The sequence below is a fragment of the Triticum urartu genome, chromosome 3A, assembly GCF_056163025.1.
Source record: "Triticum urartu cultivar PI428250 chromosome 3A, HENAU_Tu73, whole genome shotgun sequence".
NCBI classification, from domain to species: domain Eukaryota; kingdom Viridiplantae; phylum Streptophyta; class Magnoliopsida; order Poales; family Poaceae; genus Triticum; species Triticum urartu.
In genome coordinates this window covers 633810542-633882630 of record NC_141875.1, presented here as the reverse complement: position 1 = coordinate 633882630, position 72089 = coordinate 633810542, and the positions used below count along the sequence as shown (strand labels likewise).

At 47.5% G+C, this 72089-nt stretch overlaps 2 protein-coding genes, 1 non-coding gene and 1 pseudogene across 5 annotated transcripts; 1 reads left to right on the top strand and 3 right to left on the bottom strand.

Moving 5' to 3' along the window:
* Positions 1 to 26770: 26770 nt before the first annotated feature.
* On the bottom strand, positions 26771 to 29134 carry LOC147980946 (protein FAR1-RELATED SEQUENCE 5-like; annotated as a pseudogene).
* A 1105-nt stretch (positions 29135 to 30239) lies between these two features.
* On the bottom strand, positions 30240 to 44898 carry LOC125545619 (extradiol ring-cleavage dioxygenase-like). The gene is made up of 4 exons (XM_087513697.1): positions 44667 to 44898; positions 37707 to 37714; positions 30510 to 30874; positions 30240 to 30408 (listed from the first exon to the last, which is right to left on the bottom strand). The coding sequence occupies exons 1-4, from the start codon at positions 44896 to 44898 to the stop codon at positions 30240 to 30242; spliced, it is 774 nt and encodes a 257-aa protein (XP_087369823.1).
* Positions 44899 to 46640: 1742 nt separating this feature from the next.
* LOC125545618 (SET domain-containing protein) lies at positions 46641 to 49356 on the bottom strand. 3 transcript variants are annotated; one of them, XM_087513696.1, is made up of 7 exons: positions 49224 to 49356; positions 48768 to 49140; positions 48271 to 48482; positions 48050 to 48102; positions 47834 to 48007; positions 47669 to 47733; positions 46641 to 47499 (listed from the first exon to the last, which is right to left on the bottom strand). In XM_087513696.1, exons 1-7 carry the CDS (start codon positions 49241 to 49243, stop codon positions 46825 to 46827), a joined length of 1572 nt encoding a protein of 523 aa, XP_087369822.1. In that variant the 5' UTR covers positions 49244 to 49356; the 3' UTR covers positions 46641 to 46824. The 3 variants fall into 3 exon arrangements, with proteins under 3 accessions (XP_087369822.1, XP_048565585.1, XP_048565586.1); XM_048709628.2 differs by having other exon boundaries at positions 47834 to 48102; XM_048709629.2 differs by having other exon boundaries at positions 47834 to 48102; positions 48271 to 48467.
* Positions 49357 to 49399: 43 nt separating this feature from the next.
* TRNAS-CGA (transfer RNA serine (anticodon CGA)) lies at positions 49400 to 49481 on the top strand. Its single transcript has one exon. It is a non-coding gene; the product is annotated as a tRNA-Ser (tRNA).
* The last annotated feature ends 22608 nt before the right edge of the window (positions 49482 to 72089 follow it).

The window sequence follows — 72089 nt, the reverse complement described above, 5'->3', positions numbered from 1 at the left end:
GCTCCCACCTAGCTACAAGAGCTTTGTGATGAACTTCAATATGCAGGGGATGGAAAAGACCATTCCCGAGGTATATTCAATGCTGAAATCAGTGGAGGTGGAAATCAAAAAGGAACATCAAGTGTTGATGGTGAATAAAACCACTAAGTTCAAGAAAGGCAAGGGTAAAAAGAACTTCAAGAAGGACGGCAAGGGAGTTGCCGCGCCTGGTAAGCAAGCTGCCGGGAAGAAGCCAAAGAATGGACCCAAGCCTGAGACTGAGTGCTTTTATTGCAAGGGAAACGGTCACTGGAAGCGGAACTGCCCCAAGTACTTAGCGGATAAGAAGGCCGGCAATACCAAAGGTATATGTGATATACATGTTATTGATGTGTACCTAACCAGCGCTCGTAGTAGCTCCTGGGTATTTGATACCGGTGCAGTTGCTCATATTTGTAACTCAAAACAGGAACTGCGGAATAAACGGAGACTGGCGAAGGACGAGGTGACGATGCGCGTCGGGAATGGTTCCAAGGTCGATGTGATCGCCGTCAGCACGCTACCTCTACATTTACCTAGGGGGTTAGTTTTAAACCTCAATAATTGTTATTTAGTACCATCTTTGAGCATGAACATTGTATCTGGATCTCGTTTAATGCGAGATGGCTATTCATTTAAATCTGAGAATAATGGTTGTTCTATTTATATGAGAGACATGTTTTATGGTCATGCCCCGCTGGTCAATGGTTTATTCTTATTTAATCTCGAACGTGATGTTACATATATTCATAGTGTGAATGCCAAAAGATGTAAGGTTGATAATGATAGTCCCACATACTTGTGGCACTGCCGCCTTGGTCACATTGGTGTCAAACGCATGAAGAAACTCCATGCAGATGGACTTTTGGAGTCTCTTGATTATGAATCATATGACACGTGCGAACCATGCCTCATGGGCAAAATGACCAAGACTCCATTCTCCGGAACAATGGAGCGAGCAACCAACTTATTGGAAATCATACATACTGATGTGTGCGGTCCAATGATCGTTGAGGCTCGCGGTGGCTATCCTTATGTCCTCACCCTCACTGATGACTTAAGTAGATATGGGTATGTCTACTTAATGAAACACAAGTCCGAGACCTTTGAAAAGTTCAAGGAATTTCAGAGTGAGGTTGAGAATCAACGTGACAGGAAAATCAAGTTCTTACGATCAGATCGTGGGGGAGAATATTTGAGTCACGAATTTGGCACGCACTTAAGGAAATGTGGAATAGTTTCAAAACTCACGCCGCCTGGAACACCACAGCGTAATGGTGTGTCCGAACGTCGTAATCGCACCCTATTGGATATGGTACGATCTATGATGTCTCTTACCGATCTACCGCTATCATTTTGGGGTTATGCTATAGAGACTGCCGCATTCACTTTAAATAGGGCTCCGTCGAAATCCGTTGAGACGACACCATATGAATTGTGGTTTGGCAAGAAACCTAAGCTGTCGTTTCTGGAAGTTTGGGGATGCGATGCTTATGTCAAGAATCTTCAACCTGATAAGCTCAAACCCAAATCGGAAAAATGCGTCTTCATAGGATACCCTAAAGAAACTATTGGGTATACCTTCTACCTCAGATCCGAAGGCAAGACCTTTGTTGCCAAGAATGGATCCTTTCTAGAGAAAGAGTTTCTCTTGAAAGAAGTAAGTGGGAGGAAAGTAGAACTTGATGAAGTATTGCCTCTTGAACCGGAGAGTGGCGCAGCTCAAGAAAATGTTCCTGAGGTGCCTGCACCGACTAGGGAGGAAGTTAATGATGATGATCATGAAACTTTAGATCAAGTTGCTACTGAACTTCGAAGGTCCACAAGGACATGTTCTGCACCAGAGTGGTATGGTAACCCTGTCCTGGAAATCATGTTGTTAGACAATGGTGAACCTTCGAACTATGAAGAAGCGATGGCGGGCCCAGATTCCGACAAATGGCTGGAAGCCATGAAATACGAGATAGGATCCATGTATGAAAACGAAGTATGGACTTTGACTGACTTGCCCAATGATCGGCGAGCCATAGAAAATAAATGGATCTTTAAGAAGAAGACAGACGCGGATGGTAATGTGACCATCTATAAGGCTCGGCCTATCGCTAAGGGTTATCGACAAGTTCAAGGGGTTGACTACGATGAGACTTTCTCACCCGTAACGAAGCTGAAGTCCATCCGAATAATGTTAGCAATTGCCGCATTCTATGATTATGAGATATGGCAAATGGACGTCAAAACGGCATTCCTTAATGGTTTCCTTAAGGAAGAATTGTATATGATGCAGCCGGAAGGTTTTGTCGATCCTAAGAATGCTGACAAGGTGTGCAAGCTCCAACGCTCAATCTATGGGCTGGTGCAAGCATCTCGGAGTTGGAACATTCGATTTGATGAGATGATCAAAGCGTTTGGGTTTACGCAGACTTATGGAGAAGCCTGTGTTTACAAGAAAGTGAGTGGGAGCTCTGTAGCATTTCTCATATTATATGTGGATGACATACTATTGATGGGAAATGATATAGAATTCTTGGAAAGCATAAAGGCCCACTTGAACAAGTGTTTTTCAATGAAGGACCTTGGAGAAGCTGCTTATATATTAGGCATCAAGATCTATAGAGATAGATCGAGACGCCTCATTGGTCTTTCACAAAGTACGTACCTTGACAAGATATTGAAGAAGTTCAATATGGATCAGTCCAAGAAGGGGTTCTTGCCTGAATTGCAAGGTATGAGATTGAGCACGGCCCAATGCCCGACCACGGCAGAAGATAGAGAAAAGATGAGTGTCGTCCCCTATGCCTCGGCCATAGGGTCTATCATGTATGCCATGTTGTGTACCAGACCTGCTGTAAACCTTGTCGTAAGTTTGGTAGGAAGGTACCAAAGTAATCCCGGCATGGAACACTGGACAGCGGTCAAGAATATCCTGAAGTACCTGAAAAGGACTAAGGATATGTTTCTCGTCTATGGAGGTGACTAAGAGCTCGTCGTAAAGGGTTATGTCGATGCTAGCTTCGACACAGATCTGGATGACTCTAAGTCACAAACCGGATACATGTATATTTTGAATGGTGGGGCAGTCAGCTAGTGCAGTTGCAGGCAAAGCGTCGTGGCGGGATCTACATGTGAAGCGGAGTACATGGCAGCCTCGGAGGCAGCACAAGAAGCAATCTAGGTGAAGAAGTTCATTACCGACCTAGGAGTTATTCCCAATGCGTCGGGCCCGATGACTCTCTTCTGTGACAACACTGGAGCTATTGCCCTTGCCAAGGAGCCCAGGTTTCACAGGAAGACCAGCCATATCAAGCGTCGCTTCAACTCCATTCGTGAAAATGTTCAAAATGGAGACATAGATATTTGTAAAGTGCATACGGACCTGAATGTCGCAGATCCGTTGACTAAACCTCTTCCTCGAGCAAAACATGATCAACACCAGAACTCTATGGGTGTTCGATTCATCACAATGTAACTACATTATTGACTCTAGTGCAAGTGGGCGACTATTGGAAATATGCCCTAGAGGCAATAATAAAATGGTTATTATTATATTTCCTTGTTCATGATAATTGTCTATTATTCATGCTATAATTGTGTTATCCGGAAATCGTAATACATGTGTGAATACATAGACCACAACATGTCCCTAGTGAGCCTCTAGTTGACTAGCTCGTTGATCAACAGATAGTCATGGTTTCCTGACTATGGACATTAGATGTCATTAATAACGGGATCACATCATTAGGAGAATGATGTGATGGACAAGACCCAATCTTAAGCATAGCACAAGATCATGTAGTTCGTCTGCTAGAGCTTTTCTAATGTCAAGTATCCTTTCCTTAGACCATGAGATTGTGCAACTCCCGGATACTGTAGGAATACTTTGGGTGTGCCAAACGTCACAACGTAACTGGGTGACTATAAAGGTGCACTACGGGTATCTCCGAAAGTGTCTATTGGGTTGGCATGAATCGAGACTGGGATTTGTCACTCCGCAAGACGGAGAGGTATCTCTGGGCCCACTCGGTAAGACATCATCGTAATGAGCTCAATGTGACTAAGGGTTCGTCACGGGATGATGTGTTGCAGAACGAGTAAAGTGACTTGCCGGTAACGAGATTGAACGAGGTATTGGGATACCGACGATCGAATCTCGGGCAAGTAACGTACCGATTGACAAAGGGAATTGAATACGGGATTGATTGAATGCTCGACATCGTGGTTCATCCGATGAGATCATCGTGGAACATGTGGGAGCCAACATGGGTATCCAGATCCCGATGTTGGTTATTGGCTGGAGAGTTGTCTCGGTCATGTCTGCATGGTTCCCGAACCCGTAGGGTCTACACACTTAAGGTTCGGTGACGCTAGGGTTGTAGAGATATTAGTATGCGGTAACACGAAAGTTTGTGAGTCCCGGATGAGATCCCGGACGTCACGAGGAGTTCCGGAATGGTCCGGAGGTAACGATTTGTATATAGGAAGTGCAGTTTCGGCCACCGGGAAAGTTTCGGGGGTCACCGGTATTGTACCGGGACCACCGGGTAGGGCCACCTATCCCAGAGGGCCCCATGGGCTGAAGTGGGAAGGGAACCAACCCCTGGTGGGCTGGTGCGCCCCCCTTGGGCCTCCCTTGCACCTAGGGTTGGAAACCCTAAGGGGGTGGGGGCGCCTCCACCTGGCTTGGGGGCCAAGCCACCCCCTAGGCCGCCCCCCCCCATTAGATGGGATCTCTAGGGGCCGGCGCCCCCCAGGCCCCCTATATATAGTGGAGGGGAGGGAGGGCAGCCGCACCCAAGTCCCTGGCGCCTCCCTCCCTCCCGTGACACCTCTTCCTCCCCGCTTGCGCTTGGCGAAGCCCTGCCAGGATCCCGCTACTTCCACCACCACGTCGTCGTGCTGCTGGATCTCCATCAACCTCTCCTTCCCTTGCTGGATCAAGAAGGAGGAGACGTCTCTCCCAACCGTACGTGTGTTGAACGCGGAGGTGCCGTCCGTTCGGCGGTCTGTCATCAGTGATTTGGATCACGACGAGTACGACTCCATCAACCCCGTTCTCTTGAATGCTTCCACTTGCGATCTACAAGGGTATGTAGATGCACTCCTTTCCCTCTCGTTGCTAGATTACTCCATAGATTGATCTTGGTGATGCGTAGAAAATTTTAAATTTGTGCTACGATCCCCAACATCTCCCTCTCTCTCTCTCGCACACACACACGAATCTTTTATTTTTTCTTATCAACAACAATAAAAATCAGATGGCACTACAAAAAAAAGACACATCCGTGATAGTTTGGGCTGAACGAAATTTTTTTCTGTCATACATATGACACTTCTATGACGATAATTGTGACAAAACCCGGTATCATCATAGATGTGGTGGGCTCCTACTTCTATGACAAAAAATCATGACAAAAAATGGGCTTTTCGTCCTAGGCGGGCCGGAGACGCAGCTGCATGACATTCTTTGGGCCATCCATGATGGAAAAAACCATGGTAGAAGCGAGGGGGAGGAAAATTTCGGGGAGTTCCTGGTTACGGTGGGAGGTCGGGGCCGAGCGATGCGTGTTTCTCTCGTACACGTACGCGCGTGTGTGCGAGGCGTTGGCTCTAACTGAACCCGAGCGATTGCACTGCAGGCTACGCGTTACTGAACCTGAGCAATCGATCGATGGTTGTTAACTGAACCCGATCGAGCGATTCCTTTGCTACTGCTGCTAACTGAAGCCGATCGATTGGATGAACAGTGAGCGTTGCAGGGGGGTGGATGAATAGTGAGCGGTGGCGTTACCTCTGGATGAACAGGACCCCGTGGTGTGGTGGAGGGCTGGATGAACAGTAGACGGTGGAGGGGTGCCCGTGGAGGGGTGGTTGAACAGGACCCCATGGTGTGGAGGGCTAGATGAACAGTTGACGGTGGAAACCCGAACACTAGTTCCGGCAGTGACCGCCTCCGGCGTCACCTACCGCGGATGGGCGGGGGCATGGCGGACGTGGCGAGCGACGTCGGGCCGGTGGGGGCTTATGAGGATATGGCGAGTTGGGTCACGGTGGCACCGAAGAAGGCCGGGAAATAGTACTTATAGGCGGAAGGTAGCGCGGCGGTCATCAGAATTCAATGCATAATGGCTTAGCGCGCGAGCTTGCCATGGAAAACTAGAGAAACTGAAATTATGACGGTGCCGTCCCGTCCCGTCTGGGTCACACATCGGCATGGCGGTCAAACGAGTGCACTCGAATCATCTCCCTCCTTGTCAATAATGATTCCACGGATTGAAAAAGCCCGCAACAATTAAAGTGTATCTTTTTCACATCAGTTAACTGCCTTAATTACGGCCGGCTGCATGCAGGCACTCAGAATCGCTCGCAGGCAGTACGCGAAGCGGCATGCAACGAGTCGCAGCCGAGGGCACGCATGCAGCCACATAAATCGCTAGAATTAACTAGGCTTAAACTTCTGCATGCCGTTAATTATTGCCATGCCTTGGTCTTGCTGCTTTGCTCACGGGACTAATAAACCCGGACGGAGGGAGTACCTTGGTTGGTGAGAGGTTTGAATTAAGCCCTGCAAACCGGAAAGGAGGTACTAGTACGTGCGTGATCCGCTATTTATTCGTGTAGGATCGAGTAGGTCGTTTTTCTTGAATTGAGCCCTGCAAACCGGAAAGGAGGTAGTACGTGCGTGATCCGCTATTTATTCGTGTAGGATTGATAGTGTAGCTTGTCAGTTTCTTCAGAGGTAGGCATTTTTATCCGTTTAGGATCGATAGTGTAGCTTGTTAGTTTCTTCAGAGGTAGGCATTTTTTATTCAAAAAACTGTCACTTCGCATCTTGTGTCGCAAATAAAACTGCCAGGAGCGCATTTGTAGGCTAGCTAGTGATCGATCAGTAACTTGTAAACACTAAGCGAACAGAAATAAGTAACTGTTAATACATCTCAATGATTCACAGATCATATACAAATATGTAGCTCCAAAAGCAAAGATCAGCCACTTCGGATCTTGCGTCGCAACTAAAACTAACTAGTACGATTCCCATACATAAGATCAACATGTTAATGCATCTCAATGATTCACAGATCATATACAATTATGTAGCTCCAAAAGCAAAGATCTAGAAAAAACATATGTTCGTCCTACTAACATGGATGCTTCTCTTGGCCAACATTCAGTACAGACTGAAAGACAAATTTGTTTGTGGAGTCTACAATTCCTCTTGCAAACGTAAGTGGTTTCACCAACAGCTGGAACCATGAGAATGAACCACACATGATGGAGGAACATCCACAGCAATATGATTTGGTCTTCTCTCGATCACACCACGAGACTATTTTCGGAATACAAACTTTAACTTAGGCAAAATGATGCCCATTGTATAATCAGACCAAAGCAATGAAGCGCCTAGTTGGCCAATAAATAGTACAGTACTACTTTTCTGCAGTCCATGAAGTGACTATCCAATCTTTCTGTGTCTATTTTCAAATGGCACTGCATGCAGTGACTATACTATTCTCTTGTGCAGTTCAACCAAAATTGCGGACACTTTGTTTGTTTGCCAAATAGCAACGGGCAGACATCTCTGTCTGCACAAATATCAAGCAGATAGTAAACATATACCACACCTTGTATTTTCAGTTTAAACATGTCTCTTCCGCTTAGCATCTGTCATGTTTTGCACTGGACAATCTGATACAGTTATGTTTTGCCCTGGACAATTTCATACTGAATTGATTTGCTGGTTCAGAGCAGAAATATAGCGTCTATTCTTCATCAGACCAAGGATATCCATGTTCGCAGTGATGGAAGAGGTGAAATCAATACAACCGAAATTGAGCATCCAATAATTGAATCCTGTCCTGCACCTCCAATGTAGGTCCATCCTACCAATAAATTCACATGCAAACCACTAGTATTACTATCTAATGACAGTACAAAAAGAGTAGCAAGATAGTAGCAAACCGTGTACCTTCGTAATGAACAGCTCATAGTGCCACCAATTGGATATAAAGGTTTGGAAAAAAACATGCTCCTAATGTTGAACCAGTTGGACTTTTTGTGCAGTTCCACTAAAATCGAGCATCCCTGTTTGCATAGATATTGAAAGTGTGATTACTCTAAAAGTGGCACTAGTTGAAGCATAGACTCACAAATATAAGCATTCCAATTTCTTAATGGGAAAAGGTAGCAAGACTATTTCTAACCACCTATTTGAAGGAATAAATAAAGCAACAACGGCTGATGTCAGGAAGGCATACATAGTTTTTTCTGGAAAAACTGAGCCATTCGTGACCTATCCTCTTCTTTTAAGCAAATTTTGTGCAGTTCTACTAAAATAAAATGCCATCGCCGCCTTCACAATTCAGTGACACTGTACAAAAGGAAATGACTTAACATTACATCATGATGTCAGGTATGTAGTCGACAGGCATTAGAGACAAACATACAGACCTCCTCCGATAACATAATGAACATTAATTTTAACAAAGGTGTGACTAGCTTTACCGGGATAATTTGAGTGAACTCTACACCCTTTGTTCCTTAATATAAGACATTTTCGCGATTCAATTTAAAGTACCCAAACGTCTAGTATTTAGAAAAACAGATAGTAGTTTTCTTGAGCACATATCTGGGAAAGCTTGCCACACTTTATTTATGTCCATACGCTAATGCCACACCGTTTGAATACTACAAATATACACTAATCCAGTGGCTAGTGCAACAGTAGAGTAGTTAGTTTATTACAAGGTACAATACAATGGTTTTACTGAACATATTTCAATAAACTCTAGCACTGGAAGGTTTCTATAAGAATTAACAATACAAAATGTCAAGGTAACAAGTTTCAGCATTGGTATACTAGATGTGCATGAGCATTAAACAAAATACAAAAGTCTGAAGTTAACTAGCATTATTAACTAATGACAGTATAAAAAATTGCAAACCATGTACCTCCCAAGGTAAATATCATTTCGAACTCGGGGGGACCTTAAAAATTGCTATCCCAATCTTGATAATCGATCAAACATAAAAACTTGATCGAACGAATCAAGAGAACAGCCGGAGGAGGAGGTGCCCACTCTTGACCTTTCCTCTTGTCTTCATAATTGTCTGTGCAGTTTAACCAAAATAAAATGACATCAGCGCCTTGGCATTTTGGTGACACTGTACAAAAAAAATTAACTTATCTCATGAAAGTGAGGTATGTAATCTATAAGCATTAACAGTGCAAAAATCTGAAGGTAGTAACAAGTTTCATCATTGGTATACTGGCTGTGCAACAGCATTAGAATGCCTTAGCTGAAAAATCTTTAATACATCCACAATCAACATCTAACCCTGAAATAATCCAGTGACATTAAATGGCATTGCTTAAATTTATCGGTGGCATTAGACTGAGAGCGGCATTAGTTAAATGTGGCATCACTTTAGCAGTAGCATTGCTTGACTTGACTGTTGGCGTTATACTAACAGCAAAAAAAGTGGCAATAAAAGCATGGGAGGCCCATTCGGACAGTGGGCGCACCAGTACGATGTACCTCCACGGACGCAGAGTTGTGAGGGAGGTATGGTTGCCCAGAGCAACAAATATCCAGGCAGCATATGTGGATTACGTCCCATTTTTGTTCTCTTTAGCCACCTTTTTCCTATGCGAGGACAACAAACCGATCGACCTGGTCATTCTCTATTGCGTTGTCATGCCTTTCTACCCTTCTTCAACCAAGAGACACGAGACTCGTTCCTTAGCTACTGATTTTCCCCTTTTCAACCTAGATGCGGGTTCGATGCCTACTCTCTTGGACAGTACAGTCTCCCTTCCTTTCCTTATTCAACCCAGACATGGATTAGTCTGCGTGAAGTAGGGTTTCCTTTAATAGTGCAAATTATGGTTTTCGTCTGCGTGGCCAGCAGAGCAGAGGATAGCAAATTGGGAAGATGGTGGAGTGGAAAAAGATCCACATGCAACAACGTGGCAGATGGGGCAATAGAACAAGGTTATGGTTCGAAAAGAGGTAGCATACCTGAGGGTCGGTGGGAAGTGGCTTCGCTCGTGGTCGTCGTCCTCCGCACACACTACGGCAGCGAGCTTCTGGACGGAGGCCAACCCGCGCGGGCGCTAGGTCTGAGAGGACGGCCTTGTCGTCATTGCGTGACCTCGCTCGCCGACGACGAGTGCGTCAACGCTGCACGTCCTTTTCTTCCCCGGCGGATCTGTGACCACCGGTGAGGAGGGAGAGAGGGGTCGTCTTTTTTAGATCTGGAGAGAGGGTGGTAGTGTGAGAAGCAAGTGGGCAGCCCTTAGCAAGAAAGCGCTCAAGCTCCAGCCTATATATCTTTTTTATACTACTAGTACTGGAGGTGGAGTAGTGGTAGAGTAGTTTATATTTTCTCTGCGTACAGTACCAGTTAGTCGTGCTTCAAAACTGATCGGCACGCCATTAAAAAAATAAATGTCGATAACTAATGCGGCACCTCGGGCCAACGCGGCCAGATCGCATTTTGCATGAGAAATTACACACCATGTTTCGTTGACATGTGGTCCCGTTCCAACATATCAGTGAGACAACGGCGAGTAGTAGGAGTATTTCCGAACGGACGTGTAGGCCGGGGCGCCTCTTCGTGAACCGTGGCAAACTCGCAACCGTCCACCGACTCTTCGCCTTTCCCTCTCGATTTGGAACTGTTGTCGCACGCTCTTCCTCTCCCTCCTCCATCTTCCTTCAGCCCTTCACCCTTTCTTCTGCCATTGTTCGATCGTCTTCTCCATGGAGGGAATAGGCCAGAAACGACCCCGTTATTCTTTCCCCGATCTGAAAGATGACCTGGTGGAGGAACTCATTGATCGGTGCAACGTCATCACCTCGGCTAGCATGGCAGGTTCATTCAAGCCCATTCTCAACTCAAATAACATCATTACAAAGAATCCAAGAGTCAAGGAGCGGTTTGATCTCCCCTATCTTCTTTGACGTGACCCTGATGACTGGCGCCGGCACAATGGAGGCCTCGCCCTATGCCAGTTGATGCCGCTTGATAATGATACGTATGATGTTAAGATGCCATCGCTTGAGGGCAAGGCTTGGACGGGTGCAAATGGAGATTGGGTTGTTTACATTGGGTCCAACTGCGAGTGGGAACTTGTGAATGTGTACACTCGTGACCGGGTTCCACTTCCAAAAATCTCAGCAGACTGCCCAGAGGTTGAGCACACCGGTATTGTACGCATGTTCAAATGCGATCATGGTGACTGTCTTCTACGGAAGATAGCAATTTGTGGAGTTGCCAACCGCTCTTGGAATTACAACAACTATCAAGTTGTTGCTATCTTCGACAAGCTTGTTGCCGTCCTTGGTGGTTTGACTCGATGGATATTTCTCAAAAATCAGTTTTTGTACACGGATGAGTACTGTGATGCAATTCAATACGAGGGCCTTGTGTTTGCTGCCACCACTTGTGGCACTGTTTTTGCATGGGATCCTCATAGTTTCGGTATGTTTGTCTTCCACCGTAATTATAATTGTTTCATCCACATGCATGCGGGTTAGCAAGTTTCCCTTTACTAATTAACCTTCTTCTTGTGTTTCCAAGGTCCTGTGAACATCCCATCACCTATACTTGAAAGATTTTATAACCAAGGGGGAGATGACGATGGTGATGATCACGAGCATGAGGACGAGCAGCGCCCATATACTCTGTGGCGCCTGGCAACTAATTCCGATGGATCACCTCTTCTTGTGTGTATACAGCCCACCGATGATGTTACTGCTAAGGATGCAGGTGTAGTCTCCCATGGTCACACTCTCAGGACCTATTCCAACACCCGTTGCATGGTATTCGGCATGGATACTAGTGTGCTAGCGCCAACTCCTTCTCCCTGGTACAGAATTGATAATCTTGGAGAAAACTCGCTCTTCCTTGGACAAAACTATCCGATGATGGTGAAAGGCAATCCAATTGCTGTTGACACAATGTTAACAGTACCATTTATGAGAAGCAACTGTGTCTATACCTCGGACATTTGGGTGGTTCCCTACCCTGGTACTGATATAGTAGGCCGCTTTAGCCTGGATGATCAGTCCTGCGTTGGTTTCCAGATCGACAATTGATGGCCCGTCCTAGAGAATCACTTGTGGTTCAAAGCAAGCGTTTCCAACGCCGAGGAATGGTTGAGTTGAAGTTCATTTCATTGCTTGTTATTTGTTGTGTGGTGAAAACTTTAGTATTTATAATGTATCCTTGTTATCGATGTGGGTTGATGACCTGTTGTATATAATAAAATGATATGCCTGTGATAAACTTACTAAATTTATGAATGGCTTTCGAGTCGCTTCTCTGAGTGAGTGGTGCGACGAGGCAAAAGTATATTTTCCGAATACATAATTGTACGTGCATTGCAATAGGTTATCGGATGAGGCCAATCAACAGTAGTAGTACACTATTTGTACTAGCTTCACATGCTTCACGCGTCAGGCAGGTGTTTTTACTGTAGCCATAATGTGTTCGTTGTACGTAACCAGCACCTCGAATCCTCGATACTAGTACTATATAGTAGGAGTAAGTAGTAGGAGTAGTAGGGTGGCATGGGCCAGAACAAGCATTCACGTCCAGGAGTACGGCACACGCCACCACCATGACATCCATCTGACACCATATTATTTCTTGGAGTCCGTGCTAGAGCAATCTCTTCAACCTCGTCGTTTCTCTAACTTCAGCCATTGCACGGCGGGCGAGGTGGGGGTTTGCCGATAGTCGGTTTCCTTAACTGCGGTCCCACTTTTAAGGCCAACTCCAACGCACGACCCCAAACGGACCTCGGTTTTGCATGAACTCCAATGATAATTTTGACTAGGAAAGCAAGACCAAAGAAAACAAGAACCACAAGAATACATTTTACTACTCCTGTAAGTTGGATTAGTGCCTTCTCTATGCATTCATTGTTGATCTGCGGAGGCTCGATCTTGCGTGCTTCTTTCTTCTTCAAGTGTAAAGAAGTAGACGTTGCTTCCTCGCATCTAGTCTCATGTCTAGCCTCTATTCTAGTAGGAGTATCAACAAGTGCACTAATCTCATCTCTAGCCTCTGTGCTAGCTAAAAGTGATAGAACATCTGCTAAATTGCGCTCTATCAATATATGGATGTACTCTTCTTCCCAATACAAAAACTTGCATCCATTCTACTCCCTCCGTTGCACAATACATGCCTTCTATTTGTCAAAATATATATGTATCTAGACATGTTTTAGTATATAGGTACATCCATTTTTGGACAAATGGAAGTCAAGTATTTTGGAACGGAGGGAGTTCACAATAAAAAATTTAAGTTAGCACAACTAGTCTAATCCGAGAGCACAATCGAAGATTTGGTCAGGTTCTTCCTCCTTTTGCCGACACGTGGGACATCCAGCATCCAGGTCGTGTCATGAAAGAAAATAGAGTGGTAGTTGAAGCCACGAGATGTGCATCTTGGGTTAAACTGTAAATAGAATCTTACTACTCTTGAGTAACTCCAAAAGCGGCCACCGAAGATCTTTATTGGATTTGTTTTTCATCACCAGCACGTTGAGGTGAAAGATGTGCAGGTTCAGTGGGTCCTCTTGCGTTTTCACTGACATGTGGGGCCGCATGTGAGCAAACAGACGATGGGCTCTACGCGTCCGCTCGCTGGCTGAGAAGAGAGATAGAGGAGGGCTGAGCATGGACTGCAGGAAATTTGTTCTACGTACCTCGATATAGGCTCGATATAGTGGGGTGGCATGGGCCATAACTAGCATTCACGTCTAGCAGTACGGCACACGCCACCCACACGAGTCCCATCCAACACCAATTTTCTTGGAGTCCGTGCTACAACCATCTCTTCTCCCTCCTGTTTTCTCAGCCATCGCGTGGTGGGCAGGGTGGGGGTTTGTCAATAGTCGGTTTGCTCAACTGTGGTCCCACTTGTAAGTGAAAATGCAACACCGCACGCATTCCTGCTTGAGCGGCGTGCCGGACCAACCGTGTGGGGGTGTGACGCGAACACGGCAGGCTTTTCCTTTTGAACTCATAACTTGTAAATTTTGGTTCTGCTCCATGGCGCGACCGATAGATAGAAAATAACAATTTTGCCTAGAGTAATGAGAAGTTTGGTTCTGGCGCCGTTCATCCATGGAGTATGTACGAAATGAAGTTGATGCGAAAGGTAAGATAATTACTGTAGTATCATATACTACTACATGGATTTGACGGAAAGATAAAAATACATACAGATCCATCAACAACATCCTCACGCCCTAGTGCGCCGGGTCACCAACCGACGTGTGAGGAGCAGCGGCGTTGGCGGCGAGCTCAACGTGCTTCTGAACAGTGCCGTCCAAGGTTGCCCGTGGTCCAAGAAGGCCAGCGTCCTATCGTCCTCCTCTTGCATGTAGTAGTCCTTGTGGACGATTTGCCCGTAGACGTGGGTGATTATGTCGATGGTGTCTTGCGACGCCAGGCGCAACGCGGCGAGCGCGACCTCGAGGTGGACATTCTTCAGCGCGACGGCGGCCAGTCGCAGGGCCACCAGTGCGTCGAAGAGGTTGTCACCATAGTGGCCGTTGAGGGTGGCGGGCATCGCAGAGCCTGGGCGCATCGGCTGGAGGCTTACGTCAAAGTCATCTGCAAACTTCTTGACGACGGTGAACTTCTCGAGGAAACCGACGAGGACCTCGTCGAACAAGGAGAAGAAGCTGTCGTCCAAGCGGCCCCTCGCCCTGGCGGCCTCAAGCAATACTACTTGCAGACGTTCCTCGGTGCCGGGCCGCAGGCCGGCGTCGTGGACCATCTGGCACAGCCGGCTGATGCTCGCGCTCATCGCCTCCATGGATCTAGCTTAGCTTCTAGTGAACTGATCTTACGATTCGAGTGGTCACTCTTGCCCTTGGTTAGCGTGCGTAGGTGCGTAGGATTTTGTACTACTCCTCGGCCCTCTATTGCACCTGCCTTTGGTTGTATGATAGGTGGGCCAGCCACCCTCTGGGCCCACGTGTCATTCACCCAAAGGCAGTTGCCGTAAGTCAATGAAGTCGCGTCCCCTCCGTGCCGGTACAGTATAGTCATCTCACCGGACCTCTAGTTGGGGCCAAACGAGAGAAGTTTGATGTTTACTGGTTTATTGGTCCCCTTTGCATTTTGCGCCAAGTTTTGACCTTTGATTTAACTAATAAAATGTTAATGCATGTAAATAAAAATGTTGTGTAAGTCACCTTACGAAAACCAAATAATCCCAAAATACTTAGGCACGGTGCATTAACTCCCTCCTTGTTTCTTATTTCGTGACATATCAACCAATGAGAGATGTGGGCCGTGCATGGTTTCAATGACTTGAGACTACCAAACATGACATTCAGTGTTTAGTTCATTGCATGCAATCCTATTAGTACTCTAGTTAGCAAAAAAACATTAAGTTCTCTCGCCGATAGGAATAAAACACCATGTATTTATTTACAGAGGGAGTAGTACATTTTTTGTGACATGCATTACTAGATATTGCTAGTCAAATACTAAAATCCAGATGGACGTGGTAGTACTCCTAAATCCAGACGGTGGTGCTACTAGTACTAGTAGTAGTACTACCAATGTAGTAGTAGGAGTACTAGCACTGTACTACCCGTTGGTCAAATTATTACGTGCTGCTCCTCACAGTGAAGTGACAAGACCCTGCGCCGGAGATGACACCTGAGTATAGGCGCCGTGTTCGGCATACCATAGTCAGCCTCACCGTCTGCAGTCACTATCATCATGGCTGTAGAGCTAGCTGTTGGAAATATGCCCTAGAGGCAATAATAAATTGGTTATTATTATATTTCCTTGTTCATGATAATCGTTTATTATCCATGCTAGAATTGTATTGATAGGAAACTCAGATACATGTGTGGATACATAGACAACACCATGTCCCTAGTAAGCCTCTAGTTGACTGGCTCGTTGATCAATAGATGGTTACGGTTTCCTGACCATGGACATTGGATGTCGTTGATGACGGGATCACATCATTAGGAGAATGATGTGATGGACAAGACCCAATCCTAAGCCTAGCACAAAGATTGTGTAGTTCGTATGCTAAAGCTTTTCTAATGTCAAGTATCATTTCCTTAGACCATGAGATTGTGCAACTCCCGGATACCGTAGGAATACTTTGGGTGTACCAAACGTCACAACATAACTGGGTGGCTATAAAGGTACACTACAGGTATCTCCGAAAGTGTCTGTTGGGTTGGCACGAATCGAGACTGGGATTTGTCACTCCGTGTAAACGGAGAGGTATCTCTGGGCCCACTCGGTAGGACATCATCATAATGTGCACAATGTGACCAAGGATTTGATCACAGGATGATGTGTTACGGAACGAGTAAAGAGACTTGCCGGTAACGAGATTGAACAAGGTATCGGGATACCGACGATCGAATCTCGGGCAAGTATCGTACCACTAGACAAAGGGAATTGTATACGGGATTGATTGAATCCTCAACATCGTGGTTCATCCGATGAGATCATCGTGGAACATGTGGGAGCCAACATGGGTATCCAGATCCCGCTGTTGGTTATTGGCCGGAGAGTTATCTCGTCCATGTCTGCATGACTCCCGAACCCGTAGGGTCTACACACTTAAGGTTCGATGATGCTAGGGTTATAGGGAATAGATATACGTGGTTACCGAATGTTGTTCGGAGTCCCGGAAGAGATCCCGGACATCACGAGGAGTTCCGGAATGGTCCGGAGGTAAAGATTAATATATATGAAGTATGGTTTTGGCCACCGGAAGTGTACCGGGACCACCGGAGGGGTCCGGGGGTCCACCAGGTGGGGCCACCAGCCCCGGAGGCCTACATGGGCCAATAGTGGGAAGGGACCAGCCCCTAAGTGGGCTGGGGCGCCTCCCCACCAAGGCCCATGCGCCTAAGGGGAAGAGGGGGCAAACCCTAAGGGCAGATGGGCCTTAAGGCCCATGCCTGGTGCGCCTCCCTCTCCCCCTCCACTTGGCCGCCACCCTAGATGGGATTGGGGCTGGCCGCCGCCCCTAAGGTGGAACCCTAGGTGGGGCGCACCCCTCCCTCTCCCCTATATATACTTGAGGACTTGGGGCTGCCAACAGATGAGTTCCTCTCCTTCCTGGCGCAGCCCTACCCCTCTCCCTCCTCTTCTCTTGCGGTGCTTGGCGAAGCCCTGCTGGAGTACCACGCTCCTCCACCACCACCACGCCATCGTGCTGCTGCTGGATGGAGTCTTCCCCAACCTCTCCTTCTCCCCTTGCTGGATCAAGGCGTAGGAGACGTCACCGGGCTGTACGTGTGTTGAACACGGAGGTGCCGTCCGTTCGGCACTAGGATCATCGGTGATTTGGATCACGACGAGTACGACTCCATCAACCCCGTTCTCTTGAACGCTTCCGCGTAGCGATCTACAAGGGTATGTAGATGCACTCTCCTTCCCTCGTTGGTAGACTTCTCCATAGATTGATCTTGGTGATGCGTAGAAAATTTTGAATTTCTGCTACGTTCCCCAACACTAGCCTGCTTACAACTAGCCTTGTTCGACATAATTTCCCGTGCGTAGATGCCCGTGCATTGCATGGAACACCAAGATTGGGGGTGGACGGCTCTGGCAGCGGCCATCGCGCCAGATTTTTCCACGGCCTTCTAGATGTGGTGGGGAGGAGATAAGGCTGATTGTGAGAGACAAGGAGTTGCTTGTAAATAGGGAACAAGTGCGGGCATCCTTTTGCAAAAATGAAGAAGCTTGGTTTGTATGCGTCAGATCTAGATCCGACGGCTATTGGTGAAAGATGGGAGGCACAACATCATCACCAACTCAGGACCTGTTTGATTCGTAGGATTTTGAAAACGCAGGAATAGGACACGGCAATATTACAAGTTGTGATGGAAGGATCTTGGAGACTGTGGCCATGCGTTTGCAATCCCCATCGCAGAGGCAGCTGTCGACGGTGAGGTTGAGGGGGAGGCAGCGCCAGAGGGGGCGCCACCGCCGGGAGAGCAGGGCGGTCCGCACGGCAGATTTTGTGGGGAGGAGGCCGATGATGACGAGCATCATGTCGTCGGGGAGGCTATTGATGAAGTCCAGGCTCACCGGATGCGGTTTTGGCTCGAGCCGCCTCCGCTTGTTGGTTGCCTCGCCGTCCATCTCAACCGGTGGCGACGCCGGTGTACACATGTGCTGGTGTGTGTTGTGTGCTGGGTGTGCGCGAGTGCGTCCTTCTATGCATGCCGCCGCGCAGTGGTGAATTGTGCAAGAGTGCGTCCTTCGCGTGCAAGAAGTTTGTCCTCAATGCGCCCTCAATTTACTAGCATGCGGGGTGCTACCCCGAGTGGTTTCAACTTTGTTTACTTCATCACGTGTCAGATGGGCCTCTAGTTTACTTATTTTCACCCACTGCCACATGGGCCAGCACACGAAGATACAGAACATGAGCTGACAAGGCAGCATGTGGATTGGTTGACCGGTCAACTAAACAATATATGGAGCTATACGCTGACACAGTGAGCGTATAATCCGTCGGTATAGAGAGTTCGAGTGAGAGGGGAGGCCCGTGAGAGATAGCAGAGAGAGAGAGAGAGAGCTACTCCCTCCGTTCGATAATGTAGTTCCAACATTTTTTAAGTCAAACTTTTGAAACTTTGACCAAGTTTATAAAGAAATTACTTATATCTACAATACCAAAGATAAATGATAGTATGAAGTAAGTACATGTTGTGATGAATCTAATGATCGTTCGAGATATAAATGTTTTTCTCCACATATACCTGGTCAAACTTTTCTGAGGTTTGACTTTTCAAAACATCCATATGCTTATGGACGTGACAGAGTCCCTAACTAGAGAGAGAGAGTGAAAAAAGTGTGTGTGCGTGTGTGAAAGAGACATGGACAACACGCGATAAAAGTAGAGAAAAAGCATGCGTGTCTTATGAAAACATATCACACATGCATCTTCGACAACGGAGGCAAGGTGCGGAGATAGTGTGTTGTTGTTTGGAACCGAGTGAGCAAGACCCCTAGCACGTGGCCAAGAGGGGTCTGACAAACATGGGAGAGAGGTCGAGAGAGACGTACCAAGAAAATGCAGACATGAGGAGGAGAGAGTGTATGTTTGTCATAGAGAGATCCCCTGGAGATCGTGATGGGACTACATGGGTGGGAGATCGAGTGACAAGGTGTGTGCACGATAGAAGATGCCCCGAGAGATATCGAGATAGACATATGGATGGAAGGAGACAATACGTGTGTTCCTGATGGCTAGTAAGAGATAATCATACTTAGGAGGGGGGTGCTTGCGCCTATGATGGAGTGAGGGATTATGGTACTTAGGGGGGTGTGTGTCACATGGAGAGAGAACAAGGGCGGAGAGTGTTGGATGGGTCTATATGTATAGCGCGAGCGAGACATGTGTATGTGTGAACCAGGGAGATATAAGGCCAGTTTGGCTTGTGTCCTGAGCATCTTTTGCCTAGCCTGGGGTTGTGGCTGGATTTCATGTACGCTTGTTTGGTTGCTACCCTGTGAAAAAGAAAGCCCGCCTGTCCTGGGTCCCCTTGCACTTTAATTAGCCTGGCTGAACTCCAGACACTGCAAGTAGCCTGGCCCAGGCGATCGATTTCGAACGCCTGGCCGTGCCTGGTCGTGTGGCCACGAGGCTAACAGCAACATGGATGGATATTAGCATTAAATAATTGATGCATGGATTGATTGATGGGACGTTGATGCTTTGCCTGGCCCAAGCATGAACCAAACGCGTTAGCACCACACAAGCCTGGCCAGGCAGAAATATTTTACATCTCACGTCCACAACAGGCAGTACCGACCATCAAGGCATGAGGGTCAGGTCATGAACCAAACTGACCAATAAAGTTTGAGAGAGATTGAGGAGCCCCGATAAGGCTGAGTGGTGCGTCAGATAGCTGAGAGGGGGAAAGAGATATTCCATCCGCTCGATAATGCAGTGCATGTAAATTTTTTAGAAGTCAAACTTTGGAAACTTTGATCAGGTTTACGCAAATGTTATTTATATCTACAATACCAAAGATACATCATAAAAAACTACATCTCATGGTGAATCTAATGGTATATGTTTGTCGTACTAGATGTAATTCTTTTTCTCCACGTACATGGTCAAACTTTGTGATGTTTGACTTTTTAATAAATCTATATGCTATGGACCGAGGAGAGTGCCTCAGTCGAGACAGATCAAGTGCGTGTGAAGGAGAATGAGTAAGTGTGCGAAAACAGTATGTTTGTGAAAGAGAAAGTGACAACAAACGATAAATTAGAGAGAGAGAGTGTGTGTTTTTTCGTTTCTTATGCGAACATATCACGCATGCATCTCCGAGATGGAAAAGCGAGGCGAGGAGATACACGAAGATAGCTAGTGTGTGATTATTTGCAACGGAGAGAGACACCCTTGTAGCACATGTCCAATCGAGGTCTGGCCAACAAGGAACAAAGGTCGAGAGGGACACATGGATGGCATGGACGCATGGGGAGGGAGAGAGGGTGTGTTTGTGATAGAGAGATCCCGTCGAGATCGTGAGGGTACTATATGGGTGGGAGATTGAGGGAGTGCGTGCGCGATAGAAAGATGCCCCGAGAGAAATCGAGATAGACCATGCACATGTTTGTGATGGAGACTAAGATTAGCTAGTCATATACATATACGGAGGGACTGCGTGTGCCTACAATTGAGTGAGAGACCATCATACTTGGCTAGCTGGGCATGAGATTGTGTGCGTGTGTGTGCGCGTGTGAGATGGAGAGAGAACGAGGGGGAGAGATAGAGTTTTAGATGGGCCTATCGAGTGCGAATGAGATATGCATGTGTATGTGTGACCCAGGTGGATGGAGAGTTTGAGAGAGGGGGGAAGAGCTCCGAGACGACATAGTGGTGCGTGAGAGAGTTACGGGCAAAGAGCCAAGGAATTTGTGTGCGTACAATGAGTGCACCCAAGATATCTAGCTTGGACTAGCTAGAGTATCATACATAGTGTGCGAGAGAGACCTATAGATGGTGTATATATGCATGCGAACTAGAAAGACCCCCCCACCCACACACAAAGAGAGAGAGAGAGATGGAGAGAAAGGGAGAGGGACCAACAAGGTTTTTGTGTCAGATGCGTGCGACAGAATTGAAGATTGTCAGAGAGAGAGAGAGAGAGAGAGAGAGAACAGGAGTCCGGGAGAGGGGGAGGTCATGTTTTATGCATCAAAGACTGATATAAACCATGTTTCGATATAAACTTGCATTCAAATATTTAAATTGAAGAACATGTTGTCTGCAATCCACACATGAACGGATATATGCGTATATCAAACAAGTTCATTAATTTGACTTTCAACATGTTCATGGAGTACTATAATACTGTACAACATGCTACTCGATTGAGGTGTTCAATTTTGGATTTAGTTCATTATTTTGACGTACCGAACGAGCTATTTCATTGACTCGAGATATTTCATTTTGGGTTTGATTCGCGTTTTTGAGTGGGTCAACTATTTGTCATATAGTAAATCGCTAGCAACGAGCATGTAAAAACACATTACTCCTGAGCATCATCTCTCCATCTAAAAAAGAAGTGGCAAGCTAATATTTCAAAATTTGATCCGAATCGACTTGGTAAGGTAGACGTTGATGCTCGTTCTCCCAAAATTTGAACGAACCGTTAAACATCCTCTCTGTTCGGTGGAATTCGCCCGAGCAAATAAATGGGAGACGCGAAATTACCGTCCTATGTGGGACAAACATCAATTGGCCCGTTGTACATCGAGGGTAGGTTCGTAACTTCATCGAAGCGCGCCTTCTCCTCGGCCAAAATGACATGCGCCGAATAATTCATAAACCATGGTCGGCAAAACACGCTCTCCTCGCCCGAAATAGCTCGCGCCCACTATTTCAAAACACGCTCTCCTCGCCCGAAATAGCTTGCGCCCACTATAGTTCAAAACATGCCCTCCTCGCCCGAAATCGCTCCCGCCCACTATTTGGGGAGAAGCAAAGTTACTCTATTATCCCCGACCCTCAGTACACAGACCCAAGCCAAAAAGCCTATAGGCAAGGGTAGAACTGTAACTTCCCCTCACATTTTAGACAAATGCGTCCGTAAGACATGGTTCCACTCCCCTCCCAATCCCCCCCCCCCCGCCCCCATTCATACCTCGTGGGCGCCAAATCACCTTCTCCCCGGGAAGCTCCCTTCTCCCGAGCCGCGAAACCTCAGCCCCACCTCCATGGCGCCCCCACCGCACCAATTTCATAGCCGCCCTCCTCCCTAATGCCGGAGACGCTGTCCATTTGCCGTCGTGCACTGGGCCATGCGCCTCTTACTTCGTGCTGCTGGTGCTGCCTCGGCGATGGCCGCGTGAACCGTACCGGAGCCGATTCACCCCCGTTGTTGTTCACGGCGCCGGAGCGGCTCCAACTTCGGATCCGTCCAGAGTCCTGGCGCTGCTTCCGCGTAGCCGTCGACCATCGCGACATCGCTCTTTCCCTGCCGCCGGTCGCCACCGCAACCGCGCCGGCCTCACCGACTCGGCAGCTGGACCTGCCTACTTCACCATGCCGCCAGATAGGTCGCACCCTCATCTCAAATCACTTGTTCCTTTGCACCAGCATCTCAATTGAGTTGCTGGATCACCGGAATGTTGCCGTGGTAACATTTCCGTTTCGCCGCCGTGGCACCCCTTTTCCTTCCACCATGGCGATAAATGCATCATATCTTATCATGTCAACATTTCCATAAAACTTGCATAAACTTGCACATGTCATCCTCATCATGATAACAACATTTAAAATGGTTAAAATTGTTGTTTGCTTCAATTGCTAAATGCATATGGGGATTTTCCGGACTTATTGCTTGTTGTTCCGGCCTCATTTAAACCTGCCTAGATAGGTAGTTTTATTATGCCTCACCTCTTGCCATGTTTAACAACATTTAATATTGTTGAGTACCTAACCGGGAGTGAACTAAATAATGGATGTGGTGTTTCGTCAATATGCAACTCGTTGCATATTGAGATCCACTTAATTTGTAATATTGTTTGTGCACTTTGCCATGCCATGCCTCATTAAACCGGATATGCATCATACTTGTTTGCGCATCATGCCATGTCTATGTGATGGTTGTTTACTTTATTGCTTGCTTCTTTTCGGGTTGCTTCTCTTGATAGCTTCGGTTTCGTTCCGGAGTTGTGAGGATCTGTTCGACTACGTCCGTTTGTGTTCTTCATGGACTCGTTCTTCTTCCTTGCGAGATCTCAGGCAAGATGACCATACCCTCGAAATCACTTCTATCTTTGCTTGCTAGTTGTTCGTTCTGTCCCTATGTCGCGCTACCTACCACTTGTTATATCATGCCTCTCATATTGACATGTCAAGCCTCTAACCCACCTTCCTAGCAAACCGTTGTTTGGCTATATTACTGCTTTTGCTCAGCCCCTCTTATAGCGTTGCTAGTTGCAGGTGAAGTTGAAGTTTGTTCCATGTTGGAACATGGATATGTTGGGATATCACAATATTTCTTATTTAATTAATGCATCTATATACTTGGTAAAGGGTGGAAGGCTCGGCCTTATGCCTGGTGTTTTGTTCCACTCTTGCCGCCCTAGTTTCCGTCATACCGGTGTTATGTTCCTTGATTTTGTGTTCCTTACGCGGTTGGGTGTTATGGGAACCCCTTGACAGTTCGCTTTGAATAAAACTCCTCCAGTAAGGCCCAATCTTGATTTTAACATTTGCCACCTAAGCCTTTTTCCCTTGGGTTCTGTAGACTCAAGGGTCATCTTTATTTTGAACCCCCGGGCCAGTGCTCCTCCGAGTGTTGGTCCAAACTGGGCGATGCCCGGCGCCCCCTGGGCAACCAGGGTTTATGCCAACCCGACGTCTGGCCCATCCGGTGTGCCCTGAGAACGAGATACGTGCGACTCCTATCGGGATTTGTCGGCACATCGGGCGGCTTTGCTGGTCTTGTTTTACCATTGCCGAAATGTCTTGTAACCGAGATTCCGAGACTGATCGGGTCTTCCCGGGAGAAGGAATATCCTTCGTTGACCGTGAGAGCTTGTGATGGGCTAAGTTGGGACACCCCTGCAGGGTATAAACTTTCGAGAGCCGTGCCCATGGTTATGTGGTAGACGGGAATTTGTTAATGTCCGGTTGTAGAGAACTTGACACTTGACTTAATTAAAATGCATCAACCGCGTGTGTAGCCATGATGGTCTCTTCTCGGCGGAGTCCGGGAAGTGAACACGGTCTTGTGTTATGTTTGAACGTAGGTAGTTTTCAGGATCACTTCTTGATCACTTCTAACTTCTCGTCCGTTGCGTTGCTTCTCTTCTCGCTCATATTTACGTATGTTAGCCACTATATATGCTTAGTGCTTGCTGCAGCTCCACCTCATTACCTTTCCCTACCCATAAGCTTAAATAGTCTTGATCTCGCGGGTGTGAGACTGCTGAGTCCTCGTGACTCACAGATACTTCCAAACAGTTACAGGTGCCGATGATACCAGTGCAGGTGACGCAACCGAGCTTAAGTGGGAGCTCGATAAAGATCTTGGTCGTTGTTATGTTTCATTTCCTGTTGATCAGTAGTGGTGCCCAGTTGGGACGACCGGGGATCTAGCATTTGGAGTTGTCTTCTTTTATTTTGGTTCCGTAGTCGGACCTTTGATTGTACTTTGGATGATGTATGAACTATTATGTATTGTATGAAGTGGCGATTGTAAGCCAACTCTTTATCCCTTTCTATTCAGTACATGGGATTGTGTGAAGATTACCCCTTTTGCGACAAACCTACCATGCGGCTATGCCTCCAAGTCGTGCCCCGACACGTGAAAGATATAGCCGCATTGTGGGTGTTACATATCTTTCTTTTAAGAAATCTTTCAAGGTCCCACATACTTTATCAGGGAAAAAATATTTGCATTGCCAAATCAGTCCCACTAGATCTAAGATGATGCATTTGCATATTTTAATACTGTACTAACAAAATTGCCCGTGTATTGCAAAGAAAAAAATACGTAATTCAAGATTTTACAAGTCCAGATCTTCTATTTAATACATTAGGCAAACTACGGTTTTCAGTTCAAGCATCACCGACTAAGGGCATGCATATTTCAGTAGCATTCCAATACTGGGAGGGTGCTTCGATTCAAGGGATTTATTTTAGTCTGACTAAAAATAGTCTCTTTAAGAGGCTAAAGTTTCAAGCACCCATGACTAAAGAGGGGCTAAAACTAGTGTTGAGACTAAAATATTTTAGTCAGGGGTACCCCTACTAAAATGTGGATTAGTCCTCTCTCTTCTCATTTAACTTCTCTCCTTTATCATATAAGAGTTCTGGATTGGAGGATTTAGAGGATAATAAATGCTCATTAACTTGATTTTAGTCTTTTTAGTATTTGGACCAAGCATGGGTGATGCTAGCAAGTTTTAGTCATACTATTTTGGGTTCGGCTCCTCCGCAGTACAGCTATTACTGTATACGTGTTGTAGGGTCTAGCATCTGCCGTCTATTTTAATCGGATGGCTCTAACAAAGAATCGATGGGCTCGTATAAAAAAGTAAAGAAAACTAGAAGAGACCCACACGGCCACACCATTCCCCACTCTCTCTCTGTCTTACCTCATTCGTCTAGAGAAGCTCGGCCACTGTTTTCCCCAATCCACAACACTGCTCCGGCCGAGCGAAATCCAGGTACACTGCGCTGCTCCGGCCAAATTCGCTCGCCCCGAACTGCTCTGGCGATGCCCTCCCTCTATATCCCTGCCTCTCTGTGCGCTGCTTCTTATCCATCCCCGTGCGGCCGTGCCCCATGGCTTCTACCGGCAGCTGCAAGGGATGGCCGGAGAGCGCACTACTGCGGGAGCCGATCGAATACGCCGCTGCTGCACCGCCACACGTCTCTGGCTGCTAGTAGCAGGGAGACGACGAACTACACAAGCAGCAGAGCAACGAGCGAGATCGACGAGCCTGACGACAACGGCAAGCTGGAGTCTCCCCCGACGAGCTCGACGAGGAATAGGACGACGGCGATGTCTCGGAGCAGCACGGTCGACCTCGGCGCCCTCCTGCCCGGCGTAGCCCCACTAGCAAAACCCAAGGTGAATTACTTGGTGTTACTTAGAACTAATTTATTCATTTTTTTCATCATTAGTTCGAGAGCATGTGCTTGTTTGACCATCTATTAATCTTTCATGTCAATATGGTTAGTCAATAGCCAGTAGAGAGTACATGCATGTGTGCTGAGTTTAATTACAGTTATGTTGTGACAGTGGTCACTTGCGTCTCTGTCCAATTATTCAGATCACTAGCTGAAGAATTAGTGCTTGTGCTGATGATCAAATAGTGCCACTAGCAGTCCATGTTGTATCTGATTGTACACCGTACATGGAGAGATAAAAACCTATTGTGGTACATAGTTGTAACCATCTCACTAGAATATTTAAAAGTGATAAGTAATCAACGGATCATTGTTGTAGTAAACTGAAATTAAACTGATTGTTCTGTCTTCGGAAACTAGGAGTGAACTGAGACTAAACTGATTGCAGTGAAATAATGAACACTCAACAGATTGGGTCCCATGTGTGCTGATTCAGATATTCCTTCTGCATAATCTGTCGATCTAGCAAGACAAAATAACACATATTCATCAACCTATCCCATGATAGTTTTGTAAGTTCCAAAGATCATCGGCTTCACTCTACAAATTAAGGGATATATAACTGATTATATGAAGTATCATATTGCTTAACAATGAATTTTATGAATTTTAGACATGGTAGGTGGAAATACCGTCAGTAAACGAGCATAGTACCCATATTCTTGCAAACCATTTGCATTTGTTCCAGCCATTTGCTCTATAGGTGCTTGGTATTGTGCTACTGAAATGTCATTCTTTCCTCCCTATGCAAAAATAAAAACAAAACAAAACCAATGTTAGTTGAGTTGTTACTATATTACTCTATTTAATAAGTAGTCTGGTTAGACATGTGCAAGAGATTTACAGAATGATTTTGATTTTTGGGTACCGCTTTAGTTGTCTCCTTTTTATTTGGGTGCTGATTGTCAAGCCATGATTTCTTTCTTCTTAAATTTTTCTTTGGAATTTCCTTTTTCTTGAGGCAAGCATCCTTTAAACAATCGTCTGGTTCTTTAGATATATCTTCAGTTCTGCATGTAGTAGTACGAGCTTTCTCTTCAACTTGCTTCCTAAGATTCTTCAAAGCATCATCTACTAGTTTGATACACTCTTCTGATGTAACTGCCTGTGAAGCTATGCCAAGGAACTCGTGCATGAAAAACTTCAACTGTTGTCTATCTTCTGATCTAGGATCTTCCAAAACAATGTTTCCATGGCTGTTTTGTATAGTGTCGCTTCGCGCTTCTCGAGTCCATCGCTTCAAAATATAGTGGCCTGGAAGGTACTTAATATTCATGACATCAAGTGCTTTCAAAGCATGACTACACAATATACCAACTCTTTCAAATTGCCCACAATCGCAGAAAACTTTTTGCTCTTCATAATCAACTACAACTTTGCACTCTTCTTCATATGTGAATTCTGGGTCAAGACTTGCAATTGCAACAATATATGCATTGTGTTCTATCGATGGCTTGATGTATGCTGAGATAGATCTTTCATATTCATTCTGAAAATCTTCAAATATGCGTGGTGTGTAAACCTTGCTCGCTTGTATTACCATAGGAGTCCTCATTCTGACTCTAGGTAATTTTTTCCTAGACTCATATTCCTCATTTACCTCGTTATCTCTTTTCTCTTGCACAGCCCTCTCTACGTGCTTGAAAAACCGAAGGATGTCAAGATCAGACTTTAGATGGTCTTTCAAGTCACTGTTCAACCTCTCACTTAATTGTGTGCTTCTCATGCCTATAGTGTAAGCATTCCTCATGTAACATCTTGCCCATTTCTCTTTTACTTTGTAGATGCTGTCCAACCAAGTTTGTGTATCCACATTGCTTCTGATGGCATTGAAAGCTTCTACAAAGGCTTCCTCTTCCTCATACTTTTACATGCAAGCGCTGAAATCAGCAAGTACATTTGGTCCCTCCTCGTCTTTTTTCTTATGAGGTAAGTGCCTGATGGCATTTTGCATTATGTGAAAAGTGCATAATCCATGCCATGCTTCGGTAAATACCGCCTGAACTGCATTACCCATTGCTACATCTTGATCAGTAAAGATTGTTCTAGGTTGCTTCTTGTTATGCAATGATAGGAACGTGTTGAACAACCATTTGAATGATTCAAATGTCTCGTCATATAAAAGTGCAGCACCAAAAATGACCATTTCTCTAAAATGGTTGAATCCAACAAACACACCGAAGGGTCTGTACTCTTTGTTTTTCCCAAATGTTGTATCGAAAGTAACAACATCACCGAAATGAGCATAGTTAATGATCATCTTTGCATCAACCCAAAAGATATTTGCTATTTGTTCATCGCAATCTAGTTGCATATCATATTCAAATGCAGGATTCTCATTCTTTTTATCTCTAAAGTACTTAAGCATACTTCCAGCTTCACCATACATCAAGTCCCTTTGACGCCTGGTTCGCAAGTGGTTCTTGCGATCACGACATGTGTAGCCAAGGTTCAGTGGACCACCAACTTGTCGACTTGCTAACTCATGGGCTCTTTTAGGTACAATTCCTGAATCATCTGCTGTTTCAATTTCAAATGCTTGCAAGGCCGAAATCTTCCGTTGTGACGGCATCAAGTGGCTTGTCCCAGGTAATTGCAAGACATGGTTGTGTTCAACAACTAACTCATGCACCTCATAATCTTCTGCTTCTCAGTCTATAGTGATTCCCATTCGAACATTGCAGCCGGTCCTTGTTTCTGCACGAGGACGCTTTGTATTATTATCCCTTTTGTCTTTTCTTCTGTAGCCTTCATTAGAACAAACATATCTTGCAGAAGTGATTACTCCATCAAGTTTGCTCTTGTTTTCATAATTTACCCTTACATCAAAACCAGTATGACCTCCATAACATGTCCAAAAGTTCCAAGCCTCTTTTGTGGAATTAAACTTCATACCAATCTGAGGCATCCAACTAGGAACCACATTTGTCCTGCACAAATTAAGCATAACTTATTTGTTTCTCTTCTTACACTACAATCATAAGATGACATGGCCTAATAAGAATTGAACAAAATTATTGGTACCTGTTAGAACCTTCGTTGGTGGAGTTGATCATATTCTCCATTACAATTTGTGTTTTTTTTTCTTTTATAATCTATGATAGCAAACTCATTCCATGAGATCTTTGTTGCTGCCAACATGAATACAATTGAAACATATGTCATATACTTTCAGATTGACGTCTTTATTTTTGTTGCTACCATGTACATCACAGGCACCCGTATATCATCTACAACTCAATATATCTTGTTCTTGTCCTAGCTACAAGGAGGACGATCAGGACAAAAGTAAGATAGAAGGGAAATCATCTACAACAGGCACACACAAACGTACCTTGGTCTTGTTCTCGCTAGGGAGGATGAGTGGGAGGAACAAGGGAGACGAGCAGGAGGAGGCGCCGACGAAATTGTCAACACGTTCTGATTGGCCACAACGTTAGTTCAGCAGAAGCGAGATCTCTACAACACGTTCAGATCAGCATACCTTGGTCTCATTTTTTCTCCGAGGAGGACCAGGAGGAAGAGGACGAGTGGGAGGATTTTGGCGCCAAGAAACTATCAGCTCGTTCTGTTTGGCGCCAGCGTTTATCTGTTTGGCTGCAATTGTACAACCGTGGGAGATTTTCCTCCGGACTAATAGGGATTTTTGTTCTATTTATTCATAGAATTAAGGGGGGAGAAAGGAGAGCCATCTGATTAAAATAGACGGCAGATGCTAGACGCTACAACACGCGTACAGTAATAGCTGTACTGCAGAGGAGCCGAACCCCACTACTTTTAGTCATCATGAGACTAAAACGTATCCAAGCACCATCTGACTCCGTTGTCATGACCTGATGTTCACTCTGAAGTCAACCGTTTGTCCTCACACTGGCCATTATCGCAAAGTTCATTCCGGGTCTCTCTTATTACAAACCAACCGCTACGTAAGCCCATGGTGGACGGTTTTTTTTTCTTTTTTAAGCTGGAACGCATTGCATTCCGATTTCCAAATGCAACGTAGGGTGGACGTAGCAGTGTGGCAAAGCTCGATCGCGGCCGTCAGTCCAGTCCTAGTCCTTCGTGGTGAAACGGTACGAGGCGTATGACACGGCCCAGCTATGGTGGATCAGCTCCGCCTTGGGCTCGTCCCCAGCGGCGCCCAGCGCGACGTGCAGCGGGTAGAAATGCTCCGGCGATGGGTGCGGCGCCTTCTCCTCGTAGCGGTTCACGTCGTCGTACCTGGCGGCCATGACAAGCAAAGCAGGAGAATGATTGTCACGATATCACGGGGCGATCGCTTTGCGAGTCCGTCGTGGCCGTGGTCGCCAGCTCGGCATTACCTCCCGGCGAGAAGCGAGTCCCTGAGCCAGGTGTTGAAGTCGGAGGCCCACTGCGGCACCGGCTCGTCGTCGCGCCCCATCTTGCCGAGGTTGTGCGTCGCGCTGCCGGAGCCGAGGACGAGGACGCCTTCGCCCCTGAGGGGAGCCGGCGCCTTGCCCAGGGTGTAGTGGTAGGTGCCGTCGCGGTGGGTCTGCACGGAGAGCTGGCACACCGGGATGTTAGCCTCCGGGTACATGAACATCAGGGGCACCCACGCGCCATGGTCGAGCCCGCGTCCGTGGTCCTCGCTCACCGGCCCGAACCCAGCCTGCTCCAGGAGCTCCTTGGTTCTCTTGGCCAGATCAGGAGCGCCGGGCGCAGGATACTTCAGCTGGATGGCGGAACAGTTTATTCGGTTAGTTCAGCTGACATTTTGCACAATTTTCACACCTAAATATTTTGCACGAACAGCAAGAACACCGTTTCTTTCTCACCAAACTCAAGCAATCAATTCCCGCAAAAAAAAACTCGAAGAATTCAAGCCAAAGAAAAATGTTTCCGTCAGCAAAACGAAGAAATATTACCACCCAATTCTGGCTTCTTCCTCTGTAGTACTACGCCATGCAATCCAATTCAATTGCCAGGACGACGTCTCGGTGGAAACCAAAACTGTTCTCAAGCACATGTTGGCGCCGCCTCCATGCAGCACCGCTTCTTCTTCCTCCTCTCAACTCTCTCTTCTCGGTTTGTTTCTCTCACGAGCACACAGATGGAAAACACTCAAGAAAAACACATACACACACAAGCACCAAGAGAAATCCAATGGCTTTGCAAAGGCACTCCCTTGATGGCACACCGTCGCTACATCTTTACATCAGCCCTCACGGCTCCACTTTTCTCATTCATCAGTCCAACTTAAAGACTCGGTACAAGTGACCCACACGTAGCCAAGGCAACAACCTGCCCGGTTCTCATGCCATGCACCACACGACTTGATCCACTAACCTACTAACTCACCCACTAACAAACTCCATGCGGCCACTCTCCTTCACGCACGCCCAGCTAGCTATCTGGAATATCTCCATGGCCTATGTGACGTGACTAACAAACTATGCATGCATTTGACTCGGCTAAACACACTGACCTATACACACAAAATACTAGTAGCTTGCATGCACACACATGAAGGCGTCTCTATGTATGCAAATTGCCGCAGCTACTACTATATGCATGACTTGAAAAACATGAAACAATCTATCAACAAGATTTTTTTTCGCGAATACGCATAGATTGCGTATCATTGCATTGATAGGAGGGGTGAAAAAATACATAGGGTGAGTGCTACAACGGCCACGCGTACACAAGCTGGTGCGGGCACAAGTAGCAGGAGCAGATGGGGTAGGGGCTGCTCATCCCCGATACATCGAGCTATAGCCTATCTCTCAAAGATCATCGTCGCCAAGCCGTTGGCGCCGGCGCTAGCCCAAAGGCGAGCGTCTTCCTGAATAGATCGAAGCAAGCTAGCTATGGAGGGGTGCAGCTGGTCGAAGATGCACCCATTCCGGTGCTTCCAGATAGCCCAGGCTGTGAGGGCAATGATGGAGTTTAGACCCTTCCATAGAGCAGCGGGCGATGTGGAGCACGCGTTGATCCACCAATCCGCGAAAGGCGTGTCCGGGGTCGGGATCGTAGCGGTTGATCTGCACCAAGAGAGAACCTCGTGCCAAATTTGGCAGGAGAAGGGGCAAGCAGTGAATAGGTGGTGCATGTCCTCGGTGGCCTGGTCGCAGAGCACGCACCGGTCGTTGTGCGGTAAGCCACGGCGGGCGAGGCGAGCGGCCGTCCAGCACCGATCCTGTAGGGCCAGCCAGATGAAGGCTTTGATGCGAAGGGGAGCCCATGTCTTCCAGGTGAGCTTCCAAGAAGCATCCGAGATGGAGCCGTGGAAGAGCGCAAGGTAGTAGGTCTTGGCCGAGTAGTTGCCGGAGTCGGTCCATTTCCAGCGTAGCACATCGTGCCCGGCCGCGAGGGCTTTGGTCTGGAGAGTGCGCCAGAGATCAACGTACTAGACAAGGGCGGCGGGGCCGAGCACGCCGGCGATGTCGCGCACCCACGCCCGCCTGGGGAGGCCCTCAGCCACCATCCGGTCGCGGCGATGTCTCGGGAGACCATAGAGAAAACCAGGGGTGCGACCTCAGAGACGGACTTGCCCTCGATCCAGGGGTCCGTCCAGAACTTGCAAGAACGCCCATCTTGCACCTCCCAGGTGGTGGAGGCTCTGAAAATCTGCGCGGCCATCGGGTCGTGGGGGAGGTGAAGCATGCTCCAGGGACGCGAGGTGTCAGTGCGCTGGAGCCAAAGCCACCTGGCGCGCAGGGCAACACCAGTGCGCTGCAGGTCACGGATCCCCATGCCGCCAAGGGAGGTGGGGCGGCACACGCGGTCCCAGTTGACGCGGCACTGCCCGCCGCGCGCATCCTTGCGGACAATCCAAAGGAAGCGGTGAATGATTCGGTTTACTCACGCGAGGATAGTCTTGTTGACGGCGATGGCGACGAGGATGTGGATGGACATGGCATAGAGAACATGTCTGCAGAGCGCAAGGCGATCGCCAAGGGAGAGCATGGATACGAGCCAAGTGGAGAGCCTCCTCTCAAGCTTGTCAACAAGCGGCATGAGGTCAGTCGTGGAGGGCTTGCGAATGGATAGCGGAAGGCCGAGATACTTCACTCGGAAGTTGGCAATCAGGCATGCCATCTGTCTCGATCGTGGCCACGTGCTCCTGGGTGCACTAGATGGGCGATGCCGAGTATTTGGCGAAGTTTGTGCGGAGCCCAGAGACCTTGCCAAAGATGTCAAGCAGGCAGTGAATGGTGCGTAGGTCATGGGTGTCGGGGTGGCAGAAGATGACAACATCGTCCGCATAAAGGGAGACACTCAAGGCCAGGTGTCTCGTGGTCAACCGCTGGAGGAGGCCACGCTCGACGGCTCGCTGGAGAAGCGAGTTTAGCACGTCGATGACAATGACGAAGAGCATCGGAGAGACAGGATCCCCTTGTCGCAGCCCGCAAGCGTGAAGGATAGGCGGCCCAGGAACGCCATTGATGAGCACACGCGTGGACGCGGTGGAAAGCAGAATAGAGATCCACCCGCACCAGCGGCTTCCAAAGCCAAGGTGTCAGAGCGTTTCAAGCAGGAAAGGCCAGGCCACCGAGTCGAACGCCCTCGCAATATCGAGCTTGAGGAGCGTTTGCGGCATCTTGAGGTTGTGGAGGGTCTAGTCGTTTGTTGAACAAGGAGAAAATTGTTGTGGATGCTCTGGCCAGCAATGAACGCGCTCTGGTTCGTGGAAACCAATTTGCCCAGATGCGGTGCTAGTCGGAGGGAGAGCGCCTTTGCGAACAACTTTGCAATGAGATGAATGAGACTGATAGGCTGATAGTCGAAGAGGGATGCCGCATCCTGCTTCTTAGGGATGAGGGTGAGGAGCGCCTCGTTGAGCCGCTGAAATCCACGCCCGTTGAGCGCATACAGCTTGTCGAAGACGGCGCAGATGTCATGCTTGATCACCTCCCAAGCGTTTCGGAGAAACTCGGCGGTAAATCCGTCCGGGCCTGGCACCTTCCCAAGTGGCAGGCTCTTCACAGCGGCCCAGATTTCATCCTCGGAGAAGGGCGCATCGAGGCTGGATAGGTCGAAAGGGCCGGCATGGATCGCAGACAAATCAATAGAGAAAGGGCGCGCCGCCGCCGTTTCGAGGATTCCAGAGAAGTGCTGGTAGGCGGCCTCAGCGAGCGCGGCCGGGGCGGAAACGGAGATATTGCCCACCTGCAGCTCTAAGATACGGTTATTCTGCTTGCGGTGCGCGGCATGGACACGGAAGAACTTCTGGCCCGCGTCACCATCCCGCAGCCAGGAAAGCCTGACACGCTGGCGCGAGATCGAGCGCTCGAGCGAAGCGAGGCCCAGATAGCCCCCCTAGAGGCGTCGACGAAACTAGGCCTCGGACGGAGAGAGAGGTCGCGGATCTTGAGCCGCATCAAGGCGCGCGATCAGCTCACGAGCAATCAAGAGATGCCGAGATACATCTCTGATTTTCTTGGCGCTCCAGCTTTGGAGACGCCGCGCGGTGGCCTTAAGCCGTGCCACCAAACGCTGAAAGGGGTCCGGCTCGTCGGCCCCGGTGGCCCACGCTTCAAACACGACCTACATGTAACCGTCGGTGTGTGGCCAAAATCTCTCAAAGTGAAATCTCTTGGTGCCAGGCGAGCGCGTGGTGCAGTCCAGGAGGAGGGGCGCGTGTTCAGATGCCGCTGAGGACAGACAACGAAGCAGGCAGAGCGGGTGGAGCGCCTCCCAAGCAGAGTTGCAGAGGGCCTTGTCGATGCGCGTGAGGGTCGGAGTGTCGCGCTCACTCGACCAGGTGTACCACCTTCCATGGAGGTAGATGTCGCGCAGCTCCTCGTCGGCAAGAAAGCGGTGGAAGCGGGACATGACACGATGGTTGAACCAGGAGTTATTCTTGTCCACTGCCCCTGTGATCATGTTGAAGTCGCCCCCTAGGAGCCAGGGGCCAGCGCGCAACGAACGGACCTTGATGAGGTCGCCAAGGAAGGCGATCTTGTCATCATCGCCTTGCGGGCCATAGACACCGGTGAGCCACCAGTGATGCTCACCATCGAGGGAGGAGGCCAGGGCGGTGATGTGGTGCTCGCCGAGGTAAGGATCGGATAGCGCAATCAAGTCAGGACGCCACGCAAGCAGGATGCCCCCGCGTGTCCCGTCAGCAGGGAGGAGGAAGAACTCGGAAAAGGCCGGGCCGAGCGTCTCGGCAACGAGTGAGGACGAAAGGGAAAACATCTTTGTTTCTTGAGGATAAACGATACAAGGGGAAGCAGCGGTGATCACGCTGCAGACGGCAGTGCGTTTGGCCGGGGCATTTAGACCACGCACGTTCCAAAATACAATTCGTAGGTCGTGATCCATGAGGAAAGCTTGGGTCCTGGGGTGGGCAGGGCAGCCGCTAGGCCTCGACAGCATGAGGCAGCGGGGAGAACGAGCTGGCAGGTGGGTCGAGGAGCTCGGGGATGCGCCAGCCAAACAGATCAGCGAAAGCCTGCAGCACATCATGTGCTAGCGGCCTCTAAAAGAGGCGCTCATACTTCGTCAGGGTTTCCGCAGAGATGGGGGCGTCGTCCGAGACAGGCCCGAGGTGGCGCAGAAGGAGCTTCTTGGCCTTGAGTTCGGAGTTGAGCCCACAGTCCGCCTTGGCGATCCGGCCGCTCCTTCGGGGCGTGAAGTTCGGTGGTAGCTCCTTGCGACGATTGCGGGTGGAAGGGGCCGGAAGAATCTGCTCAATGGGCCGATGGATGGACTACACAAACGCATCTAGGGGCCGGACGTCGCCATGCGCGCCAAGTGGCGAGCTCTGAGAGGCTGCATGGGAGGAATCAGCGAGTGTGGGCTCCGGATCACTCGGGATCGGTGCGGGCGAGTCACGCGCAACGGGATCCGAGGTGGGGGCGGTGTGGGGATCAGTGGCGGGGCCATCCAGGGAGGTAGCCGGGCCCGTCACGTGCTCGGCCAGGGCCAGCTGTCCAGCGGGGGGCGAGGTGGGTGGTCCGCTGCTGCATCCATCCGGATTGGCGAGGGAGCGGATCGTGATATCCGGTGGGGCCGCACAAAGCAGAAGCAGACCAGATGAGGGGACAGCCTCGGGATCCTCCTCGGGGCGTGGGCCAGTCTCCAGAAGGCGCGCAGGTGCATCAGAAGGCAGAATGTTGGCGGCTAGCGGGGCGGGAGGCGTGGGAGCGGCGACCTGGTCAGCGGACTCCAAAATTGAACGGTCCGCGCCCAAAGGAGTGGACGAGGAGGGGCGCCCAACGGCCGTCTCCGGGCCCACATTCGCGGCGGCTTTCTGGAAAGCCGCCTTGTCTCCCAGTCGCAGCCTAGCAGGGGCCCACGTGATGCCACACACGACCGGCGGGTGTGGACCCAGGATCCCGAGCCAGACCCGCGAGGCGGCAAGCGGTCGGTCGCGGCGGCGCCCCCCATACCGACGACGGGAGCAGCCGGAGCGGCGAGAGGGGCCGGCGGCATCGCAGCGTGATGGCGCGGGGGGTGATCGTAGAGGCGCGGCCAAGGCTCTGGGCAAGGCGGCGACCCTTGGTCGGGGCCGGCGCCACCATCAAAATCAGGGCTGGGAGAACGACGCGGCGACAGAAGCAGAGGGACGGGGCGGCGGAAATCCTCATAGCGGGCGACGTGAATCCCTACTGGAAAACGCAGCAGGTCCATGCCGAGGCGCTCGGTGATGTCAGGGTCCGCATCGACGTCGATGCCGTCGCGCACCAAAAGGAAGAGGTCAGCGGCGAGGGGGGTCGCGTCTAGGTTGGGGGTCCAGGCGGTAAGCTTGAAGATGTCCAAGTCAGTGCCATGGCGCGTCCGCGGCTCAAGGTGTTCTACCATGCAGAACGGTGCGAGCAGCGTGACCGCCGTAGCGCGATGCCAGGCGTGGTCCGACACACCAGTGAGCTCAAGGTGCACCCGGAAGCGGGCGTGAACCTGCTCAGTGAAGGAAATATGCCCTAGAGGCAATAATAAAGTTATTATTTATTTCCTTATATCATGATAAATGTTTATTATTCATGCTAGAATTGTATTAACCGGAAACATAATACTTGTGTGAATACATAGACAAACAAAGTGTCACTAGTATGCCTCTACTTGACTAGCTCGTTAATCGAAGATGGTTATGTTTCCTAACCATAAACAAAAGAGTTGTTATTTGATTAACGGGATCACATCATTAAGTGAATGATCTGATTGACATGACCCATTCCACTAGCTTAGCACCCGATCGTTTAGTATGTTGCTATTGCTTTCTTCATGACTTATACATGTTCCTATGACTATGAGATTATGCAACTCCCGTTTGCCAAAGGAACACTTTGTGTGCTACCAAACGTCACAACGTAACTGGGTGATTATAAAGGAGCTCTACAGGTGTCTCCAAAGGTACATGTTGGGTTGGCGTATTTCGAGATTAGGATTTGTCACTCCGATTGTCGGAGAGGTATCTCTGGGCCCTCTCGGTAATGCACATCACTTAAGCCTTGCAAGCATTGCAACTAATGAATTAGTTGTGGGATGATGTATTAAAGAACGAGTAAAGAGACTTGCCGGTAACGAGATTGAACTAGGTATTGGATACCGACGATCAAATCTCGAGCAAGTAACATACCGATGACAAAGGGAACAACGTATGTTATTATGCGGTCTGACCGATAAAGATCTTCGTAGAATATGTAGGAGCCAATATGGGCATCCAGGTCCCGCTATTGGTTATTGACCGGAGACGTGTCTCGGTCATGTCTACATTGTTCTCGAACCCGTAGGGTCCGCACGCTTAAGGTTTCGATGACAGTTATATTATGAGTTTATGAGTTTTGATGTACCGAAGGAGTTCGGAGTCCCGGATGAGATCGGGGACATGACGAGGAGTCTCAAAATGGTCGAGACATAAAGATTGATATATTGGAAGCCTATGTATGGATATCGGAAGTGTTCCGGGTGAAATCGGGATTTTACCGGAGTACCGGGAGGTTACCGGAACCCCCCGGGAGCTATATGGGCCATGATGGGCCTTGGTGGAAAAGAGAAGAGGCAGCCCTACATGGGCCGCGTGCCCCTCCCCTCCCTTGGTCCGAATAGGACAAGGAGAGGGGGCCGGCCCCTCTCTCTCTTTTCCCCCTCCGCGAATCCTATTCCAACTAGGATTGGGGGGGGGGGAATCCTACTCCCAGAGGGAGTAGGACTCTCCTGGCGCGCCTCCTCTAGGACGGCCGCACCCCCCCCTCTAGTCCTTTATATACGGAGGCAGAGGCACCCCAGAGACACAGAAGTTGATCCACGTGATCTTTTCCTTAGCCGTGTGCGGCGCCCCCAGCCACCATAGTCCTCAATAATATTGTAGCGGTGCTTAGGCGAAGCCCTGCAGCAGTAGTACATCAAGATCGTCACCACGCCGTCATGCTGACGGAACTCTTCCCCGACACTTTGCTGGATCGGAGTCCGGGGATCGTCATCGAGCTGAACGTGTGCTAGAACTCGGAGGTGCCGTAGTTTCGGTGCTTGATCGGTCGGGCCGTGAAGACGTACGACTACATCAACCAAACGCTTCCGTTGTCGATCTACAAAGGGTACGTAGATCACACTCTCCCCTCGTTGCTATGCATCACCATGATCTTGCGTGTGCGTAGGAAATTATTTTTTTAAAATTACTACGAAACCCAACAGTGGCATCCGAGCCTAGGTTTTATATGTTGATGTTATATGCACGAGTAGAACACAAGTGAGTTGTGGGCGATATAAGTCATACTGCTTACCAGCATGTCATACTTTGGTTCGACGGTATTGTTGGACGAAGCGGTCCGGACCGACATTACGCGTACGCTTACGCTAGACCGGTTCTCCCGACGTGCTTTGCACATAGGTGGCTTGCGGGTGACAGTTTCTCCAACTTTAGTTGAACCGAGTGTGGCTACGCCCGGTCCTTGCGAAGGTTAAAACAGCACCAACTTGACAAACTATCGTTGTGGTTTTGATGCGTAGGTAAGATTGGTTCTTGCTTAAGCCCGTAGCAGCCACGTAAAACTTGCAACAACAAAGTAGAGGACGTCTAACTTGTTTTTGCAGGGCATGTTGTAATGTGATATGGTCAAAACGTGATGAGATATAAGTTGTTGTATGAGATGATCATGTTTTGTTAAAGTTATTGGCAACTGGCAAAAGCCTTATGGTTGTCTCTTTATTGCATAAGATGCAAGCGCCAAATAAATGCTTTACTTTATCGCTATGCGATAGCAATAGTTGCAAGAGCAATAGTTGGCGAGACGACCGTGTGACGACACATTGATATAGATCAAGATGATGGAGATCATGGTGTCATGCCGGTGACGATAGAGATCATGACAGTACTTTGGAGATGAAGATCAAAGGCGCAAGATGATGATGGCCATATCATGTCACATATTTTGATTGCATATGATGTTTATCTTTTATACATCTTATTTTGCTTAGTTTGACGGTAGCATTTTAAGATGATCAAAGGCGCAAGATGAGTATGCACCGCTGGTTCATGTTGTGCTCAATTACTTTGGATGACCCAAACTCTTAAAGATTATGGGATTTATGTGAAACATGTTCCACTGCTTTGTGACAATGAAAGTGCTATCAAAATTGGTCATAATCATGTACAACATTCTTGAACTAAGCATATTGAAGTTCGTCATCATTTCATTCGAGATCATGTTGCTAAGGGTGACATTAATCTTAAGCATGTTCGCACCGATAAGCAATTAGCGGATATATTTACTAAACCTCTTGATGAGAAAGTATTTTGCAGGTTGAGAGGTGAATTGAACATCATTGATGCTTCAAACTTGGAGTAGAAACTCCATTGGATACATGCAAGACATGAGCTTATGACTAATCCATGATATATCTCTTATGATGACTATCTTATGTCTTGGATATATTTGTACCTTGCATGTTGTCTAACCCATGTAGGTGCTTGGTTGAATCTAATTCCATGAGATTGCGACTCACTCACATCTTGAGCAATCTCTACATCACCAAGTCTCTACACAATGGCGGTTGAAGACAAGGAAGCACAAAACCATTCAAACATATCCTTTGACAAATTCTATGTTGAGCTTCATGATTGTCATTTTTGGATACACAAGTGCTCTTCCTTGCAAGAACTAACCCATGTAGGTAGATGAACTCAAACTCCAAGTGGTACTCTCAACTCTTGATGAGCTACATCAACCTTGAGCACCCACACAAGTTCAACTACATGAGCAAGAACCACACCACCACCCAAGGTATGTTATTCCATCTTAGAGAAGCTTTACTCCAAGACATGAGTCAAAGCAACTCAACAAGATGTGAATACATCAAGATGCTTAAACGAAAAATGGTAACCCCATTTTGAGCTTAAACGATGAGTATGACCTATGATCAAGTGTTCTCACTTGACTCCTAAGTCAATATACTCTAACATAGGTGACTATGTCACCGCCCAACTCTAGATGAGGTTCTCTTGTGTTCTTTTTGTGTGTATCTCATGCATGTTTAGTTTCTTTCTCTTTTTCAAAAACAAAAAAACTCCATCTAGATTTTTCAGTCTCTTCTCTTTTCTTTCTGTTTATGTTCTGCATTTTCTGCATTTAATTCCTTGCAAATCCTTCAGGTAATTCATTGTAAATCTTTGTGAGATCCTACATGTCTAGTGAGCTGAGGTGACAAGTGTTTTTCTCTGTGTGAACTCGGTTTCACCGACTTGTAATTTTCGGTCCAACCGAATCTTTTCCGTGCCACCGAAACATACCACTCGGTGCCACCGACTTCGCAACAGGAAAAACAGTTTGCCACTTGTTCTATATTTCTTCTGATCCAGCTCTACTCAATGAATCTTGTCCTCTACAAGCATCACAGTTTTATCCATTGCTTTGTGCTGAGTCTCAAGGACCAAACCTATACGACGGATTCCAGAAAGCCCTTCTTGGAAATTGATGTCAAAGGGGGAGAGAGAGATCACATCAAAGCTTGTAGGAGAGAGAGATCACATCAAGGGAGAAAAAGTCTCAAGGACCAAACCTACAAGAGAGAAAGTATTAAGGGGGAGAGAGAGACTTCCAGGGGGAGAGAATACTCAAGGATCCCAGATGTCCCAGATGCTTGATGCTTGATGTTCAAGAGGAGAGATGTCACATGTCTTTTTAGGGGGAAAGACATGTTCATTTGTATCTTTCAGCTCTGATTTGTTGTTCCTTATCTTCTCCCAATATCCCATGTAAGATTCTGGGGGAGCAAGACACCTAAGGGAAAGAAATCAGTCAAATTCATTGCATATCTATATTCTTGGGGACATGTTGAATCCAATGTGGTACCTTGTACTCACTCTCTACATGTCATCCCAGTCTTGGTATTCTTGTGGTTTCTTTTGTTTACTCTGGCTAGTGGATGTACCTGTGTTATCTAACTTTGTTTGTGCAGGTTCATTCCATCCTAAGCCAACTCAAGACCACAAGGTAAGTATATGCATCAAAATCATGAGTATGAGGAGTTCTTGCTTATGTACATACTGTTTGCAAGAAGGACTCATGAGCATGAAGGTATTTTCCTTGATAATCTTTTGCTCTGATGCATATGGCCAAGATACATGTAACACATTGCCTACTCTGTCATGGTTATGCTCTCACATGCCTCTATATTTCATATTTACATGAGTGCATACATGTAGGGGGAGCCTATGCTTGTTACATGTCCTTCCAAAGCTTTACTTGCTGTTCTTTATATCTTTATCTAAAGCTTTGATGTATGTTGCCATCAATTACCAAAAAGGGGGAGATTGAAAGCACAAGTGCTCCCTAGGTGGTTTTGATAATTGATGACAACATATCTCTTGTTGGACTAACATTTCTATCTAGCATGTTTCAGATAAGTTCAACAATGGAGTGGCATGGACTAAAGGTTGTGGGAACTCCTTCAAGATGCTAAGGACAAAGGATTGGCTAAAGCTTCCAGCTCAAGACTCTTCATTTTACATTTTAGTGATCCAAGATCACATTGAGTCCATAGGAAAAGCCAATACTATCAAGGAGGGATGAGGTGTTGCTTAATGAGCCTCTTGCTTCATGTGCTTAATGATATGCTCCAAAATCCTCAGCTACTTTCCCACTTCCACATATGACCTAAACCCAAAGCCAAACTCGGACCTACCGATTATTCCTATCCGGCGCCACCGAGTTTCACCTGTCATAGCCACTGCCAGAAACCCTAATCAGTTCGGTCTCACCGATGGGATCTCGGTCTCACCAAGATGGGCTTGCAAACTCTCTGTTACCTATTGCAATATTTTTGGTCCCACCGAGATATGCAATCGGCCCCACCGAGTTTGCTTGGCCAACTCTCTATTTCACTTATTCCCAAATCGGTCCCACCGAGTTTGAGTAATCGGTCAAACCGAGTTTTGGATTTACCCTAACCCTAGCACATCGGTCCCACCGAGTTGATCCAGTCGGTCCCACCGAAAATCTCTAACGGTCACTAGGTTTCCTATTTCGGTCTGACCGAGTTTGTTGATTCGGTCCCACCGAGATTGGTAAATCGTGTGTAACGGTTGGATTTTGTGTGGAGGCTATATATACCCCTCCACCTCCTCTTCATTCGTAGAGAGAGCCATCAGACTAAGCCTACACTTCCAGCATCCTATTTCTGAGAGAGAACTACCTACTCATGTGTTGAGGCCAAGATATTCCATTCCTACCATATGAATCTTGATCTCTAGCTTTCCCCAAGTTGCTTTCCACTCAAACCTTCTTTCCACCAGATCCAAATCCTATGAGAGAGAGTTGAGTGTTGGGGAGACTATCATTTGAAGCACAAGAGCAAGGAGTTCATTACCTACACACCATTTGTTACTTCTTGGAGAGTGGTGTCTCCTAGATTGGCTAGGTGTTACTTGGGAGCCTCCGACAAGATTGTGGAGTTGAACCAAGGAGTTTGTAAGGGCAAGGAGATCGCCTACTTCGTGAAGATCTACCGCTAGTGAGGCAAGTCCTTCGTGGGCGATGGCAATGGTGGGATAGACAAGGTTGCTTCTTCATGGACCCTTCGTGGGTGGTTGCTTCTTCGTGGACCCTTCGTGGGTGGAGCCCTCCGTGGACTCGCGCAACCATTACCCTTCGTGGGTGGAGCCCTCCGTGGACTCGCGCAACCGTTACCCTTCGTGGGTTGAAGTCTCCATCAACGTGGATGTAGGATAGCACCACCTATCCGAACCACGGGAAAAACATCAGTGTCTCCAATTGCGTTTGAATTCTCCAAACCCTTCCCCTTACATTCTTGCAAGTTGCATGCTTTACATTCCGCTGCTCATATACTCTTTGCATGCTTGCTTGATATGTATTGTGTATGTTGAAATTGTGCCTAAAACTCCACTCAAACCAAAAAGGCCTAAAAATTGCAACTTTAGCACTAAGTGTCTAATCACCCCCCCTCTAGACACATCTACTTCTAGATCCTACAAGGCGGAACCGGGCGGTGCGCGCGCCGGCGGTAGCGACCATAGCCCGATCTTCAGCGTCGTGGAACCGGATGAGGAAGTCCTCCGGGAGGTGGCGGTGGACCGAGAAGTGCGTCGTCGGGATGCCGAAGCGCGAGCAGATCATGTCGGCCACCTCGAGGCAAGACACCCCGGTCCTACATCCCGCAACGGTGGCGAGCAACGCGCGCCAGAGCTCATCCTCGGTGGCGTCGATCTCCGCGGACAGGGGCAGCAAGCACGCGGGGGCGGCAGCCGGCCGTAGCGACGGGTGCCCGGTGAGGGGGACAGAGGGGGAGGCGGACCGCGCCGAGAGGGAGGCGCAGGGGGAGGGGATGGCGGGCCCGGAAGACGCAGGCTGCCAAGAACCCTGGATGGACGGAGCCGGAGACGAGACCGTCGGCGAGGGCGAGGGCTGCGCGAGGGAGGGGCCCCGGAGACGCTTGGGCGACGGGCTCGAGCCTGAGGGGGACGGCGGCGTGGGTTAGTGCACTTGCGTGCTACGTGGCCGTAGAAGTCGCAACGCGCGCAGCGGACGTCGCGGCGGCACTCGTCCCTGGGGTGGCCATGGTAGCGGCAGCGCGAGCAGAACTCCTCCGAGGCTCGGCGCCGGCGCGGCTCAGACGGCGGAGCGATGGGAGGCGGGGGGGACGTGCAGCAGGGGCACGCCGCCGCGGGCGGTGGCGCTGCGAGGGCCGCCTCCGCTTGCGACCCGCCACGAGCCACTCGCGCTCCTCGGCGGGCTCCTCTTCAGAGACCCAGTGGACCTCAGAGCGGATGGCGCGCGGAGGGGGCGAGGGCGAGGCCGGCGGAGGGGCGGCGGCCGACGACCCACAGAGCGCCTGCCGGTAGGAGGGTCGCGCGGAGCCATCGGAGGACGGACTGGACTCGAGCCAACGCAGGTCGCGACCGCGGCCGGAGGCAACCGGTGAGCCCATGGGGACAGGGGTGTGGAGGGTGGCCGCCGGGCGCCGGAGCGGCGAGCGGCGGGAGGCTGTGGGCGCCGGGGCCGGAGCGGCCGTCGGCGAGAGCGGGGAGCGGGGAGCCTCAACAAGATTAACCTAACAGTACATGGGCTTGGGGAAGCCGTCGAAGTCGTGGATGGTGTCGTTGTTGCCACGGATGACGTTGACAGCCGGGGCGTCCGTCTCCCAGTGCGCCGACACCACCAGGATGGAGCGCGGCGGCTCCTGGCCAGCGACGGCCGATGGCAGCCACGACCTGAAGAAGCTCTCCGCCGGGATCGTCTCGTCGATGGACAGCAAGGGCGAGCCGTGCGACAGGAAGAAGATGTCCATCGTCGTCGGTGGGTGACTCCCGGTGGCTTGTGGTCGTCGTCGCTCCTCCCGGCGGCTCTGGCTTTGGTTCTGCCGAGTCACCAGCAATGACGTCGATCCATGAAAAGAGTTTGTAAATTTATGTATGTATTTGTTTGTGTGTCTAGCATTTTTGATTCATTCATATGCACACTACGAGCTCGGAGTTGTTCGCCTTTTAGTCATGCTCGTGTTCCGCGTTGCCACGTCGGACGTGGATGTCCGTTACTTTTTCCGCCCTCTCTAGTCTGTATCAAGTGAGTAGATTGGCTTGGCCTCCATGCCATTGACACTTCGACGTGGATGGCGCATCCAAAAATGCTACACACACGGATCTTTACGGGGGGATTACGGGCTCCTTCCTTCTCACTAAACCTGCCCCACTGATTTTCAGCTGGGTGGGGCCAGCCCTCCCTCCTTAATCCAATCAGAGTGTCCTATCTCTAATCCACCCCATAATGAGCCAGTAAAGGTCCGTGAGCATTGCCGTGGCGCATCCCTCGCTTAAAGATTGGTGGTGCAACATGTGGAGCAACAACATTTCAGATAGAAAGGCCATGGCATCTTTTCCATGCTCATTTATTGGACTGCTTTTTTTCAAGAACAACTTTCAATAACATTCATGTCCGCAGACCATCTCGCGACAACTAAAAACACTAAAGCGAGCCAAAAGCACTCCGCCGTCACCGCTCCTCCCTCACTTGATACGAGCCAAATTTGTTGTAGTAGATAGTTGGGATTCGTTGTGGCAAGACCCTACAGGACCAGCGCGCCAGAAAAGCAACCGTCGCCGATTAACAGAAGTATAGATCAAAAAAACCCAACCTCTAGACGCACAGATAAAGACTAGATCCAATCGGATCCATCGGAGACAAGCACCGACCAAATCCTGTGAGATCCACCGCTGGCACAACTCCACACACCCTTTAACGATGCTAGACGCATCACCAGAACGGGGAATAAGCGGGGAGAACCTTATTTCATCTTCTTGAATAGGATACAAACCCTAAACAAACTCATAAAAATACCTAAAAACAGAGCAAGATCCCTCCCGCCAGCAATGGCCGGGGTCCACCATGCCTCCATGGTCCTAGGGTCACCGGAGACGAGGCGGACCAGCGGCGATGCCAGAGGGAGGCAGACCATTTGTTGGACTATTTGAAATAAGAGGAATGCTCATATATTTCGTCACAAATCAATTCAGCCACCAATTATCTTAGGGGTTATTAAGAGCCATGCTAGGCTTGGGTTACCACGGGCGTGAAAGTTTGGGTTAATTGTTGCTGGGAGGGTAACACTTTTTTTATAATCGTAGTTGCGTGTAAAACAAACTCGATTCTTCTTAATTAATGGATGGGCCAAATGTTTTGACTCTGTTTCAGAAAATATATATGACCTAGGCCTGTCCAGAGTTTGTTGTGGTGGCCTTTGGAGTAGGCACTGTCTTGTTGCTGGTCATGTTCTAGGACTCGTGAGATTGTGTAAGCAATAACATAAGAAAGCTACTAAAAAGAGTTGAATCAACATACTCTCAAGGCCTTGTTCGGTTGAGGTGGTTTTTGAAGGGGAATGGCAGGGTTTGAGGGGGATTAGATCTCCTACAAGCCAAAATCCTCTCCAATCCACTCCAATTCCCTTGGGAGGAGGATTAAACGAACAAGGCCTAAATGAAGGTAATCATAGCATCACAAACTGGCATGTCTCAACTACTTAAACTCTGAGGGTGCATCTTCAAATGATCTGAACTTCATATGGGGAAAAATGAAAAGGAGCTACAAGTCACATCATTACAGGAAGAGTAACAAATGCCAGATGTAAATTCAACTGGCGATCCTATCATTTCAGAATCTAACACATCTTAACCAGGCAAAAAAGTTACAGCTGCTTGCTGGCTGCAAAACTCAAACACTAGGTATGCTTCCTCTTCTTGGTCTTTGGCCAACTACAGGCATGTTTCCTCAATCTGCCAAGTATCTTCCTCTCACTCACACGCAACACCAGAGAATGGTAAATGTTCCTTTCGCTGACGGGAGAGCATGTTCGGAGCTTCTCCTCGTCATCTTTTAAAGTGCTGGAACCATAGAGGCTCTCCCGGTTGTCAGCAATGGATGCAAGTGCAGAGCCAATGCTCTCACTTTGCAGTAGCTTCTTCACATCAGGCAGTTTTTCAACCCCATTTTTGGCGGGTCTTGTTACTTCGACAACCTTAGCAAAACTGTCAATGGTATCCTGCTCATCGTGCTGGTCATCATCACCAACCAGATCCTCAGCTACGCAGACCAACTTGTCATAAACTTCAGGCTCCAAGAAGATGATGTAAAGGAGGATCAGAAGTTCAAGCTGGGGCTCTCCATCGTATGAGATCTCAAAGTACTCGGCATCTTCGCTGGTGCAGCCTGAATAGCCTAGCTTATGCCATAGTGATACCCTTGCTTTTGCATATCGATGGGAGTACTTGGACGAGCACCACTTGGTGACCAGTGTTAAATCGATGTTGACAATGTCGTATGGGTTGTCAAGTTCTGTAAAACCATACCGATGAAGCAAAGCAGCATTTCCCATGGTACCATACGTATTATAAACCTAGAGTCCAAAGAGAGAAGAAAAGAAGCTGCATCATTATTATGGTACTATTTCTTCCAAACGGAGAACAGTGACTGCATTAATATACGAACCTACGGAGATCCAGCACAACAAAATGCATAATCACTTGACAGCAAAATCAAATGGCAAGTTAGTAGCTGTGCATTACCTCATCCCCTGGATTGGCATCTCTGACAATAATCATTTCCAAATCTTCATCGTTATATCCTTCACCTTATAAGTAGATAAATAATCGTGAGCGAAACTCTCCGTCAGTCAATTACAAGTCTTGACAACTTATGATCATGTACATGCATATGTCAATGAAAGTAACCTGAAGGTTTGGCGGTGGAATTTTCAACAGTTGACGGTTCATCAGCAGAAGCATTGCTTTGATCATCGTCATCTTTTTCTTCAACTAAGTCTATATTGCTTTGATCAACGTCACCTTCTTCACCTGAGTCTGCATTACTTTGATCATCACCATCTTCTTCTTCGTCTGAGTCTGCATTACTTTGATCATCACCATCTTCTTCTTCGTCTGAGTCTGAGTCGTCTGACTTAGTGAAGTGGACATGTTCACCATCAGTCTTGTGATTAAAGCTGATAACCAAATACAGTGAAGGGCACATATCCATGTTAATATTCACACCACTATACCTCATCAGTCACCACTATGTAATAATAGCTGACCTAGTGTGGGTAACTGATGAAGCATTTGCAACATAAGCATGTAAAATGAATCCAATTACATAGGTAGATGTAGCTTACAGGTCAGCCAGGGGAACCATTCCAGAACCATGATATTTATCTATACGGAAGGACCTTGATGAAAGAAGACTTTTAGCAGCAAAATATTTCTCCAGGCTAAGATCATCTGGCTTGACCCCCAATTCTCCAGAAGAAATGAGTGGCTCAATACATTCTTTCCAATCCTCACAAAGGAATTCCCTGTCTTGCTTCACTGTCTGCCTAGAAATTTGCTGTTTTTAGAGAAATCTTTATGCTTGGACAAGATTGATATGAAGCATGATATGATAAATTTGGCTCATATGATTTTCACAGTATGGTGGAAAACATCATTAGACACTGTCCAATTAGCTCACGGTACAAATAATTTGAGCAAACAAAGCCACAGTTTCAGGCAACTCAAATTAACCAAACTAGCGCAAGATATATCGCAAAATTCACAGAATTTACTGCATTGCAACATCAATCACGGACTAAGATACATACGCACCGCGACTTACTACAGGAGAAGGTTTCACCTTATCGAGCTCGGTGCCGGCGAGGAGGCGCGCGGCCTCGTCCTCGGGCCAGACGAGCGGCACGGGCTCGCAGTCCGGGATCAGGCGGAGGTAGTCGTGCCACGGAGAGTCGGCGCCCCGCGCGCGCTCGTACATGACGGCGACGGCGAGAGCGAGCGTGCCGCCGAGCTGCGCGTCCTTGATGGCCGCCGCGGCCCCGGACGTGCGCTGCGTCAGGCACGCGCGGCGCGGGATGGTAGCAACGACGTCGCCCTCCCGGAGCGCGGCGAGCGCGCGCACGTAGACGCCGCCGGCCTCGCTGGCGTCGAGGCGGAGCGCGTCGCTGCAGACGACGCCGTGCTCCCGCATCCAGCTCTCGAAGGCGCGGAGGCGGCTGCGGGGACAAGGCGGGGAACGGCATGAGGGTGGTCCAGGTCGTAGGCTGGAATATGAGGAGTAACGCAAAGGATTTCTTACCTTGCGGTGGCGACGTCCATGGCGGCGGCGGCGGCGGCGGCGCAGGTCAGGTGTCGCGGAGGTTTCCCTAGACAAGCGAGGGGGGACGAAGGCCGAAGTTAAATGGGGAAAAAGTTTAGGTTTTCACTAGTTGTATATCTGGTTATCAATGTATGAGAAATTTATCTGGCAAGATTGTCGATATGTCCGAGTGGTTAAGGAGACAGACTCGAAATCTGTTGGGCTTTGCCTGCGCAGGTTCGAATCCTGCTGTCGACGCTTTTTTTTTTTATGTTTTTGTCTACCTCGAAACAGAGAGAAAATGGTATGCGTCATTGTCCCTTTTTTTTGGCAAATCAAGAGCTTTATTACTCAATAAACAACGAACCACAGCTCCTAAATCCTCCTAAAAGCTCTTTGATTTCATGGCAAACAGCTGCATTCGCTGCTCTCTCTAAAAGTTCAGAGTTGCACATCCTAACCATCTCTTTGGCATCACTTTCAACACATATCCGTGAGTAACCCATGTCTCTAGCTAGTTGAATCCCGTCCCGGATAGCGTATAGCTCCATCGTTTGATCACTTGATGCAAAACGATACCACAAGGCATGCGCTCTGATTAGGTTGCCCTCTGAATCTCGTACCACCAGCCATGTACTTCCGCACCCTGCCTGCTCAAGAAATGTCGCGTCCACATTGATTTTCAGAGTCCCCTGTTCCGGTGCCTGCCAACGAGACTCCTCCTTGGTTACCACAAGTCGAGTAGTTTTCCCTGCTCAAGAAATGTCGACGCCTTTTTTTGTCTTTGCCTACCTCGAAACAGAGAGAAAATGGTATGCGCCATTGTCCCTTTTTTTGGCAAATCAAGAGCTTTATTACTCAATAAACAACGAACCACGGCTCCTAAATCCTCCTAAAAGCTCTTTGATTTCATGGCAAACAGCTGCATTCGCTGCTCTCTCTAAAAGTTCAGAGTTGCACATCCTAACCATCTCTTTGGCATCACTTTCAACACATATCCGTGAGTAACCCATGTCTCTAGCTAGTTGAATCCCGTCCCGGATAGCGTATAGCTCCATTGTTTGATCACTTGATGCAAAACGATACCACAAGGCATGCGCTCTGATTAGGTTGCCCTCTGAATCTCGTACCACCAGCCATGTACTTCTGCACCCTGCCTGCTCAAGAAATGTCGCGTCCACATTGATTTTCAGAGTCCCCTGTTCCGGTGCCTGCCAACGAGACTCCTCCTTGGTTACCACAAGTCGAGTAGTTTTCCCTGCTCAAGAAATGTCGACGCCTTTTTTTGTTTTTGCCTACCTCGAAACAGAGAGAAAATGGTATGCGCCATTGTCCTTTTTTTTGGCAAATCAAGATCTTTATTACTCAATAAACAACGGACCACAGCTCATAAATCCTCCTAAAAGCTCTTTGATTTCATGGCAAACAGCTGCATTCGCTGCTCTCTCTAAAAGTTCAGAGTTGCACATCCTAACCATCTCTTTGGCATCACTTTCGACACATATCCGTGAGTAACCCATGTCTCTGGCTAGTTGAATCCCGTCCCGGATAGCGTATAGCTCCATCGTTTGGTCACTTGATGCAAAACGATACCACAAGGCATGCGCTCTGATTAGGTTGCCCTCTGAATCTTGTACCACCAGCCATGTACTTCCGCACCCTGCCTGCTCAAGAAATGTCGCGTCCACATTGATTTTCAGAGTCCCCTATTCCGGTGCCTGCCAACGAGATTCCTCCTTGGTTACCACAAGTCAAGTAGTTTCCCCTGTTGTTCTAAGGTCAACAACATTATCAAGAGCTCACCGAACAGAAGCTTGAACTAATCTTTCCCTTATCACCATGAGTACGAGCATTTCTTTCAGACCATACCGCCCAACAGCCACACATACCATGCATACAAAATGGTCTGATCCTAGTTTTCCTTCAATCAAATCTAAAGCCCACGATTGTGGATGTAACACAGGGATTTTTATCTGCATCATGGTCTTCATCTCCTTCTAGAAGAGTCTCGCCCAAGTGCATTCGAACAGGGCATGGGTTATAGTTTCCTCCTTGCCACATAGGTCGCAGAATGGGGTCTTTTCTATGTGTCGAGTAAGCATGACAGATTTACAGGGCACAAATCCTTTGATAACTCTCCACCAAAAGTTCCTAACTCTTGGTGGTATCGCTATCTTCCATAAGGCATTTCCTATTGTTCCTGACGAAGACGGTTCATAGGAATGTCTCGTATGCGCCATTGTCCTTGTCTTGTTAACGAAGCCCGTATCAATCTTTTGTAAGGGGAGCCATTCATGTATTTCGTTCATTATCAGAAACTAGGAAATACGCTTACTTCAAGTAGATCATATACTCCTATATATATATATGTCCACGAGGCTCAAGTAATAAACAATGATTCCACCAATCCCTCTCTATTCCCTTCTAACACACAACCAGGGGTTGCCTTGCCTTTAGGACCTCGCCCTACGTCGGCGTTGCGGGAGGTAGCCGGGGAGTTTCTGGACGGTAATATTCCACGGGTGCCACGGGTGGGGGAGGGGTGCGGTGCCCATGCAGAGGATGGATTAGCGGGAGAGGTGGCGGCGTTGAAGGCGCGGCGGCCGGCTCCATTTGAGTGTTGTGACTGGTGAGATGAAACGAATGGATCAGGAGATGACATTGCCATGGGGAATTTTCCAAAGTAAATGACGGATCTACCCTTGAAATAACTAACTGGTCCCACTAAAATTTTGTAACGGTCCCATCGTTCTATGTAACTCCTCATATTTTTAGTTGTGTAACTCATCGTAACTTCCATTTTCCTACAATCAGATTAGGGTGGAAGGACAGCTCGTAAAATCGTCAATCACCGTAACAGTGTAATGTGTATATTTAATAGGAGGACAAACCGTTTTTATGTAACAAAGCCGCCCTAGCTCAGTTGGCATCTGCATGAGGATGTGGATGCAACGTTGCAAGTTCTATTCCTTGCGACCACCAAATATTTTTGGCTTCCTCGGCGAGGATCGATGGGCTGGATGCGGACGACCCAGTAGGGGAGTGCGGCTGAGGCCCAATACTGCCTGTGCGATGGAGCAATTTTTTTATTGGGCCAATTGCATGGGGGCTACTATATGACGCTACTTGCGTAAAATAATGCATGGAACGCGCATCAGTTCGTGTATGTGCTGGCACACTGGTACGATCCAAGACAACGTGTGTTTATAAGGCGCAAAAAAAATCCAAAAAAAAAATCTGAGTTGAATGATCGAAATCATGCCCTTAAAGACCTGACTACGTGCTGCTAGCCGCTAGAAGAAATGAGTCCTACCAACCAATGGCCAGCTCGAACCTTTAAGAACATACTCCAATGTTAGATTCAAAACATTTTTTTGTTTTCTTGAACTTTTAAAAAAATATAAATTGTTGAATATTTTTGGAAACATGAATAATTTTGAAAATCCCAAACATTTTTTTAAAATTCTTTACATTTTCAGAAATACACAACAAAATTTAAAACATTCAAAATTTTATTTGGAAACATGAATTTGAGTTTTTTTTGAAAAAGAAAACATATTTTGAACATTCAAAAGAATTTTAGAAAATTTGTTTCTTTAAACTCCAAATTATTTTGAATTTGCAAGCATTTCACTAAGACAAGAATATTTTTCGTATTTGGAACATTTTCAAAACGCATTTTTTTTAGAAAATCTCAAACAACTTCGAAAAATACTAATAAAAAGTGGAACATTTTGGAAAGTTTGAACCAATTTTGGATAGTGAATAAAGATTTAAAGTTCTAAACAATTTTAAAAATGGGATACTTTTTGGAATTCAGAACTTAAAAAAATGAATTTTTCTGAAATTATGAACTTTTTTGAAAATTTTGAATTTATGGAAAAAAGTAGAAATAAAAATAAACTTCAAAGGAAAAAATACAAATGAAACAAGAAAGAAAAAAGGAGAAAGAAACGAAAAAGAAAAATGGAAGCATAACATAGAGCAAAAAAATGGTTCAGCCCAGCTTGTGCGCCTTGTGCAAATCTACAACTATTTGATGCTCCATGCGATAAATAAGGTTTTCCCACCTGCGTGGGCACAAAAATAAATGGGCTGGCTTTGCTAGGCCACCCCGCGGGCGGCCCAGGTACAAAATGCTGGCATTTCTCCTTTTCTAATAGATGAAAGGACAAAAATTTAGTAACACCTCGAATAGAAAAAAGATCTTTTCGATGATGAACAGATGAACAAGTCGGAGACACGCACCTTGCTTTATTAGTAGGTATAGATTAGAGGCATATTGTCAGACGGATACCGATGCGGGAACCCGCCATCCAAAGCTAGCCACATATATCCAGTTGCATTACGATCGAAATATAATGAAATAAACAAATTTGATGCATATTTAAACAATCCAAACGATATTCATTCATACTTGGGTAATTTTTGCATAAACTGGATTGTTTTCTACATATTTGAACTAGACCAGACTCTAAACCTAGCCTAAATGACTGTCGGCGCCCATTCCCCATGTCCGGCAGGCTGCCGGACATGAGCCCAGGGAATTTAAGCTCCGCCTCTGCCTTCGTAGCCTACAAGCACTAATCAGCCGACGATGATGAGCCCGCCAAGCTTGGCTTCAGTGGGAGCGAAAGAGCGGTGGCCTTCCTGGGACCTGAGCGCAAGTGACCTCCCATGGTCTACTCTTCCTCGCTACCGGTGGCGCCCGCGGACGGGCCGACTTCATGGTCGTGACAGCGGGGCACGGTCGTGGCGCTGCTGGCGACCACGTCCTCGCTCTTACCCTAGACGTCATCCGCCGCCCCATTGATCTCCTTGAAGGCGGCTTCTAACTTCGCTTGACGGGCGTGGTACCGCCAGCGATCGCGACGGATTTCGCGAGCGATCCAGAAGGATTCCAGCAATGTCTTCTACTCGCCACCGTTCACGTAAGGCGTGATGGCCGAGCTGGCAGCAAGTTCCTCCTCCGCGTGTTGGTGCTCGTCGAGGAGGCGAAAGTTGTACTCCTGGTCCGTCTGCGCCTGCCAGAACGAAACCCGCTGCTCTTCCAACACCATCTCGGTTTTGGGGGCAAGGTTGCGTCCATATAAATAACATAAACATAGAGGGACCAAGGGGGGTCGCATCCACGACTGAAGCCTCAAATATGCTATCCTCATAAAAGAAAATTTGGAGAATTGGGGTACCAGGCAAGATAAACACTTCTTGTGGGGATTGGCCCACGTTCTACATCTTCTTGTGTGAACTTGAGTTGAAGAGACATGGACGTTTCCCTGCGGTGCCCTGTGTGACAAATGAACGGGGAAGACAGAGGCCAATTTTTCTATTCAAATGCAAACAAGCCAAAGTGAGCTGGAGAGAATGTGGTCTTGAGGAGGAGAGAGAGTCCTGCTCAAGGACCAGAGAACGGCTTTGGCAATGATGGACAAACTGATGGCTCTCGCGGCTGAGAAGTACCCTCTTATTGGCATACTTATGTGGAATTGGTTGTGCGAGCGCAGTACTCGCAAAGAATGAGGAAAAGGAAGGCAATGTGAGGAGCTAGTGTGGATTATAAATAATCAAACCTCTTAGTTTTGCAATACGCAGGTTGAACTGAAGAGCAGGCGTTGATGCCTGTGAAGCATTGGATGCCACCAGTGAAGGAATGGATTAAAATAACACTCCCCTTAAAATAAATGTTGATCGCTCATATAAGGCTGCGGATTTGAAGGGCGGTTGGGGCGTTGTTCATATGGGGAGGTGGTGTCTTGCGCTGCAGGTTTTCTTCCAAACATTCAGAATGCTTTGCACTCTGAGGTGCTTGCTGTTAAATCTGGGCTTAGGTTGGCGTCAAGAGTTGGGAGCTCTTAGTGGTTGTTTGGATACGGGATTTATAATTTAATACCAAACCTGTTTCACTAATCATGTTTATAGGATTCTAAACCTGTTTCACTAAACCTGTTTCAGTGGGAGCGAAAGAGCGAGTGCCAGTGACCTCCCATGGTCTACTCTTTCTCACTATCGGTGGCGTCCGCAGACGGGCCGACTTCATGGTCATGACGGCGGGCGTGGCCATGGCGCTGCTAGCGACCTTGTCCTTGCTCTTGCCCTAGCCGCGGCCCCGTTGATCTCCTTGAAGACAGCTTCTAACTCCGCTTGACGGGCGTGGTACCGCCAGCGATCGTGGCGGATTTCGCGAGCGTTGCAGAAGGATTCCAGCAATGTCTTCTGCTCGCCACCATTCACGTGAGGCACGATGGTCGGGCCGGCGGCGAGTTCCTCCTCTGCGTGTCGTGCTCATCGAGGAGGCGAAGGTTCTACACCTGGTCCGTCTGCGCCTGGCGGAACGTGACCCGCCGCTCTTCCAACACCATCTCGGTTTTTGGGGCAAGGTATTTGTGAGGGGATGTGTTTAGTGAAGATGGTGCGGCCTGCATACTTTCCATCCAAATCAATGAGGACCTTGAGGACTACCCTGCATGGCACTTCGACAACAAGGGCAATCTTTGGTCAACTCTGCTTATTGGGTCCATATAAATAACATAAACATAGAGGGACCAAGGGGGGTCGCATCCACGACTGAAGCCTCAAATATGCTATCCCCACGGAAGAAAATTTGGAGAATTGGGGTACCAGACAAGATAAAATACTTCTTGTGGAGATTGGCCCACGTTCTACATCTTTTTGTGTGAACTTGAGTTGAAGAGCCATGGACGTTTCCTTGCGGTGCTTTGTCTAACAGATGAATGGGGAAGACGGAGGCCAATTTTTATATTCAAACGCAAACAAGCCAAAGTGAGCTAGAGAGAATGTGGTCTGGAGGAGGAGAGAGTCCTGCTGAAGGACCAGAGAACGGCTTTGGCGATGATGGACAAACCGATGGCTCTCACGGCTAAGAAATAACCTCTTATTGGCACACTTATGTGGAATTGATTGTGCGAGCGCAGTACTCCCAGAGAATGAGGAAAAGGAAGGCAATGTGAGGAGCTAGTGTGGATTATAAATAATCAAACCTCTTAGTTTTGCAGTACGCAGGTTGAAGTGAAGAGCAGGCGTTGATGCCTGTGAAGCAGCATTGGACGCCACCAGTGAAGAAATGGATTAAAATCAATGTTTTAAATAGCAGGCTATGAAAAATAGCGGTTGACCTCTAAATTAGCTATAGCGAAGCTATAGCGGGCTATTTATGAAGACGGCTATTTAACGGCATCCCACTGAAAAGGCTATAGCTGGCTATTTAAAACTATGATTAAAATAAATGTTGATCGCTCATATAAGGCTGCGGATTTGAAGGGCGGTTGGGGCGTTGTTCATATGCGGGAGGTGGTGTCTTGCGCTGCAGGTTTTCTTCCAAACATTCAAAATGCTTTGCACTCTGAGGTGCTTGGTGTTGAACCTGGGCTTAGGTTGGCGTCAAGAGTTGGGAGCTCTTAGGGGTTTTTTGGATACGAGATTTATACCAAACATGTTCGTTTCCACTAATCATGTTTAGGATTCTAACCACCTAAAACTATGTTTGGTTGGTCCACCAAATCTTGGGATAACGAAAACTTGGTTTCCCATAAACCAGAAAAACGAGTATTTGGAAAACGAAATATGTATGTGGCAACTGTGTGGCAGATTGCAAAAACTACCACACGCATCCAGCATTGTCAGATCCGATCGCGCACATCTGCCCCGCTATTCTGATTTCCTTCCTTCTTTAGCTTTCCTCCTCCCGATTTTATCACGCACCTGCACCCGCATGTGCCTCCTTAATTTTTGCGCCTCCCGATTTTCAGGAGATCCGCGCGCACGGCGCACCCGCCTCGCCCTTCCAATTTCCTTCCTTCTTTAGTTTTTGATTTTCGGGCAAAAATAGTGCTTGCAATGGGATTTGATCTCTGGTCTATAGGTAATCAATGAAGGGAGCTGGCCATCTCACCTACAACTCATTGTTGAACAAGCTAAGGAAAAATACGGTTTTGACATGTGTTGCCTTTAATATGTTAGCACCGAAAATATTTTCGTTTCACCTATCAAATCCGACACATAAACTTTTCCCGTGGTAAATTCTCCATCACCACCACGATAACTAACGCACCACCAACATGATAACTTTTGTATACCACACGTTACATTATGTGTAAGTAGCATCGTCATATAAGCACCGGAGGTGTGATAACTTTGGTGAAAACATCGTGGTAACTTTGATCATTGGGGAAGAAATTTGTTGAACCCCCCGCCCCAACCCCTCGGTAATTTCTGTAAATAGCATGATAACTTTCACGCCATAGACCTGATAATTTAGATACAAACATCATCGTACCTTTAAACATTGGGGAAGAAAAACGTGAAAATATACCCGATAATTTCTGTGTAAATAGATGATAATATACATAGCGCACATCTGATAACTGAGATAGAAACACCATGGTAACTTCGACCATAGGGAAGAAAATTATTGAAAAGATACTTCGGTAACATATGTGTAAATAGCACGGTAGTATACCTCCCTCCCCTGGTATTTTTCTGTGTAATAGCATGAAAACATATGCACTGCAATAACTAAACACCATGATAAGTTTTGACCCATGGGAAATTTTTTACTGAAATATCCCCCTGATAAATTTTGTTTAAATAGCATGATTTTTTAAGCATGGCGGGTTTGATAGGTTATCTAGAATCACCATGATAACTTTTTGACCCCGGAAAAAGTTGTTCAAAACATTCCCGATAAATATTTGTGTAAATAACATGATAATACAAGCACCCATAACCGATAACTTACATATAAACATCATGGTAACTTTTTACCAAAGGAAAAGAAAGTTGTTAAAAACATACACTCGCCTCGCGGGGCCTCTTGGATGAACACAACACATGGTGTGCCATGGGAAAGTCACATAATGTTTAGTGTCATGAGGGGCACACGTGCTCGTGAGTTGGCCGGAAAAAAACCGGTCCGCTTTGACCCGCTATAGGCATGATAAGTTACGCAAAAATTCCGTTGTAATTTTTTACCTATGGAAAAAGCTACTGAAACACACCCGGATTTTTAGGTGTAAGTACCATGATAATATACGAATCGTAGAATCAGTAACTCATGTACAATCCCCCATGGTAACTTTGACCGAAGGAGGTTGATGTAAACATACCTTGATAATTTATGTGTTAGTACCACGGTATATTACGCATCGAGGAGCTGAATAACTTGTGTATAAAACACAGTGGTAACTTTGAAAGAGGGTGTAGTTGTTGAAACATAGTACATGATAAGTTCTATGTAAATAACATGATAAGTTACGCAACATAGGTCTGATAACTTGCATACGAATACCATGGTAACTTTGACCCGAAGGAAAATTGTGGTAATTTTCTGTAATAACACGATTGTAAAAAAAAGGGTCAAAAGGAATAGTTTTCTTTAGTTGAGCAACAAATCCCTAAGGGTGAGTTGGTTGTGATGGTGCGCTTTGGTGCCTGGGGGTTGTGGGTTGTGGGTTCGAATCCCACATGCGCAATTTTTTTATCATGTGGGAGACGAGAAGCAGTTTTCTTGGGGTGGGCGCGTGAGATGTGCGAAAAAAAAGGTTTCTCGGACGAGCCTGCGGGGTTGTTCGGGAGGAGGAGGGATCGAAGAGAGGGGAGGTTGTTTTGTACTTAGAGGGAAATGGATAAAGTGTGTGTGGTAGTTTTAGCACACGTGTGCCAAATATCACGGTCCTTTGGAAAAACCACTAATCGTCGTTCTTTTTCTACAAACCAGTAGTTTATCGTTCGTTTCAATCGAGACTGTAGCTTCCATGAGACCTACGCCGAGTGGGTACTGGGTAGCGTCTAAGTATGTGTGCTAGGGCAAGGAAAGCCCGTTCAGGTGCCGTGATTGCTGCTCCTCGGTGAGGATACATCGGCGTTTGTCGTGTGACCATGGGCGTGCTCGGCGTCGCTGCGGCCGCCGTGTATGTGATGAGGTGTAGATAGCTTTCTTGGAAACGGCGGCACGCGGCGTCTAGTACAGTAAGGTCAGCTGATTCCAGGTGCTGGTGTGAGTGCCCCGGCTGCTGCTCCCTCGATCGTCGACGATGTAGTGCAAATCCTAAAATCCAGCACGCTGGTGCCGCCGGCGAGCCCACAATTCTTACCGTCAGTGAAGCAGCGGCTGAGGCAGGCCATGGCCTGACCTCTTCAAGGAGCAGCTACTCGAGCTCTGTCCCATGCTCTCGCCGTTCTTCAGCCTCAATAACACTAACACCTACCTCGCCGGAGCGCGCTCTTTTGCGTCGCGTAGATCAGCTGATGAAACGATCGGCGCGCGACACACACATGTATGAAATCGCATCACATGCCAATGGAGTGCAGCACGGTGGGGTTGATGGCAGTGATGGGGCCGCCGAAGACGAGGTTGTGGCCGCCGACGAACCCGGCGTCCCTGCCTGGTCGGACGCGAGGAACAGACGGCTTCCGCCACGTCGACCGCGCGTAGCACCTTTCCACGCAGCACGTTGTGCGTCTCCCTCATTGCCTCCATCTCCTCGGCGCTCAAGGCCACCACGACGCAGCTCAGTGGCGTGGCGCATGAGCTCCCGTGGCCGCGCGCACCAGGCCTAGCAGGGCAGCAGCGGCCAGCAATTTGATAGACATGACGTGGTCGAGCGCCCAGCTCCATGTCCGTGAAAGGCCCATTAGAAGCAGCACGAACTGTGCTGTGGTCAATGTGCTGGGCGCGGTGCCTCCCCTCTTGCCTCTCATGTGAACGGCAAACTGGTCTTACTAAAACTTGTTTCAAATACTTACTAGTTATCCAAACAACCCCTTAAAGTTATTTTGAAAACTCATGTACTATTACTCAAAGAGTCACTTGAATAAGAGGGCATCAATTTCTTCTGGGAAAAAGTCCAAAACAAACATTGAATACGTTGGCGAAACCTAAATCAAACCCTGAACTTTCAATTCCTGAAATCAGCACACCAAACTCACCGATCCCGGTCTATTTTGAACCTTGAGAGGATTTAACAGGTATTCACTGAATTAGGCCGGCCCATACCGCAGTCTCCCGCGCTGGTCTGGTTTTTCCTTGTTGTTTTCCTTTTTTCTTTTGTTTTTTTCCTTCCTTATACTTTGTGTTTTCACTGGTTTTATTTGGTTTTTCTTTCTTCGTTATACTTTTGGTTTCTTTCTTGATTTTCTTCATATTGTTTTCCTTTTCTCTTTTCTTTACCGGTAACCGGGTTTTTTACACATGTCTAATTATTTTCAGTACCCAATGTAAATTCTTAGTGCAAATATTTTTTGATACACCTTCGGCATATTTCAGATACGTTATTTACATTTAAAAAAGAAAGATGATTTCAAAAAATGCCGTAATGTTTTTCCAAATACACGTTTTACATTTCTTAACGACAATAAACATTTTATAAAACTACATGAACATTTTTTACATTGTGAAACGTTTCTAAAATTGTATACACTTTTTTCGAACACATGTCACATATATTGTTTTAAGGGTATGACACATTGTTTTATATCACGCAAACTTTTTTATACATTATATACACTTCTTTTAGAAAATGACACAAGAACATTTTTTGAAACTAGTGAACATTCTTGAAATGTTACATTTTTTTAATGGATGAAACATTCGTTTGAATCACACGAATATTATTTACACTGTACATACATTTTTTGGAAATGCCACGTACATTTTTCTAAACCCGTGATATTAGATGTCACAAACTTTTCTTTACACATTTGTTCAGGTTTCAAAAAAAAGTGTTCGCACTTTAAAACTTTGTTCTGGTTAAAAAAAATGTTTCAAAACGTGTTCAGTTTTTCAAAATTGATTTTTTTCAAATAACAGTTGTATTTATTAAGTATTCAGAATTTTCAAAGGGTCAAAAAAATGTTTTCTAAGTTCGACGCTTCGGTGTTTTCCAAAACACAAATAATTTACGAAATTCCAAAAACATTATTTGTGACACAATTTTTGAAAATCCAAAAAAATCGTAGCATGTGAAAAACTGTTGGAATTCTGAACATTTTTTGACAAACATGATTCTTTTGAAATCACAGATAGTTTTCAAAAAAATGTGAATAGAATTTAAAAATTCCATACATTCTTTTAAAAACACAAAAATAAATTGAATTTGTGCCAAAAATAGAAAACAGGGACATTTTTAACTTCTGAAATTCTTTAGAAATACGCGAACATTTTTTAAACTGCACAAACTCGTGTTGTCGTATAGTGGGCCGGCCCAAAGTCTCGTCCGCGAGAGTAGCAGGTTATCCCGGTCGGGATTGTAGTATTCCCAGTGTGCCAAACAGGTTTAGGGTCTAAAATAGACCAAGATTACAAGTTCAGAATGCAAATTTCCGGGATTCAAAGTTCAGGGTTTGATTTAGCTTTCGTCTATAATTTTAAAGTTTGTTTTGGACTTTTTTCATTTCTCTTGCGTGGGTGTAGTAATTGATCGGCTTAAAACTTTCATTCGTAGTGGCGTATGCGTTGGCTGTGAAGGGAAACGCTAATGGCATGTGTGCCTCACTCTGTATCTGACGGATGTGATCGGTGTGTATCTGTCTTGGTGGCGAGCGATTGGGCGTCACACACTGTTTGTTTAATGCAATGCATTGAGTTAAAAAAAAAGAAGTTTGCTATAGCATCCATTAACCCTTTGGGACTTTCTTTCCTGCTTATGGACAACAAACTACTCTTCCCCTCCCCCCCGGCACGCAAAAAAAAACAACTTTTCTTTCCACCCAGCAATGTTACAAATTTTGTTAATTAGGGCATCTTCAACACTGACTCTCAAACTGTCCGCGTACTCTAGGCCGCACTCTCTGGGCGTGTTATGTTATTTAATGCGGGCCTATATCGGTCCACCGAGCGTCCGGACGTGCTTTTCCCCGCAAATTAGAACCAAAGTTTGGGGGGAGGGGTGCGGGAATCCGAACAATAGCCACATAGGACTCCGACACTCCCGGCCCACTAAATCCCTCCTTCTGTTCCCATTTTCTTCCAATCCACACCTTTTTCCCTTACTTTGTATCCGCACCCTCCGACGACGACGTCGTTGTACCTTTCCGGTCGCCGCACAAGCATTGTCGGATCTCCGCAACCAACACCGACGCACCCGCTCACTTTTTACGACGGCGTCGTCCACTCAGGACCCGTCCGTGGCCAAGTACACTCCTCCTCCCCTGCCGACAACATCCACGGCGGACACTACGCTCGGCATGTGTCCGGTCAAATGCCATTGAGCTAATTTTCGAATGTCATGTCATTTTTGTAGAGTAGGAAGGATGGTGGGGTACTCGATCATGGAGGATGAGTTGTTATGCGATGCGTGGTTGGCCATATCCGTGGATTTTGTAGGCAGGCACAGAAGGGGGCTCTCTTGGCAGCGCGTGCATGATTCATTTCATGTCGTTATTGTATCGATGGTACGACATCCAAACCTCCATCGCCAAGTTTTAGGACATGGTAGCTCGGCTGAAGACAAGGTGGCCATTGCGCGCAGCGGCGGAGGTGATAGTAAGTTTTGCTTCTTCTTGCTCAACTTGACAATTGAATCACCCATTCACTCAATGTTGTTGTACACATTGTGTATCCTTTACGCGCTGCCGTGATGTACCACATCATAGAAAGACGGCCATTTAGGTGCATACACTGTTAGATGAAGCTGAAGGACAATACGTGTGAGATGTCATGATCCGTTCATGAAAAACTTATTGAACATCTGGTTAATCTTATACTCTACTAGACTTATTTGTATGCTATGTATACATGATTTATGCTATTTTATATTTGAACTTTGATGAATTTTGTCGGGTTTGCATGAATTTCGTCTGGTCTATTGAAATGCGGCTTTAAATGTATGCGGATGTCGTTGAATGACCTGCTCCCGCATCCATGTTTACAGACTAATCCCCTGTTGAACATATGTGGAAGAAAATTTACGATGAAAACAGTCCGATTTGTCTACTACTACCATTGCATGGGAAGCCCGTGCCATTTTGTTAGTCAAGCTAGCACCCGTGTGTCAGGCAGGCTATACTGCTCTTCAGGAGAGTCGAGAGATCCACCGGAAGTCCTGCACAACACCCCTGTATACTGTATACACAGCCCCGACGTCTCTTCATTTTTCTTGCGCTGAAGCCCGACGCTGAGAGAGGACGTGAGCTGCGAGCTGTGGCCCGTGGGCATCCTTCTGCTCGGCCGATTTGCTGCGGCTCTACTCACCGGATGCGTGAACGTTTAGCCCTCGCTCTGCCAACCACGTCCAAGCTAGCAGGCAAGACCGCATGCAAGAGGCGCCCGGCAAGGGTGCGGTGCAACCTTCGTCTCCTCCCTTTTTTGACGGGACAAACTCCTCTTTTGTAGGAAAAATTTCTCGTCGAGGCGACTAACTTTCACTGTTGCTGCAAGCGCAATGATGGCCACAATTGAAAGATCGCCGGCCGCTGGCCCTGCGCATTGGCCAGTGCAGTATTTTGTACCGGTAGTAATGTACTCTGTCGCGCTGCCGCCCACGCCAACACGGCAAATACTGCACTGGATTTCGCAGTTACTGGTACGGAGTAAGTATTTGTTCAGCTCAGCTGTCTTGCACTCGCTGCCTCGCTTTACTGCATGCCGTGCGCGAGTGAATCAAATCACACCTCGCCAGGAAACTCTCCTCAAGTCAACCGTTTCCATTTGTGTATGTGTCCTTGAAGAGTTTTTTTTTTGGAAAAGGAGATTAAGATCTTCTGAACTTGAAGAGCTGCTGAACTTGCACTACGACGGGTCAAGTTAGCCGCCTAGTAGCCAAATGGTTGCATCTTCCAGGCCAAATATGCACACACAGATATCGGGAACCATGCATGGCAAATGATACCATCTTTTTCAATTTTACAATTTTGAGCGCAGGGCCGTGGCTCTAAATTTCTGAATGTTCCATGCATGTATGTGACGAATTGAGAAATATGCCCGCGTAACATACGGCGAGCTTGATCATATCCATAGATGTTACTGCATGCCCAATACCCAATGCTACTGCAGACTGTAGAGTGTAGCAGTGCCGTCCCTGCCTGCAGGCACCGAATTGAAGGAGAGAAACACCAACTCGTACGAGCTTCTTGAGCAGAATTGAAGGAGGAGACTAGCATGCGGCTGGGCTGGCTGCAGCAGAATTGTACACTCCGTGCACGTAACCGTCCGTGGGGGCATTACCCATTCAAGAGGAGACCCACGGTAGATGACAAGCGCTAGAAAATGAAGAGAAGAAATCAAGACTCTAAACCAAAAGGACGTACGTGCGCAATAATTCAGAACTGAAATGCAATTATCTAGTCGACTGATGTATATGAAATGATCACCTGTTAACGCAGTACAAATGTACAATCACAAATGTACAATCATAGATGTTAACGGAGTACTAAAAATAAAAGGGCTGCGCGAACCGCGGAGAACCGCCTCTTATTTATTTTTCCCGGTCTTCGCCACTATGCAGTTTTCTTCCTCTCGTTCCTTTTTTTTTTCTCTTTTCTGTTGCCGCTGTTTCTTCTCCGGGCCGTCGTCAGAGTGAGGGAAAACAACGCTTGATTTGGTCGTGGCAGCGCATGCGCGTTCTGCATGCTGGCGATCCACGAAGCGTCCGGCACCGACGTACATCTGGACATCTATGATCGGACGGTAGGCTAGACCACAGGGCGTCTGCTCACGCCGTACGAGTAGCATTTACGCTCGGTTAATTAGGGTTCATAGCTCCTTGCAGGGTGCAGGCATTGTTACAGTCACCGCGGCGCTGTGTGTCAGGGATAAGAATAGTTGGCGTATCAGATGCCTAAGCGCTTGAGTGGAACTCTTCTTCCGATGCTTAGGCAGGGGCTGTACAGAGGGTAGCTCCAGGGGCTTCTGTTGCAGCTGTAAACAAGGAACGCTGACATGCCCCTGGCTAACCCACAGGATGCAGATGGACCATTTTATTAATGAGTGAACCAGCGTCAGCAGCATGAAATTTTGATCTTGGTTATGGTTTTGCATTCCCAAACACACGTTGAAAATCCTTTTAAAAATACGCGATGGAAAGATGTGTAAAAATAGGACGAAACATTTTTCTGTTTAGGGCATCTCTAAACCTCACCAGCAAATGTCTCCCGTATATGTCTGTTATATCCGTACGTGGTCCGCAGGCATGATTGCCGAAGGAAGCCATTCAAAGATATTCATAAATTAATCCGGTCGGGAGGAGAGAAAGAGAGTGAAGAGGGACCATGCATGTGGCATGATTTGTGATATGGTGTCTGGTTGGGAGAAGAGAGAGGAGAGACCATGTATGTGAAGAGAGAGACAAGAAAAGACGGCCACACGAAGGCTTTTGGTTGGTCAAGTGGATGTCCGAACTCCGATAAAGCCCTTCATGTGTGTCTCTAAGATACCGGAATCCGTATGCACGGACTGCTAAACAGACATATACAGGTCCCTGTTGGATGACAAAAGTGTTTCAGACATTATGATCCGGACATATAGTGAAGGTTTGAGGGTCCGCTTTGAAGATGCCTTTATAAAGGTATGTATATAAGGGACATGAATATTTTTCTGGCAGACATATGTTTTCTTTCCAGCAACCATCAGAAATTGGCTTCCTTTTATGTCCACCTTACTAAAAAAACTCAAATAGCTCGTAAACGTCCAGACCAAACTGTCCAAACGTAGTTTGCCATTTAAATGACATTTCATATACATCCACGGATTTGTCCGGCTATTCAAAATCTCGCAAACCGGATGCAAAGCTGCGGGAGCTTTGCACGTGTTTGGACCTCCGCCACATAGTACTCTAACGACCCCGGCCCACCCAAATCTCCACTCGGATCCTGCATCTCCGTCCTGTCCCCCTTGCCCTGCATTCGCCTCCTTCCTGGCCGTCACCGTTGTACCACCCCAGCGGCCCATCAAGGCCTTGTCGGATCTCCATCGCTCTACCCGGTGAAAGGACGTGGATATTGCCTAGAGGGAGGGTGAATAGGCATTTTTAAAACAATTATGTTTTATGTTTGAACAAATGTGAAAACAAACTAACGTTTAATTTACCAAGCACAAAACCTAAATACACTAGGCTCAACAAAGTGCACCAGCAACTTATGCTAAGCAAGGTAAACAACTAAGTGATAGCAAGATATATAACTTCAAGCGCAAAGGCTATGACAAAGTAAGTGCGTATGTAAAGGGCTTGGATAAGAGATAACCGAGACACGCGCGGACGACGATATATGCTGAAATTCACACCATTGTGGATGCTAATCTCCGTTAGAGCGGCATGGAGGCACAATGCTTCCCAAAATTATCACTAGGGCCACCGTATTCTCCTCGCACTCTCGCACAATGCAAGGTGCCCTGACTCCACTAAGGGGCCCTTTGTTGGAAAACGTAGTAGAAAACAAAAAATAAATCACGCCTACGCACACCCAAGATCAATATGAAGATGCATAATGGGTTGTGATCACGATCGTTACCTTCCATGAAAACTTATGTGTTCACGTGTCGGTGTAGATCGTACTTGGAGTCCCTCGGCCCATCGATGAATGACCCCACAGACCGCCCAGAACAACCCCTTGAACCGAAGATCGAAAGCACAATCTCTCCACTTGGTTGCAAGCGTGCATCCTTCATGATCCGGCAGTAATTCGCCGCCCAGAGATAATCGTCGCCGGAGAATTAGAGGTGGGAGATTAGAACCACATGGGGCTTCTAATTATGAGGATTATATGATTAGTCTAGTTCTAATTAGTCAACTAGGACCAATTAGAACTAAAACTAGAAGAACTAAAGGAGGCTCCAAAACTTATGTGTTCAAAGGGTGGAAATCCTCAAGTATATATAGGTTAGAGCATCTCCAACACGTGCACAACCACGTGGTGCGCTAAAATCTTTTTTGGGCGCGAAAATAGCTATTTTTTGCACGTAGCAGAGCGCTGGCTCCAGCGGCCGCAACAAAATATGGCGCGCGTGAGCAGCTCCAGCGGGCGCGCTAACTTACCGCGCACACGAGCAGCCGACGCTTGCAAATAAGATTTTACATGTCCATTTTGACAATATGATGATGTTTCAAACATTAAACAAATGCACAAAACAAAGACATAGTATAGTTCAATTGCATGACACATCAACAATCATGCCACATCATCGTCCAACCATGTCCAAAGTCACCCAACCAAGTTCATGACACTAAAGTTCACACAAACAAATGGCACATCAACAATCATGCCACATCATCATCGTCCACCTCTTCCTTCGATTCTTCCTCCTCATCCGAAGATGATTCTTCCTCCTCCTCTTCACCATTGTCGTGCGCCGCATCATGTGAAGGTACGTGAGCTCCACTTATGCCACCCGGAGGTGCTCCCAAGAGAGACCCAAAACTCATGCCTCCCATGGTAGCTCCGAAGCCACCCATGCCTCCCATGCCGCCCATGGAAGCTCCGAAGCCACCCATGCAACTGATGCCTCCAATGACACCAATGCCTCCCGTAGATGCTCCCATGGTGGCTCCGAAACCACCCATGCCACCCGCCAAGGTCGTCTGTGGCGCGATGAAAAGGCCGCACGCGAGACCGGTGCTTGGAGGAGCACCAGCGGAGGCGAAGCCAAAGCTCCCCGGGCTAGGGTTTGTGCTACCACCGACAGCTACGGTGGAAGGGTCGCGGGTGTAGGAAGGGGTGAGGGGGATGTCGGCGCGGTCGTCCATCGGGCGAATTCGCCGGCGGCGGCGCTGAGCGGGGCGAAGGCGGGGTGGCCGAAGAGGGTGGCGGTAGTGCGGCATTGGAGCTCGAGTGTGCAGCACGCGGGAGCGGGCGCACGAAATAAGTGGCGCACGATGCCGTTTCCCTCCGCACGCTGAACCACTTATGCCGCACGCGCGTTTGTTGCACCTCTGTTGCAACGTCTGGAATGGCCGTGCGCGCAAAATATGCAATTTGCCCAGCGCAACGCTAATATCGCGTGCCTGTTGGAGATGCTATTAAAGGGGAGAGGAAGGGCTCCCACCAAGGAGGGAGGATTCCTCCTTGGTACGCCGTCCAGGGGGAGGAGAAGTAGGACTCCTTCCCTTCCCCAATTCGGCCTCCTTCCATAGGGGGAGAGAGCGCCTCCCACTTGGAGCTTTTTGGCCCAAGTTGCCTTCCAACACTTGCCATTTTAAGGCTCGTTGATATTAAATTAAATATAAAACTGTTCTAAATACTTTCAGACCACTATATATATATAATTTAACAATCCCAGAAACATTTCCACCTATATATATTTATTGACAATACCCAGTATTGCCCGATATTCTCCAAAACCTTTCTAGTGACCCGAAATGCTTCTGAATCCACTCGGAACTATTTCAAATATTAATGAAACAATTCCACATATATATTCTCATCACTCCCTTACTACTAACACTCAGCAGATTGTGATTGCCTTAATCGTGTGACCCCGTAGGTTCGGTAACTCATAGCCAAGAACGAAACCATTCGTTCAATGACCAACAGTGGAACCGTGGGCGTCCATATCGATCCATATGAGGACACAAATGATATTGGAGTGAACCTTTGGTTATCATCTGGTGTTCCCTTTGCTTGGATATACTTCACAAAACCCGAGATGCATCAGTATCCTCCTGAGTCATCACCATGCTAACTATACCGAAATTCCCGTTACCTTTTTTGTTCTTCTTTCTCATTATTGTGTTCCGGCATCCCCATGACGTAGTCACCTATGCCTGGCCAGACGATGATGGACGATGTCACACTGAGAGGTCCCTAAGAATATCTCTCCATCGTCGGAGGATCAAATCCCACTCTCGAGCCGTCTAGTCCCTTATCAAACTTTCTGATGAACTTGTAAGTTGTCGTTATGATCACCGTGTTACAGGTGACGTTTGAGCAACCCCAAAGCCCATCGTACGGTAAGAAGTGACTACGATACTCTCATGGCATAAGGAGAAAATTCACATGTTAACACTCTGTGTTATTACAATTTATTAAAGATGATATTAACTCAATTCATAACAGAAAAGATTTGGTCGATTGAATATGATCGTTCTTCCTACATCATAATCTCAATGTTGTTTTAGGACTATCGTTACACTTAACGATATCCTAAGATTCAGAAACGTGATCACCAACAACACTTGAGCTAGTCCTAGAGGCAAGACTAGGAACCTTTCATGTAACTGTTTATCATTCCACACATGCATATGAGTTTTCCACTGAATTGCATATTCCAGGATCAAAGCAGTTATAGCATAGAAATAAACTCTATAATTATGAATACGGAAATATAATAATACAAATATTATTAGCTCTAGGACATATTTCCAACACCCTTGAGGGCGGTCACGAAACCCGTACAAATTTCTTGGGGCAATCTCCACAACTTAATTAGAGACCCGAAGCTTGCCCGGAGGTTTACACCACAATGATTGAGCTCCGCGACACCACCAACCGTCTAGGGCGTCTGAGCACCCACGAGGCACAAGCTCTAGGGGTGCCTAAACACCCAAGAGTCACAAGCTCTAGGGTGCCTAAACACCCAAGAGAAATAAGCTTCTCAACTTTCACTTCCACGTATTACCGTGGAGAATTCAAACCGATGCAACTAATACAATGACAAGAACACATGAAGTGCTCAAGTCCCTCAATCTGAAATCCCACCAAAGCAACGAAAGTTATGAAGGAATATGAGAGAAAGAATAAGGAGAACACAAAAGAACTCCAAAATCTAGATCCACCAGGTTCCCCTCACTCAGAGGAGAAAATGATTAGCGAAAATATGGATCTAGATCTCCTCTCCCTTTCCACTAAAAAAGAATCAAGAATCATGGGAGGAATATAGAGAAATCAAGCGTTTGGAGGTCAACAATGGAGGGCAAAACCGTGCTCCAAAAACAATATTGTCAATGGGGAAGAAGACCCGCTTTTATATGACACCACAAATCTAACCGTTATGTTCTGTAAATGCTCAAGTGGTACTACCGCTCGATGGATAGCTACTACCGCTAAGCACAAGAGAGCTACAAAGGCCCAACGAGGACCGGTGTGGAACTGGTGGGTCTATTGCCGGAGCGTTACTACCGGCTCAAGTAAGCGGTACTACTGCGAATTATAGGTGGGTAATAGAAACTCCCATGGTAGTACACGTGACACAACAGAGGAAGTACCGCACAAGCGGTACTACCGTAGTTGCCAGCGGTACTACCGCAAAATACTAGAGGGCAACAGAGACCCGCCTCATGGTAGTACGCGCAGCACACCAGCGGAAGTACTGCACAAGCGGTACTACCCCGAATTACCAGAGGGCAACAAAGACCCTCACGGTAGTAGACACGGTACAACTACTGAAGTACCGCACAAGCGGTGGGTACCAGCGGTACTACCTCTTGCTAGATACTAATAAAACTAGAACATCCATAACTACTGCAAACGGACTCAGAAATCAGCAAACTCAAGCTTGTTGGATAGATGATGACAAGCACTATACAACAACAAACTCAAGATTGTTGTATATATTAAGAACTAACAATGGAGAATAAATGCATATAGGATAGGAAGAGAACCTTCCCCAAATATGAATCGAGAAAATCTCCAACATCGAAAATGCAAATATCATGCATACATACAATGTTTTCGATGAACTTGAGTTTGACAAGGAACCTCTGATAGAGAACAACCAAATAAAGATGATGCGTTTGGTAGAGAATAACCAAATAAGAAAAAATAAAGATGATGCAAAGGATGCAATAGTTTGAGCTCTCTACGATTGATATGATCGAGCTACTCACTCGAGAGTCCCCCTTGATAGTGTGGCAATCAATCCTTGTTAAGGCATATCTCTCTCAATGTAGTTTTGGTGATTGATGACAACATATTTGCGGACTAACCATGTGCTTTGAGCATTTCAGAGATTCATCCTTTGGCTCGAGACGATTTCTTTTCCCTCGGAGTGTTTTTCAAGACGGTGTAGCTCTTTCGTTTCTTGTTGGTGGACTAGTTTCGTAGGAGTCACCGTACTATCAAGAGTGGGTCCGCTTTGGTAAGGCTAGGGTGGAATCATCACGTACACTTCCGTTTCACACCCTCTGGGCCTTCCCGCGTCGTTGGAGGTTTGATTCCCTGCTGTTTGGGCAGTCTTTGGCCCCAGCGGTAGTATCGCTTGAGGGTCCTCAGCGGCAGTACCGCTGCAGTACCAGGCCACTACCGCCTCGACTCGAGGGGGGCGCTTCTCGTGTCGGGTTGAGAGGCACTTGCAGCGGTAGTAGGTGCGGTAGTACCGGTCGAGAGCGGTAGTACCGCCCTACCACCGCGGCAGTACCGCGCTGGGCCGGTCCCTCCTCTATCTTCTAGCCCTCCCAGGCTGGGCGGTAGTACCGCAAGGGGGAGCGGTAGTACCGCTGGGTCCAGCGGTAGTACCGCTGCCCCCTGCGGTAGTACCACCATCTGCGGGGCTGTTTTGGGGGTAACGGTTGGATGGGGCCCTTTTGTATAAAAGGGGGTCCCCTTCTTCCTCGTTGACTTACCTCCTCCCCCATAAGCTCCATTAATGCTCCGAGCTCCATTTTTTCCCGATCTCTCTCCCTAGCCAATCATACTTGTTGATTTGCTCGGGAGTGGTTGAGAAGGCCCTGATCTACACTTCCACCAAGAGAAATTTGTTTCCACCACCAATCCCTATCGGATCTTGTTACTCTTGGGTGTTTGAGCACCCTAGACGGTTGAGGTCACCATAGAGCCATAGTCCATTCTGGTGAAGCTTCATGGTGTTGTTGGGAGCCTCCGATTGAGTTGTGGAGATTGCCCCAACCTTGTTTGTAAAGGTCCGGTCGCCGCCTCCAAGGGCTCCAATAGTGGAATCACGACATCTCGCATTGTGTGAGGGCG

Coding starts and splice junctions, on each gene's coding strand:
- LOC125545619 (XM_087513697.1), bottom strand. CDS start 44,898: ATGGACATCTTCTTCCTGTCGCACGGCTCGCCCTTGCTGTCCATCGAC. Junction 30,409..30,509: donor GACTCGCTTCTCGCCGGGAG/GTAATGCCGAGC, acceptor CATGGCCGCCAG/GTACGACGACGTGAACCGCT.
- LOC125545618 (XM_048709628.2), bottom strand. CDS start 49,243: ATGGACGTCGCCACCGCAAG. Junction 48,483..48,767: donor CCGGCACCGAGCTCGATAAG/GTGAAACCTTCT, acceptor CTCTAAAAACAG/CAAATTTCTAGGCAGACAGT. Junction 47,500..47,668: donor ATGCCAATCCAGGGGATGAG/GTAATGCACAGC, acceptor TTTGGACTCTAG/GTTTATAATACGTATGGTAC.